Below are 72,089 nucleotides of genomic sequence, written 5' to 3' on the forward strand. Positions count from 1 at the left end.
GACACCAGATAATTCAGACCCACAGTTTCATCTGGAGCACAGAGGACCCGTGTCCATGAAGGGCAAAAAGGAGCCAATGCAAGTTTGGTTTCTGTCCAGAAAAAGTACAGAGGATGAGGTATGGCTAAGAAAAGAGTAATGCTTTTTTTTTTTAATGACATAGTGATAAGGTTTAATAAAAGCTATCAGAAATTTTTTTTCATTTTTTGGGGAAAAGATATTCTCAAAGATATTAACCACTAGTTAAATAAAACAAGTAGGAAATTAATATGCAAGCATAGCCTAATTATATGATACTTCCTTGGGGCAGCTAGGTAGCACAGTGGATAGAGCACTGGCCCTGGATTCAGGACGACTTGAGTTCAAATCCGGCCTCAGACACATAACATTTACTAGCTATGTGACCCTGGGCAAGTCACTTAACCCCATTGCCCAGCCAAAAAAAAAAAAAAACCCAAAAAACACATGATACTTTCTAAAGGCTACATTCTAAGGCTAGTTGCTTTTGCCTAGCAATAAAAATCAAAGATGAGAGCACCCACACTTTTAATACCTGCCCCATTTCAATCTTACTCCTTTCCTTTTGCTTCTGGACTGTGGTGTATGTGGGGGACGCTCCTCTAACAGGTTGATATTCCTTTTTCCTCCACAATGGGTTCATGAAAACTAATCTGTTCCATAGACAGTATGAGAGTTCTCTTTATACCTAGGTGGCTTCCAAACCAGGGTCCAGGGCTGGGAGTGGGAGGTGAATTCTAGTTCACTTCGAGTGCCTTCTAGAAAGAGAAATGATTCCCACTTTGCTCCAGATTCTATAAGCTAGCCAGAATCTCTGATCCTGGAACACCTTACCATCTTAAAGTCCTAGAATAACCCTGTTGTCTCAGGCTCTAGGAATTCTCCAGAGCAGGTAAAAGGCAGGTCTTATTGATCATAGCTCACGTCCCAAGGATGATCCTTAGAGTCCTAGGTTTCCAGAATAAGTCTGAGCTTTATCAGTTGCTTGCTAATAAATGTTTAACAAGCAACTCCCTGAAATATATATATGCACATATATATAATGTACATGAAAATATAATATGTAACATATACATACATATATAGATATACAGGATACCCTTTAAAATTTAATCTACATTATTAATCTTTTTTCTATCACTTTATTAAATCCAGTCAACAAAACAATACATCAAGACTTGATTTATAAAATTTGCCAATGTTCATACTGAAAATTTAACAATTGATCCTTTTGAGCCAATTTGATCTGGCTCCAGCATATTATATTCCCAAGCTACTTATTTCATTGTCTGTATACCAGTACCAACTAAGGCATCTATGCCAAGCCTCCTGCTAACCAAAGAATGCTTTCAACAGCATATTTGATATTCTGTGCCCCCTTTGATGTATTAGCTTCTGATTATAGGTTAAACTCTTTGATTACATTTCTTTTGTGTTTATGCCTTCTCTCCAAAAAAAAATGCTGTTAATATTTAAGTCTAGGAGGGAATTGATGCCAAGCTTAAAAATATTTATCTATATACTTTTTTTTGCTGTTTTATTAGTATAGCTGTGGGATAAACATGCATGTTGGCTTTCTTCTGAAAAGAAGTAGACTTAGTGAATAGTGCTGGATTTGGAGTCAGGAAGATCTGGGTTTGAATCTTGCTTTGGATACCTACTAGCTATATGACTGTGGCTCAGTATATTTAAACCTCAGTTTTCTCACATTTAAAATGAAGATACTAATGTCTGTAGTAACCATCTCATAGGCCCTTAGGAGGATTAAGTGAAAGCATAAAAGAATTTTTTGAGGACTTAAAAGCACTACATAAAATTAGCTATTATTTTTCTTAGGTGACAGCTAGATAGTTCCATGTATAGAGCTCTGGGCCTGGACTCAGGAAGACCTGAGTTCAAATCTGGCCTCAGACATTTATTAGCAGTGTGACCCTGGGCAAGTCATCTAACCCTGATTGCCTCAAAAAAAAAATACACTGGAGAAGGAAATAGCAAACCACTCCAGTATCTTTGTCAAGAAAAGCCCATAGACATTATGGTCCATGGGGTCACAAAGAATCGGGAAGGACTGAACAACAATTATATTGCTTAAATTATTTCATATATCAGGCTAAGAAAGCCTGATCATGGGCACTTATCATGTTTTTCCATAAAAATATTAAATGATAATCAAAGATGTTAGTCATAACAGTTGTGTTGATAAGCAGCCAAACTGATCAAGAGTTATGGGAGGCAGGATGCTATGGTGGACAGACCACCAGATTTAGAACCCAAGGATCTGGACCTAGATTCAGTTATTTTTCTGCCACTTACTGTGTGTCCTTAGGCAAATCAAGACCTCTCTGGGACTCAGTTTCCTCATTTGTTAAAATTAGAGGATTGAACTAGTTAACCTTTAAAGCCTTCCAGTTTTAAATACAACATTATATGCATTTGTTATCTTCTTGCCTGAATCCTTCAGAGCTATGCATGTGACTCATTCTTACTATCATACTTGGACACATGAAATTTAAAATATATATATACAAAATGACCTTCAGTCTTTACTGTTGATGTGAAGGAAAAAAAATTAGAAGCTTGCTCCTATTTAAACTGAGTGTGAACAAATTTGTTTGCCACTATGAACTAAGGCTTTCTCTTTTTAATTTTACTTTAAGGAAACAAAACAAGATGAGAGCTGAAGTGAGGGACCAGAAGAAAGACAGCAGATGGGGGTCCTCTGTCCCTTGACACCAACCCAGCCCAGTAGCAGTGATTCTATGTGGCTATATATGTTGCTTCATCTCTTTCAATGACCCCATCCCTTGCCCATAGGTGTGTGTTTGTGTGTGTGTGTGTGTATACATATATGTGTGTGTGTTTGTGTGTGTATATATATAAAATACATACGTGTATATATACACATACACATGTATATTTTTCTTCTATTTGCCTCAAGTCTCTCTAAGCTCATATTTCAGCTCTGCTTCAGAGATTGCCATGCTTTCAGTGTGGGTATATTCTTAGCTCCTGCTCTGTGGATGATGTGAATGAATCTCTTTGTGTCCTAAACCTCATGAACTGCTGAATAGAATTTGGCAATATGTCTGTGTACCAAAGTTGACCACTTCCGTTTGGTGCTCTGCACACATATTTTTCAGCAAGATCTACTATGTGTCACTCTTTGTCATGCCGGTGTTTATCATTATAGAATCCATTCTACCACTGTCTGGATTTTAACTGGTAGAAGAAAATCACAGCGCTGGCGCACTTTGGGCAGCAGGATTTAGGGACCAAGTTATAGAGTTGTTTTATTTGTGTAACAGACCTTTCTCATCTATGCCTTCAGAAAGCGTTAATTTCCCAGAGTACGATTTAATATATTATGCTAAGAAAATAACCGCTATATCAAAGTATGATACAGTTTCCCTTTGTTAGACTAGAGGGGAAAACAAGAAACAAAACGTTTTCTATGATGAGCAAATACACCACCATCCCCATCATGTGGCAACTGCAATTCCATGTTTCCTTTACATTGCATCTCTAAGATTCCACTGTATCTATCGGATTGAATGTAGTTAATTATGGACAGCCGTAGTTTAGCGCTGTACAATTTTTCATTAAGTTTTTATCTTGGATTGGGCTGAATGTCTGGATGCTTTTGAAATATCCAAGAACAAAGTTGGAAACTTCCTGCTGGGACTTGGCGTTAGAGGCTATGCCTGATCTTGGTACTTCTCAGAAATTAGTTTCTTTTGCTTTCTGTAGATGAATGTGATAATATTCAGGATTTGAGGTCCAGAATAATTAGCTCAATCCCTACAGAGGGTGTGTTCCTCTTGGAAGAAAATGCCTGTATTCTTAATTCTCTCCCTAATATTTTCTGAATATATCTTTATAAAATAATACAGAACAGTACAGTGCAATTAATTTTGTGTAAAAAAAGTTTGTCTTTATATTTAGTATATTGTATCAACACATAAATATATGTATAAATGTTTCATGTTTATGTGTAAAAGAACCGGCAATAAATTATTTTTTCCACTGGTCTCGAGACAATGTATTTCAATAAAAAATTAAAGTTGAGTATTATTTGTGATTGATTGCAAGCACTTTTACTGAAACACATTTACCCAAGTGTTCATAAAGAATGAAATTTTCCAGAAATACAAAAGGATTGAACTTTTTTGTCACGACTGAACATTATTAGTTTTCTTTTCAAAAAAGCTTTCTTAAATATTTTCATTTTGATCTCATTATTAACTGGCAAATAGGTAATTCATTAAAATGAATACAAACTATATTCATCCTGAAAATAACCAATGGCAAGAGTTGAGCACAAATGTTGGGTATTATTGCCTTTTGAGGCAGGAACCAAAAAAGGATAACGAACTTTAGTTTCCTTCTTCACATTCTGATGACTTCTTGTTGTTTATCCTTCTTTCTTAAAGAGGACCAATGGCATCAGGAAAGTGATGTCTTGGGGCAGCTAGGTGATGCAGTGGATAAAGCACCAGTCCTAGAGTCAGGAGAACCTGAGTTCAAGTCCAGCTTCAGACACTTGACACTTACTAGCTGTGTGACCCTGGGCAAGTCACTTAACCCCATTGCCTAGCCAAAAAAAAAAAAAAAAAAAGGTTGAGGAAGGTGATGTTTTGATTTGCAAGTGAATTGGATTTAAGTGAGGAAGAACTGTGCAAAGTCATGAGCCTCACTCTCTCCTCAAGATGATTGGAGATGGCCCAGGATGCAGTGGGAGACACTGGCTTTTTAAAGCTAAGGTTGGTCTGAGGCAATAGCCATTCAGTGATTAAAGTCTAAGTTAGAATTGAGACAAAAGATGGTCTAGTTTGCCTTATCAAAACAATCAATCCGGGAGGGGAAGACCCTTACAATTTCTAATTAAAATCAGAAATTCAGACTTTGAATTTGAACTAAAGCCACTGGGGAGCTAGGTGGTACAGTAGATAGAGTGCTGGGCCTGGTGTCATAAAGACCTGAGTTCAAATCTGGTCTCAGACAATTCTAGCTGTGTGACCCAGGACAAGTCACTTAATCCTGTTTACCTTAGTTTCCTCTTTTGTAAAATGAGCTGCAGAAGGAAATAGCAAACCACTTCAGTATCTTTGCAAAAAAAAAACCCAAATGGGGTCAAGAAGAGTTTACGTGACTGAAAAATGACTGAACAAAACTGTGAAACAAAAACTATTATAAGTGTACCAATTTCCAGAACACCAAACTTTTTTTTACATTTCACACAGAGGAGCAACCTGAATTCTAACCCAGCCTCTCGTGCTTAAAGACTGCATGACCAGGGACAAGTTGCTTGACTCTACAGCGCTTTAATATCCTGGGCATAATAATGCCCAAAACGTTTACTTCACAGGGTTAATGTGATGAGATAATGTATATAAAGCTTTTTTTCCCTAAATCTTAAATCATTATATAAATGCATTATATAATGACAATCTATTTCAATAGAAGACATACCTTTCAATTTGCTAAAAAAAAAACAAAACAAACAACTCTATAAATAGGAGCAAAACCAGAACATGAAAATAATCCTCAAACCAAATCAGCATTTCCCGTGTTTTGGGTCCCTGATTTAAGCCTCGAATGACTTTATTGGGTTTCTTAGCTTCATCTAAAGATAAAATCTTTTTAAAATTAAAAAACAACAATAAAATATTTTAAGCCAGTATCCCTATGGTAGTGCTTTTCAAATCTTGTTAAAATGTTTAAAAATATACAGTCTTATTAAAATATAGTCTTTTATAAATAAATGAATACAATGCTCTATGTGTCTCATCTTTTTATTTAAAAACTAAAGGAACTGGCCTTTGAAGTCCCTCCCAGTGTTTAAGTTCTATGACTCTTATTATTGATTTATTTTAAACTTAAATACACAATCAGAAAAGAAAAAGAAACATATCAGCTTAAATATTAAAAGAAATACAAAATAAGAAAAAAGCATTGCCATGTGCATAGCAGAACATAAGGATTCAAAATATACAGCAATAAATTTGCATTTCAAGAAAGTCTATAGGTGCAGCTAGGTGTCGCAGTGGATAAAGCAATGACCCTGAAGTCAGGAGGACCTGAGTTCAAATTCGGCCTCAGACCAAACACTTGACACTTACTAGCTGTGTGACCCTGGGTAAGTCACTTAATCCCAATTGCCTAAAAATTAAAAAAAAGAAAGCCTGTAACACTTACTAGCTGTGTGACCCTAGGCAAGTCATTTAACCCTAATTGCCTTAAAAAAAAAAGCCTATGTAGTAAGTTCTATGCAATGTATTTAGAGCTATGCATCTTTTCCTTGCTTCCTTGTAAGTTTTCTTTTGTTCTTTGCCGTGCATGTTTTACTTTGTTCTTTTTTCCTCCTTCCTTTTTCTTTCCCCAAGAAGGCTACAATTAATCATGGATATATTGTATAGATACACACAAACACACATGTATACAATATATACACGCATACATATATACATACACATTCATATATGCATACACATGCACATATAAACATACATGAATTCATATACATATATACAAAGATATATACACATATATGTATACTTTGATAACTATAATCATACTCATATATAGACATATACACTCATACATCTATATAAGACTGTGCTATACTTATTTGCTCTGTTTCAATGACTCTTGAACCAGTTCATGCAACCATAACATTAGCTTGTATTAGCACATGCACACTGTGGAATGTTGGAAGGCATAATTTATTACACTTAATTTCCACTGAAAAAAATCTTTTTTTTCCCCCATCTGTTTTTCAGGCTGGTACAGGTTAGTTCAGGGTTATGAGGGAGGAATGGAGAAATGCAGCTTCCTTAAGTACAATGATCTCTCTGTAAATAACCATGAATGTCTTTATTTCTCCAAAGCCATTTCTCTGTTTTTACTAGAAAGTGAACTCTTACCTATGGATAAATCTGTTGTTGTTTTTTCTATCTTTCATCTGGATCTGTAATATTAAATACATAGGTACTTAAGAGTACATAGCTACTGCTCCTATCACCTATTCAATTGTGGAACACTTTGGACTCCAAAGGAACTTGGGGTTCAAATATATGTTGGAATAGCAAATGAGAAATCCAACTGATTTTGTTGAGAGATTTTTTTCTCATGGTAAGTTGTGAGTTGTTAGCACCTTATTATATATATAGCCAGTGAAGGGAATTTAGTAGAAAGGGACTAGGATGGGGGTGACAGAGGGTACAGATAATCAATTAATTGGCTTTTGTTTAAAGAATACTTTTTGTAAGGCACTAATGCCAGACTCAGAATACAAAGACGAAAAAAAAGTCTGCGCTTAAAGAATAAATGCTTGACAAAAGAATTTCTTCTTTGCATTACCTCTGCATTTTCCACTGGTCCCGCGGCTCATTCTGTCATTGATTTAACTTTGGAAATAAATGAATCCTTAATCTGCATCTTTTTAAATCTGTTAACAGCACTCCAATAGGCTAAATTTTAGGCTAAGCTAATTCAGAGGCACAGTTCTATACCCCAGCAGAGGGCAGAAGAGAGCTGCTTGATAGTGTGATTGTTATGTCATTGAATAAGTAAATTAATTTAAATATTATTGTTGCTTTTATTATATTAGCTCATCCTACTCATGAGCACTTAAGAGACAGAGAAATTCAATTTAAAATTATTATAGAATGTATAAGATCTCTGGGAACCTGAGGCATTGAATTGATTTAGACATTATTGTCATTTATATTAGTGGCTTGTTCTACCCATGAGCAATTAAGAGTAGACAGATTCCGTTTTAAATTACTACAGAATACATAAAATTATTATGAGCCTACCTTCCAAGATATACACAAGGACTCTATGAATTCAGCTACAAACAATGGTTTACAGAAATAATTCAGAAATATTATGTGTTGTTAATTTATCAGGTTATTACCCTAAAGTTCTTGGTATCTTGGCTTGGGAGACAGGTGCAATTAATTACTGTATCTCTTGCACATAACTTTTTATATGGAGTCTTTTGAGAGTTCCTAAGGATTGGGGGGGGGGCCGAAATATCTAATCCTCTTCATAGTCACATGATTTGCAACCCTTGATTTTGTTCTAATATTTCTTTCCAGCTCATAGAGTCATAGATTTTTGCATGGGACCATTTTGGATTTTTTAGTGAATATACTTCTTGGGTAAGGTTTACTACTTTCTCTTCTAAACTATTCTTTCTTTAGAGCTTTTATTTTATTTTTTAAACTTTTGACTCATTTCTTCTAGGTATTAATTTATTCTCTGTGGAAAATATATTTTTTAAATTTGAATCTCTGATTGCAGATGTCACTGAATTACTTGATCCTTCTTTTGAGGAGACTCTAGATTTACAGCAACTTTTGTTTTATTTTATTAGAAAATTATTTTCCCAATTACATTTAAAGACAATTTTTCTAAGTTTTTTTTTTTGTTTTGTTTTTTTGGTGAGACAATCGGGATTAAGTGACTTGCCCAGGGTCACACAGCTAGTGTCAAGTGTCTGAGGTCAGATTTGAACTCAGGTCCTCCTGACTCCAAGACCAGAGCTCTATCCACTGCACCACTTAGCTGCCCTTGATGTTTATTTAAAAAAAAATTTGAGTTTCAAATTTTTTCCCTCCCTCCATCACTTATGCCCTTCTTAAGATGGTAAGCAATTTGGTATAGGCTATATATGAGCAATCATGTAGACATATTTCCATATAAGTCACACTGTGAAAGAAGAAACAGACCAAAAGGGGAAAAAAAGATATGAAAACAGTAAAGAAAGTGAAAAATAGTATGTTGCGATCTTCATTCTGACTCTACCAGTTCTTTCTTTGGAGGTGGATAGCATTTTTCATGAGTCCTTTGGAATTGTTTTGGATCATTATATTGCTGAGAATAGATGAGTCATTCACAGTTGATCACTAACAATATTGCTGTTATTATGTGCAATGTTCTCCTGGTTCTGCTCACTTCACTTTGCATCAGTTCATTTAAGTCTTTACAGGTTTTTTTTTTTTAATCAGCAAGCTTATAGCACAATAGTATTTCATTACAATCATATACCACAACTTGTTCAGCCATTCTATTGGTGGGCATACCCTCATTTTCCAATTGCCAGCACAGAAAAAGCTGATATAAATATTTTTTGTCCAACTTTTAATCTCTTTGGGATACTGACCTAGTACTGGTATTGCTAAAACAAAGGGTATGGACAGTTTGGTTGTCCTTTGGACATAGTTCCAAATGCTCTCCAGAATGGTTGGATCAGTTCATAACTCCACCAACAGTGCATTAGTGTGCCAATTTTTCCCACATCCCCTCCAACATTTATCATTTTCCTTTTCTATCATATTAGCCAATCTGATAAATGTGAGGTGGTACCAGAGTCATTTTAATTTGCATTTCTCTAATCAATAGTGATTTACAGCATTTTTTCATATGCTTTTAGGTAGCTTTGATTTCTTCATCTGAAAACTGATGATTTACAGTAACATTTGATAGCAAGAGCTCAGTACAAATGCTGTATATTATTGCCTTTGAACTATTCATCTCTCCAGTTTTTGAAATGGGGCTTTGCACCATGAACTAGGCTCCACCTCTGCAGTGCATTTGGATGAGGTAACTGGCTTAGTCTCATTCTCAGTCCTCTGGGTTACTACACTGACCTCCCCCCTCCCAATTTTGTCATCTCAGGACATAATTCTAGGAAAATCAGAGCTTACTAGTGTTGTTGTTCAGTCTTTTCAGTCATGCCCAACTCTTCCTGACTGCTTTTAGGGTTTTCTTGGCAAAAATAGTAGAGTATTCTGCCATTTCCTTCTCCAGCCCATTTTACAGATGAGGACCTGATGCAAACAGGGTTAAGGTGACTTGCCCAGTGTCACACAGCTAGTAAGAACCTGAGGCCATATTTGAACTCAAGTCCTCTTGATTTCAGGGTTAGCACTCTTTCCACTGTGCCACCTAGCTGCCCAAGAGTTTCTTTACTCAGGTCTTACACAATCCATTAACTTTTTCTATATAGGTTCTATAGCCTATGGATTTAAAGCTAGGCAAAAGTTGCATATAATTCCCTGAACCTTTGCCCAGTCCTTGACCTTACGAGTCACAAGTACAATGTCTGATAGTTTTTAGTCATTACCTGCTAGCCATGATTAATAATTAATTATTATATTAATAATTAATACAATCAATTATTCTATTAATAATTTTAGCCCTTTAATTAATAATTATTAATTAATAATTCTAATTAATTAATAATTCTAGCCCTTTAATAGTGGAGTCTACATTGAGTCATGTATAAGAGTGTATGAAACCTAGCTCTGTGTATGTGCAGCTTGTGGTTAGATAATATATTTTGTTAAGCTTATTGTTGAGTGCACCAATGCAATCTATCTGACAGATTGTTCCTGGAACCCAGTCCTTGGTGATGGATCCTGGCAGCAGTTTCAATAATAGTCTAACCTTCTGGCAAACTGGAAGAAACAGTATAGTGGATTGAATATTTCTCCTATCTTTAGTCCAATTTCATATTCAATACAAGATTTAGTGGGCTGAATGCCCAAATATTCAATTTTTATGTGCTCATTTTACTATAACTAGGTCTCTTTCACTATCTTCCTTCACCTCTGCCTTCTTAAAGAAGGAACCCTAGGGAAATAAATTCCTTTTCCTTCTCTATTTTCTTCTCCTCTTCCTCTTCTTCCTTCTTCTTTTCTTCCTCTTCATCCTCTTTCTTCATTTGCTAATATGATCCATCCTTTTGTTCCATTTTGTCTCTTCTGACTATGCCTTCCCATGGCTTCTTGCCCCAAACATCACTGCTATTTATTGTCATTTTTTCCATTTAGCTGATCATATGGCTAATCTAGTTAATGCCTATGTCAGTTTATATCACTCTAATAGCAAGCTGTTCCCTACCAGTCTTGGTGACAGCTACCCACACTGCCCTTAATTGAACATATTGGGCTGACTTTCCATCCCCTTCTTCAGTCACCAGTAGATGAGTTGAGAGTGGGCTGTCACCACTATACACTTTGTGGAGTGAGAATAGCAATTCCATTATGAATCATGCATTGCTTTTGTCCTTTAGCTCTTGTCAGGTTAGAGACCACACTGCAAGAGGTTTGCCCACTTGAATAACATCCCTCTCTGGTAGCTTAGTTAGCATGTTAACGGTATGGGCTGATACCTCCTACTGGCTCTATCAGTTATAAGCCATTTCCATTTCAACATTGACTGAGTGGTGACAGTTCCAACATGTTTTTGGAGGGGAAAGAAGGTTATGGCCCATGATAGTATGGTTATCAGTATTATCTAATCAATGGATCTTAGTCCAAAATCCTACTGGCATGTAACTTTTCTCATTATTCCTTTTTGTCTTGGTCCACAAAGACCAAGTCATAAAATTTCCCTTGTAGCTGCCTTCTAGTCTAAAAGAGGGATCTGAAGAAATTGTGACAAGGGTCGTGGCATGATGTTCTGTGTCCTTCACTTGTTCTAATACATGATATTCTTTTGGTCCCCATTTGAAATTTTTAAATTCCCTTGTAACTTCATACATTCTTGCATTATACCCAACTGTAGAATGTATTTCTGCAGAAACTAAACAATTCAACTAGTTTCTGTGCTTCCTTCTTGTCCTTTTGGGTGTTTTAAGGCTGAGATCTTTTTTCTACAACTGGTTGAGGGATTGACACTTCCTCCTATGTCCACATCATCCCTAGACATTGGACTGGTGATTTGTCCTCTCTGCACTTTTTGTAGGGCAGCTCTCCACCTTCTATCAACTAATCCTTCAGTAACCATATTTGTAACTTTCTGTCTCCTGCTTATCACATATCCCCTGACTAATATGTCAGCTATATAATGTGTCTATTTTGTCTGATCTACACAAATTATGGCATGGCAGCTAGGTGGTACAGTGAATAGAATGCCAGGCCTAGAGTCAAGAACACTCATCTTCATGAGTTCAAATCTGGCCTCAGACACTTAACTAGCTGCGTGACCATGGGCAAGTCACTTAACCTTGTTTGCCTCAGTTTCCTCATCTGTAAAATGAACTGGAGAAGGAAAGGCAAACTATTCCAGTGACTTTGCAAGAAGATCTCAAATGGCCAAAGAGATCATACAAATGGGAAAAGGACCCACACGTATAAAAATATAGCAGCTCTTTTGTGGTGTCAAAGAATTAGAAATTGAGAGGATGCCCATATATTGGGGAATGGCTGAACAAGTTATGGTATATGAATGTAATGGAATACTATTGTGCTATAAGAAATTATGAACAGGTCTGATGCTGAGTGAAGTAAGCAGAACTAGGAGAATGTTGTATGCAATAACAGCTACATTGTGCAATGACTAATATTGATTGACTTAACCATTCCCAACAATACAGAGATCTAACACATCTCTAAAAGCCTCGTGATGGAAAATGCTATCCACATCCCAAAAAAGAGCCATGGAGTTTGAAAGCAGATCGAAGCATACTATTTGCTATTTTTTTCTTCTGTTGTTTTATTTCCTCTTTTTTGTGGTTCCTCCTATTGGTTCTAATTCTTACTCTAATGTGAAAATATGTTTAATTGGAATGTAAATGTATAGCCTATATCAGATTGCGCACTGTCTTGGGGGGGGAAGGGGAGAAAAATTTAAAACTCAAAAGCTTGTGGAAGTGATTGTTTATAATTCAAAATAAATTAATTAAAAGTTTTTTTAAAAAATCCTTCCGAAAAAAAAGAAAATCCCAAATGGGGTCACAAAGAGTTAGACATGATTGAAAACAACTGAACAATAAAATAGGCTATTAAGATATCCTTGTGGCAAGCTACAAATATATATGCTGTACTCCCTATCATGTGATAAAAAAAATGTGATAAAAAAAAATTGTACCTGGCTTTCTTCAGCCACAGGTATCACAAAGAACATTAATACTTAAATCAATAACTGAAAATCAAGGTCCATCATGTCATTTAATTTCATCAATAGTTTCTTAAATATTTGGAAGGGATTTGTTAATAGGTTGAGTCTGAGCATTAAGTTTTATATAGTCAACTGTAAGTCTCTACTCATCACTAGCCTTTTTACATGCCAAACAAGAGATCAGTATGCATTAATTGTTTTCTTAATTATGCCTTTCTGTTCCAAAACTTCCAATATTGTGGTGATTTCCTTATTGCCTCCTTTGATTCTATACTTTTTTTTAATAAAAGGGGAATGAGTTCAGAGGAAGTGCCACCACCAAATCTACCTGAGTTCAAAGATACAATAACCAAAATAGCAATGAAATAGGCTAGAGGTGGGTGAGAGGGCAGGTGGAGGAGATGGTGGATTCTGCCTCACTAGAAGTATCTTCATGCAGAAAGTAAATGATCTCTTAGCTTTCTTGAAGAGAGCTTTCTTATTCAGATATGTGTGATACTACATGGTCTCTGGGGCAACTAGGTGGTGCAGTGGATAGGGTGCTTGGCCTGGAGTTAGGAAGACTCACTTTCCCGAGTTCAAATCCAGCCTCAGACACTTATTAGCTGTGTGAACCTGGGCAAGTTATTTAGCCCTGTTTGCCTCAGTTTCTCATCTGTAAAATGAGCTGGAAAAGGAAATGGCAAACCATTCCAATATCTCTGCCTAGAAAATCTCAAATGGAATCAAGAAGAGTTAGACACAACTAAAACCAAACAGTTCCTTTCTAGCCATGATACTTATTAACTTTGTAATGTCTGCAAATGTCTGGGTGTTCAGTCATTGACCTCCATGACCTGTCAGGTCCCTTCCAGCTAGGAGATTCTAGGACTTAATGGTTTTTCTCATTTCTCACTGATTTGCTGTGTCTTTCCCCCTCAATACCATTGCTTATATTCTAATATACAAAAAGTTACATGGTACTATCAGTATAGATACCTCCTCCTTCAAATATCATTCTTATATTTAAAAAAAAATCAAGATTTCCCCTGAAGAATAGTGTTTAAATAGTTTATCTTTTTTTGTGAGGCAATTGGGGTTAAGTGACTTGCCCAGGGTCACACAGCTACTAAGTGTCAAGTGTCTGGTCTGAGATTGGATTTGAACCCAGGTCCTCCTGACTCCAGGGCATTTATCATTTTTATTTTTACAATTAAGAAGCATTTTTAAAATTAATTTGTTTCTCCACCTCCTCTACCCTCTCCTCAGAGCAAAGAATAATAATTTTTTAAAAACATACAAAATAAATCTTTCAATACATATTGTACCACAAAACATATTCCCACATTAGCTATGTCCAAAAGTACATGTATCTTTCTGCATTTCAACTTCATCCCCTCTATTAATAGGTAAATGTACGTTTCATTTTGATTATTTTGGAGTAATGATTTATCATTGCTTTGATTAGCATTCTAAAGTGATTCAAAGTTCCTTTTCTCTCTAATGTTTTTGCTGTATAAATCTCTCTATTAGGGCCATTAAAGCTCTCACCCTCATATCCTCAATGCTACTTAGAATAGTACCTTGCACGAGTGTGAATTTAAGAAGTGTCTGTTGAATTGAACTCAGTACCCTGTGAAGCTCTGGCATGGAAATTCCAGCTTAAGTGTGAACTCAGCCCTGGCAGCTCCAACTAAAGCAGAACCCAGGTCATCAAAGGTGTTAAGAAGGTCATACATTCTAGGTGTGAACCAGAGAGGTGGAGTCTAGGTTTTCCAGAGGGGTATAAAAGGGTCAGGTCAGAGCCTGACTCCTAGAAGATCAATTCTATAGTTGCAGACTCTGAAGGCAACCCAGATCTGTGGAAGTAAAGGTAAGTTTCCTGCTTTGGAATTTTTTTTCTTATGTTCAAGCAGTAACTCCTATCCAAGAAAAGCCATAAAGGTTGCTTATTCCAGGTGAAGGAGTATGAAGCCACAGGCTCAATCAGAGAAAAGAGAAGATATTAGAGCTGAGAGTGTCCCTGGAGAGTTTCAGGCTTACCTAAAGACAGAGCCACTTTTGTTCAGATTATAGCAAAATTGTGTTTTTTTCCTAGCCCCAGGTTTGGTTACAAAAATGTCATTTAGTTTTGTTTTTCACTAATCTGATGATTGACTTCTTGCCTTAAAATCAGGCTTTTGAGAGATTTAAGATTTGCTGAACTTCCAAGTCCTAAATGTAAAATGAGGAAATTGGCTAACATGCTCTCTTTGGCCTCTTCCAGAGCAGATGACTGAGAGGCTATTGATGGTGAGCCTCTGTGTCTGAAGAATAAGGCCATAGACTAGGTATGAGACCAGGATAACTTGAAGTTTAAAACTCATGTCACAAAGTTGGACAAAGACTAATGTGAAAGTGTTACTAAATGATCCTTAAATGCTTGTTAAACACAGCTGTTTCACCCTTAATATTTACAAAGAATATTTGGAATTGTAAGGAGGGTTGGAGTTTTGAGAATTTCAGAGGATGTCTGGGCAGATGCCTCTTTTTTAATCTCTGATTATTATCTCGAGGAGAACCTGGGCATAGATTAGACTTTGTGGTTTAAGGGGAGGGGTAGAAGCAGAGGAGACAACTTAATCCATGAGGAGGGAGGCGGGCTTCCAGGTTCACTGCAAGGGCTGATTCTGACTATTGGTGGATTCAGGGAAGAAAGCTTGAGGTTTTCAACCACAGATGCTTGAACGTTTGGTTTTTAATCCGTGATGGCCTAGTCCATTCACAAATTCACCATTGCCTTTTCCTCTCTTCATCCTGAGTAAAATGCTGCTTCTCTTTCAGAGAAGGTGAGGAGCTGAAAGTAGCCAGAGGACCCCAGGAGATAAATAAGAGCAAGCAGAGAAGGCTGAGGACCTATTCTCTATCACTTGAGGAGAAGACTGAATTAGTCTTTGTTTCTGCTGAAGAACATGGCTGCAGCTCATTTAGCTGAAAACCTCCAGGAAGAGCTCACCTGCCCTGTGTGCATGGACTACTTCAGTCAACCGGTGACCTTAGGCTGTGGCCACACCTTTTGTCACCTATGCCTCCTCAGGAACTGTGGAGAAGCTGACCAATCCTCTCCTTGTCCCGAGTGCAAAAGAACCTTCCATTTGAGAGACTTGGAGCGCAATCTTTGTCTAGAAAAGTTGGCCAGCATAGCCAGGAAGGTCAAACCCTGTTTGCTGAAGATTAAAGAGGAAAACACTAAATGTAATAGACACAAGGCAGAGCAAAATCTGTTCTGTGAGGAAGACCAAGCATTCCTTTGTGCATTTTGCTTTCAAACCCCAAAGCACAGCAGGCACACAGTACGCCCAATAGAAAAGGCTGCAGAGGATTCTAGGGTAAGTATTTCTATGGAGAAGCAATTCAAAAGGGATTGCATTCCCTCATTCCCACTGGTTCTTTTGAACCAATAACTTGTGTCAAATATAACCGGGCTGGAGGCTGTGGATCTCCTGAAGTAGCTGCATTAGCAGGACCTTTTAGCTCCAAGGCCACACACAGCAATAGGCTCTCTTACTGTCTCTGGCCTCTATGATCTTATATGGTGGGACTTTGCCGATCTAGCATAGGGAAGGGCATAATATACGAATTGATGATGGTGTTGCCTTAGGACAAACTCCAAAAGATTTCGGATCTTCGCTGGAAAGAAATGGAGACAATTGAGAAGATGCTGACTGAAGAGAGGCAGAAAGAAAATAGTTGCAGGGTAAGTGTCTTGAGTCCCTTTGGATTGGAGTCAGAATCTTTAGGACAGTCTACAGCTCCAGGGACTTCAGCACAATCCCAAGGGAAAGTTTGTAGGCTTTCTTTCTGGGAGTAGATATTCAAGACAATCTTACCTCCTAGAAGCTTTAAACTACAGAAAAGGTTATTCAGGAGAAGCACTGGGCCTTGTGGTTTTGTTGGAAATTAGTGAATGAGGAAATTCCAACACAGGTCTGTCTGCAACTTCTCTGAACTTTCGGTCTTAGAGAGTTGCCCGGTTGCAGAGGTGTTCCATTCAAGGTCAATTGGGCAGGAAGAAGCCCACAAAATTCCTGAATTCAGCTGAACCAAATTAAAATGTAATTGGGAAATATTTAACCAAAAAAAAGAAAATATAATACAACATAGATAATGTGAATTTGAGGTTTTCTAAGTCACTATGCAGCCAGCAGGGGATCTGTTTCTATTTGATTTTAATACCATTGCCCTAGACCATCGAAAGGTTAAGAGATTTATACAGGTTCACCAGGATATCATGCATCAGAGGTAGGATCTGGTAGGCCAGGTCTTCCTGACTCTGAAGCCATCTTTTTATCCACTACATCAACAGATGTCTCAAATTAGAGAGTAATAAAATATTAATATGGGGGCAGGTAGGTGGCACAGTGGATAGAGCACTGGCCCTAGATTCAGGAGGACCTGAGTTCAAATCCAGCCTCAGACACATAACACTTACTAGCTGTATAATGCTGGGCAAGTCACTTAACCCCATTGCCTAGCCAAAAAATAAAATAAAATATTAATAAATATTAAATAAAATATTAATAAATATTAATAAAATAAACACTTATTTATGCATGAAGTCTTACTGATGAAGTGGAGAAAGGGCCATGTTTTCTTTTGGACAATGATTGAGAGACTTTTGAACCTTATCAGACTAAGCTATCTCCCTTGTAGATAAAGGGCCAAGCTCAAAGGGAGAGTATGGCACAGGAATACAGAACATTCCATGAACTGCTGATGGAAGAAGAGGAGTGTCATCTTGAAATGCTGGCCAAGCAGGAAAATGACTACCTGAAGAGTATAAAAGAAAGTAAGGTCAGACTCTCCCAACACCTTCAAAGCTTGGAGGAGGTGATCTCGGAGATAGAACAAAATTACCAGAAACCCAATGTCCAGCTTCTTCAGGTAGGACCTTAAAACTATCTAATAATTCCGTAACACTTGACTTACCTAGCTCCCCAAGATCTCCAAAGCCTGGCAAAGAATGAGCAAATAAGGGATGAAATTAATCGTGGAATGTAGGAAAATGGTTGCTTCCTAGTTTAGAAAGAATTCTAACACACTTGGTCCTCAGGATTCCAAGGGTATAGTAGATAAGGAAAAGATAATTATTTAGGGGTTCTCTTAATGTTGAGTTGGAAATATGAGTCTAAAAACAAGACAGCTGACAAATTTAAAAAGCTCTCAAAAACAAAAACAAAAACAAAAACAGATTTCCTAATTGAAAAAGTCTTGTAGACCATGAGTATAAAGGCAAATACCTGTATAGACGCTTCAGTAGATCTGGACGGCTCATAAAACTCTTCCTAATAATGCTGATATGTCACCCAAAAAAAAATATTAAAATATAATGCATGTGCTCTGTTTCAGAAGGCAGGGATCTAAAGCCTAAGTTTTTGCAAAACTTAAGAGAAATATTTTAGAAATCAAACTTAAGCATGTAATCATAAGGTCTTTGAACTTTGTACATCTGGCTAATTCTCTTGATAAAAATCTCAAGCCACAATGAGCCTAGGTCAATGAAGTACATGGGAACTGAGGATCAGTTGTGTTCAGTACATGTGATTTACTGGGCAATGGAGAATCATAGCACCGAAATGCCAGTGTATAAGGCATAGCAAAGTCCAGCACTCACCTTCTCTCCTTCTTTTTCTCCCCAGGTGGTAGGAGATACACTTTTCAGGTAAGATTTAATTTGAGGTTCTTCTAAGACCACTAGAAAAGCAAGAGGTTTGTAAATGGAAATATACAGAAGAACTATGGAATAATGTAATGATTAGGTGCAAGTCTGTCTGATGGGAGGAAGGGCAGTGAGACCAGGTGTCTTTCGCCTATCACTGAGGGTAAATGAGTCTCTCCTCTCTGCAGGTGTGAGTCACTCCTGAGTCATTGTCCAGAGACTGTCACCACCCCAGGGATCTTCTTTTATTACACTTTGATATGGGAAATGCTTAAATACTTCAAAGGTGAGAATCTGCACTGAAGTTATTGAACTTAATTTCAAAGAACCCAAAGTATTCCTTGATGGCTTGGTTAATGCAGGTTGAGTGGGTGGGTATCCAGGGAAGCCATGATATTTTCTCAGCCCCCAGACTAGCTACAAGTCAGCCAATAGAGCCCCAATATTGTTACTTTGTAGCAATGCAAAGATTTTTTTTCTACAAAATTTGCTCATGGGAACAGAAAACCTAGAATAGTGGGAACCCTGTGTAGTACTTGTTTGCCCATTTAGGTCTTGAGAAGCTAAACCTCTCAACTGCTTATTCTCTTTTTTCAGTGGATGTGACCCTGGATCCTGAAAGTGCCTGTCCATATCTCATTGTGTCTGATGATCTGAAAACTGTTGTACACAGAGGCTACCAGCAGACTGTAACTTTCATGCCTGGCCGATTTAAAGACAATATTATTTTGGGGGCTCAGATCTTCATATCTGGGATCCACTATTGGGAGGTTGATGTGGGAGACACTAGGCAATGGACAATTGGCGTATGTAAGGAGTCATTGAGTAGAGATGGCAATGTCCCCTCTGCTGAGGATGTCTTCCTTCTTTCATACATTAGGAATGGAAATCTGTACACTGCCATGACTACTCCTTCCTACTTCAAACTTCGAGTCAATGTCCCTATCTACAGGGTTGGGATTTTGCTGGACTGTGATGAAGGGACCATCTCATTTTATGATGCCTTGAAGAAATGCTTCGTATATCATTTCCCTCACTTCCCCTTCCCTGGGCCTCTTAGACCCCTCTTTTCTCCTTGTCCTGGAATAGGGGAAGAGAGTGGAATTCCAATGACCATTAGGGATTTATAATATTTATTCCTGAAATAGCTTCTTCTTAGACATTTCCTTTTTTTTTTTTTGAGGAAATCAGAGTTAAGTGACTTGTCCAGGGTCACACAGGTAGTAAGTATCTGAGGACAAATATGAACTCAGGTCCCCCTGACTTCTTACTTGTTATTTGTATAAGTTGTTGACTTTTAATAAAGATGTGTGACTATCACTGTGTAATCTCATTAAAAGTTGGGGAAAATGACTTCTTGTCTTATCTCAAGTATGTCAGGAGCTGCATAATGATCATAGCAGCCATATATTTGGGGGAAGCAGATGATAAAAGCTCCAATTGCGGCCCCCTCTTATTCAGACATATGGTGAGAGAAAGTAAAAATTGGGTATTTGATCAGGAGGATCTGAGCATTAAGGAATCGCTCTTTCAGGGGATCTTTAGTGGACAAGGATCACAAGATGCAGGTGTTAGGTCCAAACCTAGACTATAATCAGTGAGAAGCAGAGATCTACCTGGAGTATGAACCTGAGGATTCAGGAAAAAAGTGGAGTGATCATTACCACTGGCCCTTACCATTATTTTTAATGTCACCAACTCATTTCCTTAGGAGAATAAATATTCATCTGTGTCTAGGGCATTCCTGGCCCATGCTTTATGGAGGCCTTTTCTGAGAGGTTTTATCTGTCACATTACATAATTTTGAGAAATTGGATTGGGACATGTACAGAAAGCATGTTTCATTAGAGGGAGGACATTTAAACTCTGGAGAATTTAACACAGAAATAGCTTTACCAAGTCAGGTTGGCACCTTCTATACAACTTGCAGTGCTTCAGAGCACTGAGAGATTAAGTGATTTGTCCAAGGACCAATAGGCAATATCTATATGGCTGGGGTGGGACTTGACCCGGACCTTCATGTCTTTTGAGTCCATCCTTCTACTCAGAATACCATGCTACCTCTCTCAATTCTATGTGGTACAATAATATTCTGTTACATTCATGTATCATAATCTATTCAGCCACTCTATAATCTATGGGCACATATTTTGTCATATATTTTTCCATTCTATAAAAATAGTTGCCATGGATTATTTTGTATAGACAGGAACATTTTCTGTCCCTGAATTCCCCATTACTTTAGTTCTATAAAGGAATTCTTTGGTAGTTTATTTTGAAAAGCACTAAATATATAACATCCATTTTAGGGAATATTGTTATTTCTATCACATTAGCATGTCCCAACCATAAACAATGGTTTTTCTTTTCCCAATTACTTATGTCTTCTTAAGGAGTTTTGTACTTTCATTTACTGATCCTATATGCGATTTGGTATATTAACTCCCTGACACCTATGACTACTTGTGAATAGGAAAGGTAAATAATAGGCTATTCTTGGACATTACATGGTGTCTTTACATTGGTTATAAACACTTCATAAAGTGTAGGGCCAGAAATAACAAATAATCCTTTGCTGATCCTTTCATTTTTGTTTTTACTTAAAGCTTTTATTAGTGTGAGTAGAGCCTAGCAATAAGCTTTTTCTACCCATATTGAGAGACGGTTATGTTCTCTCTCTAAAATTTTAGCCTTTGAACATTACCTGGGGTGAGGGGGCACTTGTGGTTAAATAATTTTTCCCAGGGCCACACAACTGGCATGTGTATCTTAAGCAGAAATTGTGCTTAATTGTTCCCACCTACTAGATCAGAATTCTTTCCATTATACTGTGATTCACAATCAAAATAGGCATTAATCAAGGAAAGGAGCAAAAGAAGCAGAGAAGAAAAAAGTCAAAGTGTCTTAAGTAAAGAGTGAGTCAAAAAATAACTAAATGGAACCATAAATGTTTTGATCATAATAATGAGACAACATAGCAAAACTCATAAGAAGAAGGTTCAGCATTACTGCAATGCAAATTTATACCTCTGAAAACATACATTAATACACTATGAAGAGAAAAAAAATTAAATTTATGTTGAAATAAAAATGACCTGGGAAAGAAACAAACTAATTTCAGAAGTAAGAGAGAAGAAAATTTTACAATCAGAGCAGAAACATCTTTAAAGCCTCATAATATAAAGACTATCAAACTAACATTTCTAAAAGATCATTTATCAAAGTTTAAAAAAGTAGACTGATACAAATAATATAGTAATCTAATACAAAAAAATACAGAAAAATCAAACCATTCAAATAAAAACCATATGGCAAAGAATTTTGAGGGGAAATTTAAAATAAAATAACGTAAAATGATGGCAAAATTATGTACCACAAAAAAACATCTAAAGGTGTTTTTGAGTATCTACAAGAAATACATTATCTGTGAAATGATCCAACCATTTTGGAGAGCAATTTGGAACTATGTTCAATGGGCCATAAAAATGTGCATACCCAGCAATAGCACTTCTAGGGCTATATCCCAAAGAGATCATACAAATAGGAAAAGGACCCACATGTACAAAAATATTCATAGCAGCTCTTTTTGTGATGTCAAAGAATTGGAAATTGAGAGGATGCCCATCAACTGGGGATAAATTAAAATAAATGAATAAAAAACAAAAAAATTAAAAAAAGAAATACATTATCTAAATCATCAAAGTACGAAAGAAATATCTCAAATATCTTGAAAGACCTATCTTCAAAAGAGAATTCAATTAGGTCATTTATGAATTCTCAAAACATATTTTCAGTATTGTTAGAATTATAAATTATTTCTATGAAAATTTAAATACTAATAACTCCATTGTGGGAGTTGATTCTGACATGTAGCACGGGGGTGTTGTTGTTGAAGGGAGGCAGAATTGAGATCTCTAGTCTCTTCCCCCCCTACCCTTCTCTGAGACCACACCCAGGTGAAACTGTCTCACCAAGCTAAACCAAGTTGAGGGTAACCAACAGGCCTCAAACCCATTAGTGAGTTAGAGGGATGTGTGCCCCAAGCTTGTAAAAACTCCCCTGGTAGAATAGGTGGATGAGAACAATTTGTTCCAGTGGCCATGAAGCAGGCTCTGTGGAGTGCTTAGAGCTTGGTCAGACATCCAAGATGCCAAGGTCATCCACTGCATCCCTGCCATTGCCAATTATTGTCTTGACTCTTGTCATTGCCACTGGACTTTAGATGACTCTAGAGAGTGAGGCCAATGACTCTGTGCAACTCTGCCTCATTTAAATGCAATTCATGCTCTAGTCAAGACATCACTCCATGATGTCATTGATCCTCTTCAAAAACGAACAATGAACAACAATGGTGCCCAAACATAGTCACTTCTGTCACCTGGGGTCTTAATAATAAACTAATCTTCCTACATATAGATAACAAAGCTGATAGAGTTAGGAAAAGAGTTATTCCTTTTTATAAAGGATGCCGAAACATTTTCTACTCCTGTTTGGTGACCAAGCAGGGATCGCCCTCAAAGTATCCAAGTGCTGAGTCATTGGTCAAAAGCATGAATACATTCACCCTCAAAGTACTCAGGCACTGAGGTAGTCAACATGATCATACACATACATATACACCCTGCAATGAATTCTAGGTGTGAAAAAAGATTCATCTAGCAACCCTATGAAGGGTAGTTGGCAGGAGAGATTGGATGTAGGGAGCCCAATTATGAAGCTAGTATGTGAGTCCAAAGCTTTATCATAGATAGAGATAATAACAATAGCTGACATCTATATTGCACTTAGTATGTGACAGACACTGTGCTGAGCGCTTTACAATTATTATCTCATTTGATCCTCACAACAACCCTGAAAGATAGGTATTATTCTCATTCTACAAAGGAAGAAACTGAGGTAAACTGAGCTTAATCAACGTGCCCAGAGTCTCACAGCCAGTAAGTATCTGAAGCTAGATTTGAACTCTAGATCAGACAATCTATCCACTGCACCACTGTGATGTTACTGGAGGTAGGCAGCTTTGAATAACGCTGGACACACTGGCAATATTCCCTTCCACCCCCCCACACCTGAATATTCTAATGGACCAAGTGAACAGGCAGGCATGTGATCTGGCATTATTAGCCCCTGAGTCAGCTCTTTTCCTCCTTCTTTAAAGCCCTCAGTATAAAGTTAGTGCACTAGATTAGCTTTGAGATTGCTTTTAGCCTTAAATCCATATCATCTTTACTCCTGCTGTTTCCTACATGATGCACCTTCTCCCTACTCAAGTAACACTTTGTTCTGGAAGCTTCCTGAAGTCCTCAACCATCTTTCTCCTTCTGATAGCACAGAATAGAACCAGAGCGTCTTGTTTAGAAGGGACCTCAGATAGCCTTTGGTGTGACCCACCACTTACTAGGTACTTTATTTTTCAGTTTTCAGGAATGGTTTGGTATTTTAGCTGTCAAAGCCCCTATTGGAACTGACTCCATGTTAGCAGGGACATTTTAATCTAAATCTAAATTTCCTCCTTTCTTTGCAGTTGTTCAGTCATGTCCAGATCTTTGTGACCCCTTTTGGGGTTTTTTTGGCAAAGATACTGGGGTCATTTGCTATTTCTTTCTCTAGTTCATTTGACAGATGAGGAAACTGAGGCAAATAGGGGTAAGTGACTTACCTAGGGTCAAATAGCTAGTAAGTATCTGAGGCCAGATTTTAACTAAGGATATTTTTTCAGGGTTTAGGATGCAAAGGAAGAAATCTAAAATCGTTTTTATTTATTTATGTGGGACAGAAATGAAAAGTCTGGATAAGCTGTCTGAAGCTTCATTTCCCCAAACCCATAGCACACACTGAGGTAATGATGTAAAAGCCTGGGAATTCTGTAGTATCAACTGAGGTCACATGGTAAAACTTATTTTGGAAGGTCAACAGTATTTCCTTCATTCCAATGATTCCACAATTAGTCCAGTCTAGAGCAGCAGGATCTGGACACTGAAGCAATAGCACCCCATTCCTATAAATAGGACATATATTATGGAGTTACTCTCCTTGAGCTATACAGGTTCTGTGAGTATCCATATTGGACATTAAACTCAATACACTCATTAAACTCACGACCTATAGCCCCACCAGCAGGCAGGTTTGGCATCCTCATGAAGAACAATATTATGACAATGTATTCATTTAAAGCCGTAGTTCTCTGTCATATAAGCCCAATAGGTAGTTTGGTAAAGCCTATACACTCCTTCTCAGGATGTTTTAAAATATATAATATAAAATATATAAGATTACAGTAGAAGTCAATAATATTGAGGTAGTTATCCAAATAACAAAAAGTTCATAGACTCCAAGTTAAAGTCCCTCTGATTGGTAAATGTGAGATGCCCAGAGCCGCTGACATGTGGGGAAACACCAGCACCTGAACGTTTCTCTTTGATTCCCAGCAAATATTGCTGTTACTGTATACAGAGCTCTCTAATTATATCCAAAGGGTATAGGTATTTTAATAACTTCTTGGGCATAATTCCAGATTAATTTACTAAATGGTTGGATTATTTTACAATTTCACAATGAATTTTTCTCTGTTCCAATAAAGAGATTTTCTCCAGAAAGCACTATCCATAGTCCAATGTAATACACCTTCCTTTGCCCCTGAGCTTTCTCCCAGTGCTTTCAGTACTTACCTCTTCCCTATGAGCCCCTTGTTGCTTCTAATAAGTCTTTATGTGTATTGTTCAGAGGAGAAAGAGAGATTAAAACCAAATGATCTTCCTCAATTGTTTTCTTGGTTCTCCTTGACCTCTCCAGCAATTAACACTGCTGACCCCACAGTTCTTCCTAGATATTCTTTCTCTGTGTTTTTATGACTACTTTCTCCTGGTTCTATTCTTTCAGACTAGTCCTCAGTTTCCTTTAGCTAGATCATTATCCATATCCTATCACCTCTATGTAGATGAACAACAGGGCTTTGTCTTGGGTCCTCATATCTTTTATTCTTCCAGCAAATAGTTGACCATGGGGTCAACTATGTTTTTCTATGTGGATGATTTCCAGATTTGTATGTCCAATTTTTTTTGGGGGGGGGAGGAATAAGAACTATAATTACTTTGCAGTATCTTGATTGACTAGAATGTAATCACCTGGTGGCCTAATAGTAGAAAGTAAGGGGAAATAATGCATTAGCAAACTATGCAAGGACATGGCAAAGCAGACAGTCCCATCCTGTGTTATAACAACTACTTCTTGTTCTTGGATAAGATACCCTGCAGTTTTGTCTAGAAGGACTCTCTTCACAGTTGTAAAATTATTTGGTTTCTTCTCCTTGTCTCCTGCCTTTGAATGGGGAATATTTTTGCCATCTCGCAATTTACATTCACAATACTATTCCTTTCTCCCTTGACTGATTCCCTCTCTTCTCAACCAATCCTTCTCCTATAAAATGCTTTATTTTTCTATCCTAAGTTTCTAAAGAATGTTTCTGATTGGCTGTATAATATAAGTGGGACTGAAAGGTCATAAAAACCAAATATATACTCCAAGAATCTGAATTTGCTACCAATGAAAATGGACGCCTTCCCATGCTAATAAATCTCTTCACATTTATTTTGTCTCCTAATTTTGACTTTGACGATCTCATCTATTCCTGGGTTTCAATTTTCACCTTGACAAAAACCCCAAAATTAGTTTTCTCAAACCAAAATACTATCACAAGGAATTCATAATTATATCTCCAACTGCCTTTTCAATAACTACTGAGGCAGCATCTCAAATAAAAACATCTGGACATTTCAACTCATCATCTTCCTCCACAAATTTGAACATCTACCTAATAGACCTATCTGTATCATGAATCTGTACCTTGAGTTTTGATAATTAAAACTGATGTATTGGAATATTTTTTAAAAAAGAAATATTTAATAACCTAATATGACTGTTTTAATTTGTTCAAGAGATAATTATTAGAAAGTAGTTCTGGGAATATAAATTTCCACGGAATATCAGGAATTACTATTTGCACATATCCTATGCTAATTCTCATCACATTAATTTGTGGGCATGTCTTATTCTCCCTATTAGAACACTTAAAAGCAGCTCTAATTCTTGAATCTTGAGAATGTAGCTTATTCCATGTAATAAGCACTTAAAGTGGTTGTTGCATAAAGTTATTGACCCCAAAACTCTATGTGAATGTGTCCCTGGCATGTGCTTACTGAGCACAGCTCTTATCACCATGGTGAGATACCAGCAAATTCACACCTTGTAGCTGTGAATCCAGAGAGGCATTAGGGACTCAGAATTTCATAAAAGGGTCAGGATCAGGGGTCAGGGCCAGAGCCTGACTCTTGTGAGCTTCTATCTGGAGGTATAAACCCTGAAAGAAAGCTGTTAGAAGTAAAGATAAACATCTCACTTGGGAATATTACTTTTCCTTTTTTCATTTTTAATGGAGATAAAGAAATAATAAGAGTCACCAATTCCTGTCCAAAAAGGCTACAATCTTGTTTTAAGGTGAGGGGTATATTAGGACACCATCTCAAACAGAAAAAGGGGGAAGGGATAGAAAAAAGAGTTACTGCAGAGATTCAGGCTTCCCCAAGGACAGGGCAAAGACTTGTATTTGGAATTTAGCAAAAATAAAGTTTATTTCTGACTCCATACTTCAGTTAAAAAATACTTTTGTTTTTCATCTCTAATTAGCAGCTCCAACATTTAACTTAAAATTGATCTACAATGATATTTGGAATCTCCTTTAGTGAATCGTGGGCCTCCGTGCACTTATAAAATTAAGGATTTGGATGTGATCATATTTCAACCTCCTTCTCAAACTGACTTCTGTGAGCTCAAGATGCAGGGAATTTTGTACATGAGAGGCAGGGATATATCAGGATGTTGTGAGTAAGGTGAATTTTAGTGTATGTAAAGTGGATTTTTTGTTATTCTTTTTTACTTTTCTTCCCAGGATCCATAGTCATAACAATCTCTGCTTCCCAGCTGTTAGATACAAGTTCTCACGATCATGGTTCAAAACAGTTTATATTACGCAGTCAATCGAGATAGATATAGGGATGAAGTGATGTAAAATTGAGAAGCTATTGCTGGCAATATGCCTTCTTTGTCTGTTGCCCTGTAAAGCAAGTGAGCACTGGTCAGTGATGGGTCCCCCATAGGGGTGAACACGTAGGCTGAATGCTGTGTATGCCTTGATTGGCCCCCATCAAGGCTTGGGAGGGGTAATCTATGTGCTTGCCTCAACCAGCCCCCATTGAGGCTTGAGGGGATCTAGGGAAGCATACAAGTTGTGCTAGTCTCGACTGACATCATAGAGCATAAGGGGTAGTTGCTCCCCCTTCACTCTGGCCCCTGCGAGAAGAGTTGTTAGGGAATGCTGTAGGAGTTGGTGCTACCATTTGAGAAGGAAGACTAGACTAGAATAAAGTAAGCTTATTTAACCTGTTATTATGACTCCATTCCTGTCTTCCTGTCTGACCAGATCAAAAGTGAACCTGCTAGTGAGAGAGGTGCTAGAAGTCCTCCTGTGTCTCTTTCCTAAGAAATAGCAGAGTCAGTGTTTACTTGTGCAACAGATGTTCAGAAAGTGAAGTTTTCAATTGCTTTCATAAATTTGGCTTAAATCTTATCTTACATTCATTAAATGTTTGTCACCTATTATTTTATTGACTTCTTAATATTTAGAAATAATGATTGCTGTGATTAGGAGAGTTTGAGTTTTTTGAAATAAAATTTGCCTGGGCAGAGGTTTCCTTTTTATTTCTGATTAATGTCTTCCAAGAGAGTATAGGCAGAACACTAATCAGGTGCCAAATTGTGAGTAGGAGGAGGGGGTGGGAAAGTGGAGTCAAACCATAGAAGACAGGTTCATATAAGGTGATAGACTAAGATGGAGAGTTTCTTATTTCAAGATCCTTACAGTTTCTTACTTAGGATGAATTTCTAAGCCTCCTATCAGAGTTCTGTTGCAGAACCCTCACTTCAAATAGGAATTTCTCACATTCTGAAACAGTTTCAATTTTTCTATGTATCAATTATTTAACTGATTCTTTTATTTGCTCAATGGTCACAAGACTTCCAGGCTTAGTGAAAGTAAGAAAGAAAATCAAATCCTCCAAATACTTTGTGAAAGTAAGAAACAAAATCAAATACTTCAGTTTGATGAAGATATCCAATGCTTCAGGGTCACCCTGTTCTGTTTTTACCTTTTTTTTTGTTTTTGCATAGCTCTTGTTTGAGAAAGTGAATATTATCAATGCCACCTACATTTTTCTGATCATTACTCTAGTTTTTATAACAGAATTTCTAGAACAAGTGGTTTTTTTTCCTTCTTCCTAGCCATGATTAGCTTGATAAATGACAAGGCATGAATTCCAGTAGGACAAGGGGACAAGAATTCAAAGGCACAATATGCAATCTTTTTGAATGGGTCAACTAGAAGGAAAATAGTAAAGAGATAAAAGTAAATCCAGAAATGCCGTGAAACTTTGGGATAACAGGCACAGATTGACTGGATATCATGGTGAGGATGAAAAATTGGTTTAGCAAGAGTGACAAAAGGGGGTTAAATGGAAGGATTTAAGACTATGAAAAGGGGGGGAATTTCTAAGTTTAAAATCAAAGAAATGTGATAGTGATGGTGAAATATATGACATGACACCAGTGTGATCACATGCTGAAATATTGTGGATATATGTCATTACAATTGAGGAGGTTGATGAACTGGAAGGCTAGGGTCTCTAAGGAGACGTCAACATAAAATACCTTAAAATCCTGAAGTAGGAGGACAGGTGAAGCAGTTACTTGAAAATGGAATGGAAGCCACCTGTAGATCAGTTTATTTCATCAAAAAGGATGAATGACACATGAAGCAAGCCTGTTAAAAAAAAAAAAGCAAGAGTGATTGAGGAGAGGGGAAGAGGAAGAATGCGGTGAGAGGGAGCAAGGGGCAAACGGATTCTTTCTCCTGGCCCGATTTGGGGCTGTGGGGAGAAAACCCCACTAACATTGGATAGAGTTGTCAGGGATAGAGAATTTCATGAATTTTGTTGGGTCTTCAAAAAACACCAGAGGGAAGACAAGATATGATATGAAGAGGTCTACGATGAATGGGATTTTGTGCACTGATTTCTGAGACATATGCTTAGGACCTCCGATAGAAGTAAGTCCACTCTGACACATTATCTCTATTGCCTATGACTTGCCAAGACCTGAGATTTCCAATGAATGTGAATTTCCTCTTGGGCAGACCTTGAAACAGGACCTGGCTTGGGGTTTGAAATTTGCTCTGGAATACCAGCTATGGCAGGTGGATTATTTTCTCCAGACCTTTTCTCAGTGCTAATCTGTAACTTTTGAAGCATTTGATACTGTTGATTATCTCTCTACCCTGCTTTTCATGATAACTGTCTGCTAGTTCATCATCTCTCTTTTTGGTTGTTTCATGAATTCAGGTCGTTTTTTGCATCATAATCCGACGTGCTCTAAGGTTCTACTAACAAATCTCAAACTATTACAAAGCAGTAACTAACAAAAATACTGGTTAAAAAAAATAGAGACAAAGAGTGGAACAGTAGTGCCACCACATACAGAGGCTAGCAAATACAGTAATATAGCGCTTGATAAATCTCCCAACCCCAGAACCTGGAATAAGGATTCATTATTTAACAAATATTATTTGGAAAACTGGATACCAGTCTGGCAGAAAATAGGTTTATTCTGGAACTTCACAACATTTACCAAGACAAGTTCCAAATGGATTTGTGACCTTGATCTAAAAAGTCACATCATAAAATGGATTTGAGGTACAAGGCAGGAATGAACTCTCAGTCCTGTGCGTAAGACAAGAGTTCATGACCAAACAAGGGATAAAGAGGATCACAGAAGGGATAATGGACAATTTATATAAAATTGAAAATTATTCTCACAGACAAAACCAATACAGCTAAAATTTGAAGGGAAAAATATTTGTAACAAATTTCTCTGAAAATGACCTAATGTCCAAAATATATTAACTCCTCTATATTCAAAGTGTACAATCTTTCCACTGTATTGAATCAGGGTGTATGTCTATGGAGTACTACATATAGTGTCACATTGTTGTTTTTTTTTTTAATAGTTAACTTTCCTCATTTAAGGAAAATCTTATCTATCTTGCCCTATAGGAAAATAGAAGGGGAAGAGAAGAAGAGAAGGGGGGGAGAGATAGAAGGGAAAGGGGTATACAGAATGCATGCCATCTTAGGGTGGGGGGAGGGAATGAGATGGGGAGAAAATTTGGAACTCAAAATCTTGTGGAAGTGAATGTTTAAAACTAAAAATAATTTTTTTAAAAAATATTTTAAAATCTGTTTTTAAAAGGAGATTTTCTGGGAGGGAGAAGGAGGAATATGTTGGGAAATGTGAGTGATGGACAATTTTAAAAGTCAATTGAAATTTTTAAATGGGAAAAGAAATGGGAAACAACTGAATGGGTGATTCTAGGGGTAAAAACACAATACTGTTTCTTTCTCTCCAGGTCTAGGGACATGGAGGCTAGAGATCTGATTGCACATCTTAAGCACGAGCTCACCTGTGCCATTTGTTTGGATTATTTCACTGAGCCAGTGCTTGTCCCCTGTGGGCACACCTTTTGTAAAGCATGTCTGCTCCGGTGCTGGGAGGAAGCTGCCACAAGAGGGATTTGCCCTGAGTGTAAGGCAGTCAATGAATCCAGACGCTTTATTGCAAATTTGGATGTGGAAAATCTAACCCTCACTGGCAAACTGATCAGACCTCATTTACTGCAAATGGTGAGAGGCCCAAGCTTCTGTAAAGAACACCAGCAGGTCCAGGAGCTGTTCTGTGAGGATGACCAGAGGCTTCTCTGTAACACCTGCTTCTCTTCCAAGGAACACATGTTTCACAAGGTCTCCCTTTTAAAAAAGGCTGCTGAGAGCTACAGGGTAAGATTTTCTACTCATCATGAATCCCTGGGAAAATGTTAGTCCCTTCACTTGGCTCTGTTCCTAGCCATTGATGGTCCCTACACTGTTTTAATTCATTGTTTGATGCCTTTTATCAAGGGCCAAGGAACCTATGGCCTTCTGACTCGTAGTTGGAAAGCCAACTTCCCAGCCTTTGTAAACTTCTTATCTGAAAAATGAGATGTTGTGAATCTAAAAATGGGTTTCCTTGGGGTTCATTGTCCACATCTCTCTTGCAGAAGAAGCTCCAGGAGACGTTGGAGAAGTTGAAGGAAAAAACAAAGGAGGCTGATACTGTAATCAATAATGAGAAAAAGAGTATGGAACAGTGTCAGGTCTGTATCTCTCTGTCTATCGTGGCCTGTGATCTCTCTGGCTTGTTCTGTGAACAGATACCAGGGTCTGAGGGATAGCAACAAGAGGAAAAGTAAATGTTCAAAGAGCATAGCTATGTCAGAGAGCAGGATGTATGGAATGAGAGGAAAAACATATAGGATCATATTCAGATTATTAACATCCCCATTTCTCTTCTGGCAGGTGAAGATGCAAACTCTTAAAGGGGTAATTGTGTTTGAATATGCAAAAATGTACCAGTTCTTGAGGGAGGGTGAAAAACAACATCTGGAATGCCTGGAAAATCATATGAGAGAGAACTGGGAGAAACTGGTGAAGAGTGAGACCCAAGCATCCCGGCATAGCCAACACCTGCAAAAAACAATTGGAGAACTAGAGGATGTCTTGGAAAAGCCAGCCTCAGAGATGCTCCTGGTAAGCATTTGAAAACAACAAAACAAACCTCTCCAAAAATATTGTGGTGTTTTAGAAAGATATGAGCAGAAGGAGCATGTTGTGCCACCCCTAGGACGTTGAAAGGAATGCTTATAGTTTTTCAATAGGTTTGACCAGGTATTTTTTAATTCACCCCAAGCATTTTATTCTCCACCCCACTCCACCCCAGCCCCCTATTCTTTCCTCATAGTTTGGGCTCAGTGGTAATTTACATTCACCAGATAACATCTGGAGGACTCTGTACAGGTTTTGATGCCACAGTTCAGAAAAGACATTGTGGCTCTGATGTGTGTCCAGAAAAGGGCAAGTAAGGTAATGTAGATGGATCAGGTGAAGGCTGAGAGAATATTTAGAAGTAGAAAAGAGAAGGTTAGAGGAGAAATACTTTCTTGTCTTCAACCAGGTGAAAGGTTGTCATGAAGAGATTATACACGTTTTGCTTGGCCACGGTGGACAGAGGCAGGACAAATGGAAGTAGTAGGAAGGAATTTGTGACTTGATGAAGAAAACTTCTTAGCAATTAGAATTGTGCTAAAATGTAATGAGCTGCCTCATCTTCCACAGGGAGGCTGTGAAGCCTAGATGATCACTCTTCTAAGATGTTACACTATCCCAAAAGATTCATGCTTCACTTATGTATATGAGAAGGAAGAATATGAGGACTCTTCTAACTCTGTTTCTAGTTTTCTAAGAAACGGAACATTTTACAAATGAAGTTTTCTGGTGGTGAAGGGGGAAGTAGGTTCTTCTCCCTCTGCTGTATGACCTTTTGGAGAATAATGCTTGGACAACTGAGGACCTGATATTTCATTTCAGCCTTATGTTTATTCAGAGTCAATGAAACAGTGCCTCTCTTCAATAAGGCATGTAACTGTTAGTTTTTTCCCCCTGGTATTTGGCTTATATTTGTCTCTTTATATCTCTAGCTAATATTTCAGGTTTAGCCTTCTTGGGATAAAGAGAACAAATCCAAGTTCCCTTCCATTGTCAAGCCTTCAAACACTTGAACACATCTGTCCTCTGTGTCTTCTCTTTCCATGGCTGAACATCCCCAGTTCTTTCTAACCTGACCAAAAATAGAGACTCTTCACCATCTTGGTTGAATTCCTCTGAATTTTTCCAGCTTAATACAGTGTCCTTTTTAAACTTAATGTCCCAAACTGAATATACTACTCCAAATGCTGTTTGATGAGGGCAGAGTACAGAAAGGATCACAGTTTCCTCATTCCTGGAATTTGAGCCTTTCTGAATTGAGCTCAAGATGGCATTAGATTTATCAGTCACATCATGCAGCTGATTCATATTGATTTTCTGATACATGAAAGCCCCAGATCTTTTCCTGCCTATCCATGCTTATATTTCATCCTATGAGCTTCCACAGGTTTTTTAAATTTTAAATTTAAAAATTTTTATTTTATGGAATAAAATGAGCATTTCCGTAACATAGTACAACAAAAGATGATTTCACATGAAACTGCAAATCTGTTATGTACAAGTTGCTATTCCTTTTAAATATATAATAAAGTTATCATGTAAATTTCTTTTTTCCTTTTTTTCTTCCCTCCCCTCTCTGCCCTAGAGATGACTACACTAAGACACAAATGTGTGTGTATGTATGTATAAAATCATTCCATATATACCACCAGGCAGTTAAGGTCTTTTAATTTCTGAATTTATTTCAGTGTGCTAGGTTTCCCCACTTGGGTCATCTGCCAATTGAATGAACATGCCATCTATGACTCAATATTGACTATGGATAAAAATATAAAATATCATAGATACCTCAGGTATGCCACTGAGTAATTAAGCAAATGAGATGATACCAACCTATTAAATCTAGTCTTTGAATTTACCCATTCAACCAGTTCTATGCCTATCTGATAATATGCTGCTGAAAACTCAAGGAGAATGAGGAGTTAGAAGAAGCTAAGATCTTAAAATGTAAAAATCATTGCTTGATTGAAGAGAATAGTTTCACTGGAGTGATGAGGTCAGAAGCTAGATTCTTAGGCTTAAGAAGAGAGAGGAAAGAAAGTACAGACAATGAGGGTATATAGGTAGATGTAGGGGTTTGCTTATGGAAAAGTTGAAAGATCTAGAATGATAGTTTTTTTTCTTTTTTCACTTTTTGTTTTAAATTTTTATTTAATTTTTAATTTATGGAATAAAACAAGTCTTTCCATAACAGTGTGTATATATGTGTGTGTGTGTGTGTGTGTGTGTGTATATATACACATATATAATGTATGTATATGTGTGTGTATATATTTAACAATTATACGTGATGGTAGGTTAAGTGAAGGTGTTCCAAAAATAAGGAGACCTTGGACATTTTGATATGTAGAAGGGATGGATTAGGAGAGATTGAGAATTAGAGAAGATGATTTAAAAAAAAGTCACATTACCAGAGGAGATGGGAAGGATTTGAACTGAGGGCACAAAGAGAAGAACTGAACCCCCTTGAGGCTCTCATTCAGTCTCCTAGGCCTCATTGAATTAAAAACTTGGTAAACTGTAGTCAATTCTCCATAACTATCTCAATCCTCAGATAGGATCAGACACATCCTCCCAATCCCTTCCATTCTGAGGAAGAAGCAGGTTGTTTTTGTCAAGTAGGTTTTCTTTGCAAGGAAGAGGAGAATGAGGTTCTTTTCATGATTGGGATCCACCTAAAGAGATATCAGTATGGTTCTAAGCCCCTTTTCTTCACCTTAAGTTCTATAACCTTTGTATTATGTGTGAGTAGTAACTTCTAGAAGAATGGAGACTTTGAAGAAAGGCTTCTGTGATTTCTAAAAATGACAATATCTTAGAAATTGTCAAAGGCTCAAGAGACTAAACTAGCTTCTTTTTCTCCCCACAGGATGCAAGAAGCTCATTGGAAAGGTAAACTCACATTAGACAAACTCACTCAGAAATACAGCATTTGTGATGATGCAGTCTGGGAGTATAAATTCATCTCTGATATAGATCTGTGATTATGTTAATGCTCAATATGTAAGTCATAAGACCTGGGGCCAGCAGGAAAGGTAACTAGTTGTCCTTTTTTTTAGGAGTGAGGCTGTGCTACTTCAGTGTCCACAGGCTACTTTCCAAGAGTGGCCTCGGTGCCAAATCCTTGGGATGAGGGACGTGCTGATGACCTTCCATAGTAAGACTTTCCTGCTTTCTCAGCCATTTCCCAACAGTGGGGTTTGATATTTGTCACCTACTTGTCCCCTTGATAAAAGTACTTCTGCCAGTATTGTCATACAGATGGAATTTTTTTTCTTGTCAATGTCCTCCTTGGGTAGGAACCCAAAAGAAGCATTTAGGGGTCAAATAATAAAATTAGTTTTTCTGATGTTTTTGCATAACTTCAAATTGTTTTTTTTAAAGTTTAGTCCAAATCATGGCACCACCAATAGTGAATCAGTGTGTCTATGCTCTAGCATCCCTGCCAATGTTGAATTCTCACATTATGCACCATGTCTGCAAATATGATGGGCATGAAGTACAGTTATTGTAAAGCAATCATAGCTTTGGCTATCTGATGACATGATGGTGGCAGGGCACATTAAATTCCTATGGTTTTCTGGAGATTCCTATGTTTGTGCCCCCTCAAACTGATCAAAGGGGTTATTGTGGCTCCCCTAACAAAACAAAATGTGTCAGACTGGTGGGTCAGTGCATGTTGGGATAGAGGAAGCCACAAGAGGGTTAACTTTCTAGTGACTCAATTACATCCATGATTGGATTCTATCTCCCCAATGTCTCTCTTACTTTCTTGTTTCAAAAGAAAGGCATAACTATTTAATCTTCTGATAATATCCCTCACTGCATCATAATTATTTCATCTTGATTGGATAGTATTGCATATTTTAAAAATACCTTCTCTGATGGATTGTAAGCTCCATGAGGACCGGGACTTTTGAAGAGCAGAATCTATCAAAAGTGTTTGAAGGTTACATATTTTGAAATCAAGTTTCAGAGAAAACTATTTCTACCAAGACTCAATGCATATCTGAGATCAGATATTTATACTTGTATTTTTTTAATGACATTAGCAACTCATTCCTTCAGAAAATACTCCAAGGAAGCACGTGTTGCTTGTAGAGAAAAGACATCTAATAAAGGGTTGCTGAGTTATGAATGAATGAATTAATGCACAGTTGAGGGAATGTGTTAATGACAATTTCTAAATAATGACTGATGTCATACCCAATTGGGACTAAGCATCATGATGAGAGTTTCCTCTAGTTTTAAGCATTTTTATTTTCTGATGGTTGATCAAGTCATGACCATGATATTATGTGTAGATAGAAGATGCTTTTTAAATGGACAATAGATTATGAAAGAAAGAATACATGCATGCAGAAGTGAATGAAAGAAGGAATTGCTCAGGGCACGTGTTGATTTCCAAATAATAACTGATAGTATACCCAGTTGGGACAAAGATAAATAATAGGGAATTATGTGATTTCCTGAATATTATTCCCACTCTTTGATGTTGACCTCTGAAGTTTAGAATGTCCAAATCTAAAATGTTTCCTCTCCTTTCAGGAGATATAACTCTGGACCCTAAAACAGCCAATCCCTATCTCCTCTTATCTGAGGATCTCAAAAGTGTGACGATTGGAAGTACCGTGCAAGACGTTCCTGACAACCCAGAGAGATTTGACGGTGCTGCTATTGTTTTGGGTACTCAGAAATTCACCCAGGGAAGACATTACTGGGAAGTAGAGGTGGGAGACAAGACTGAGTGGTCAGTAGGGATCTGTAGAGAATCCACTTCTAGGAAGGGTCAGTTGTTACCTGCAGATGTGTTCTCTCTTACAGGCTTCAAAATGAGAGATGATTTCATTCTTTGGGTTCATGACATGATGGAAGCATTTTTAATACCTGAACCTTTGCATAAGCTAGGCATTTACCTTGATTATGAATGTGGACATATAGCATTTTACAATATTACCAGCAAATCCCTTATCTATAGTCTTTTAAATATTGACTTCCAAGGGCCTCTCCGGCCTTTCTTTTCTCCTTGCATACCAAACAAAGACAGCATCATTAGACCCCTCACCATCTCTACTATGACTGATCAGGAAGCTGGTGACCAATATAAGGTCTTCCCTATGGAGTGAAGTCTAATTACTTGATGTTTAAGATGAAAACCACTACTAAATTCAAGGGCCAAAGGTAAGAGTTGAATTGATTTCCATTAATTGGATCTGATGTTAAATAGGCTAAATAGACCAGTTTAATTAGGTCATCAAAAATAAAAACAATTAAAATCCTATTTCATTTCTACACTAAAACCCAATATTTCATTATTGCATCAGCTCCAATCACCAAATGAAACCATCCACTAAATAATTACCTTTTATTTCACCATCCTTCAAGTAATGGGCCCAGCATAAAAATGTAATAGATTATATTGACAACCGCACCTATTAAATGCAGTATTTCAATAGAACAAATGAGTATGATTGCAGCAGTACAGCTTAAAATCTAAAATCTTGGATGAGAAACATAGTGATGTCCAAGAGGAAAGACGTGGATCCAGAATTAGTTTTTCTACAAGCAATGAAGCTATTCATACAAATGCAATTTGAGTAAGAATTCTTGCATCATCAGGTCCTGGATTCTTCATTTTATGGAAAACTTCCTCTTCTGGGAAATTATAGCTATATTATGTATGATATGATAAAACTAACCTGTGACTGTTACTTTTATTTGTTAATATATCTGAATGCTACTAAATAGCTAGCTTCATTTAATAAAAGGGTATTTCATTACTTTTGTGTTAGTATTTTTCCATCCAAGTTGCATTCTATACTCTGCTAAAAGCAACATCGGAAAGCCTCAAATAAGTCTATCTTTTGTTATTTCACTTTTTATCTTTTGGTTTGGTTCAATTGTTCCCTTGTATGGTGCTGGGTGTCCATTCTCTTAAAACAGGGCAGTCCCAGTTCACTGCAGAAGTTGGGGAAGAGAAGGGACTAAAAGCTTTCCTGAAGTACTGAAAAGACCAAGTCCAGCCTAAACCAAATCTTCTCTGCTTCTCAATGTAGAAATTCAGAAGCATGGACCCAAAAGAAATAATTACCACATAGCACAGGAAAGACATGCCTAATTAGGATGTATCTCACTAGAAAAATTTGGGAAGCTTGAGAGTAAAAGTTTGTATGCGCGTGAAAGAAAGATCCGAGGATCAAGGACAAAGGCAAAACTACTGTTTTGGTGGGGGTGAGAGAAAATATTAGATCCCTTTGGGGCGAACCATGGCAAACGCACTTGCATACAATGGCATACTTTGTTCTGATTCTCCCTCCTTATACACATGGGTTTTGAGACCATTCAGGCATTCACCTGCTCTGTGTGGCTCAGATTGGTGGACTCTAGCCCATTTGTCTTCTTTGGTCAAGAGCTCTGACCCTTTGCAACCTGTTGCCTAGGGCATTGCTTTAATCAACGTTAGCAGGAAGACCTAGGCTGAGCCTGGAAAATCACAAACAATGCATCTTTTTACGTATTGATTCAATAACCTACTTTCTTGTTTTTCAGACATTGCTACTTTCTCAGTGCTATACTTACTGGTTTCCAAATCATATCCCAAACAGTTTTTAAGACTGGTTTTCTTTTACTTCATTGAATTTCTGCTTTTCAAATCACACTTTTCTCTCAGATTTTCAGAACAAAAATTTAATTTTCCCCAAAGATGAAATTTCAAGCTTTTTAGTTAATTTCTCATTGTACCAAATAAAATCCTTCCAATTCAGTTTCATACTTAAGAACTTGAAAATACATAGGTTATTTTCCTTTTTTGTGTGTGATTTTGCTTCAGATTTTCTTAAAGAATTAAATTCTACTGTTATTTATGAAAGACCACAGTAGAAAGGTAATCACATAAAATGAAATTTTGAATTTTTTCAAAATATTTGCATTTTTCTTTATAAAAAAACTCTTTTTTTTACATCCCTCTGGCAGCATCACCAGAAACAAAACTTTAAATTTAGTTTTAATTATGTTTAGGGATGAACATTCTATAGTCTGTGAAATTACCTTCCTGCTCTATAGCAAAGCAATTAACACTTTTTCCCTTTTCAGTGAAAGAAAATGATAGAGGGCTCAGTTTTTGTCCACAAAGCTATAATTCTAAGGAGCTTCACATCTCCAAAACTCCACAGTATTTCAGTATTATAGAAGCCATGCAAACACACTCTCATCATAATTTTGAAATACACATTCAACAGATTACACTTAAGTAACAAATTTAATCTCTGTTGTTCTCAACATCATAGACATATACAAATGAAGCAAGGATCTTTTATATTCTCTGGATGAATTCTGAATTTAGCTAGAATTAGGAACATGGAGATGAAAAGATATACTTTGAAACTTTTAGCAGAAGTGTTCTCACTCCTGAATTTACCAGGACATAGAATACAGACAATGCTCTACATCAGTAGTGTCAAACTCAAGTAGAAATGGATGCCACTAATCCATACGTTAGAATTCCTGCTGAGGCATATTGACTTAGTTTTTAAAATGTATTTTTATTTTGTAAATATTTCCCAATTATATTTTAAACTGGTTTGGGTTATACTTGAGCCCCATCAAGGGGCAGCTAGGTGGTACAGTGGATAGAGCACTGACCCTGAAGTCAAGAGGACCTGAGTTCAAATCCGGCCTCAGACCAAGCACTTGACACTTACTAGCTGTGTGACCCTAGGCAAGTCACTTAACCCCAATTGCCTAAAAACAAAAACAAAACAAAACAAAAAAAGAGCCCCAGCAGTTTTTAACATCTCTACCTTACATTAAAAAACTCAAAAAATACACATCAAACACTGCTCTCTCCTTAAAGTCACAGGAGAGAAAATATTTTACTGACCATTTTCATGACCCTTTGTTTGAAGGCTAATTGGCACGGGGCCTCCAAGGAGTCTTAGAACATCTATTAATTGTTTTGACTGTCTCTTAACTATTTTGTATTTCTAAAGGTCTACTTTTCCCTTTTGATTTTTTTAAATAGAAAATTCCCAGTATCTTGCAGGGATGTGCTTTTCAACTCATGTTACTATGGCCTTGGCTTTATAAAAGTCCTAAGTCTTCTGGTGCTGATCTAATATCCTTATCTTGCTCTCCTATGGTTCTTAGAGGTCTCCTCAAATCCCTAACAATGTGACACTGGAGAAGTTTGTGAGTTCCCACTTTGTAAGGTGTCAGAGGAAATTAGTTTAGTGGGACGTTTATCTTTAAAAGCCTTCTCAATGAGTTAACCTGAAATTCAGTAGGGGAGTTCCTTTCTTTTATGGTCATTCCCTTAACAAAATCTTAACTACATGTGCCAAATGTAATGTATGAAGTATGATGGATTTACCCTTGATTTGATGTCACATATACTAAGGAGTGTTTCAGAAGCACTAAATAGATTTACACTTGTCAATGTACTCAATCCAATTTAATTAATCCAATCATGCAAACAATACAAATAATACAAAAATCCCTACCCTTGGCTATCTGATCCATTCCCAAGGTTCAAAGTTTCACTTCAGCACAGATTCCAAGATTGGTATTTCCAGTTGCAACTGTCACCTGAACTCCTGCCTCATATTTTCAATTGCCTTTTCCAAAGACGCCTCAGAAGCAACAGGGTTGCATCACATGTATCTTCTTCCCACATAAACTTGCCCATCTACCTACCTTCTCTAGTTCTATTATAGATCTGTTTCAGGTCTCCATCTTTAAAATGGGAATCTTAAAATTTGTACAAAGGATGAGAGAAGGCATTTGAAAAGTGTTAGTTGAGGTGAAATCAATGAGGTGTGAATCTTTAGTTGTTCCAAACCAGGAACTGAATGCAGTTTTATAACCAGATTCCAAAGTAGAGCCCCCCCCCAACCCCCCCATCTGGTGTGAACCAGGTTAACAAGTTAACATCTACTACATGTGAATCCAGAGGGTTGGATGGAATGGGGGAGGAGGCAAAGGGTTTATAACAAAGACAGCCTTCTGTGTTCCACAATCAGAAGCTGAGTCCAGGTAGCTTAGACCTGGAGCTACAGAGTCTGAAGGAAATCTCCTAAATCAAAGGAAGCGAAGGTAAGTTCCACGTAAGGAATATATATATATATATATATTGCATTTTATTTGTTAATGGACACAAAGGCATCTGCTCATCAGGGACAAGAACATTAGAATACTAGAAGTTTATGATTCATAGCCTTTGATATTAAATAGCCATTGAATGTTAATTCAGTACAGAGAAGGGATTTTTTTTTTTGCTCTCTTAAGCTATAAAAATATTTAGAAAATATTCAGTTTCTTGAAAACATCCAAGAACCTGTGGGCTTATGTTTTTGTTTGTTTGTTTTTTAATTCCAGTAACTGTTTATATTGTCAAGCAAGGATATTCTCCATCTTAAAGTCTTAATAGTGCTAAATAGTCTTAATAGTCTTAAAGGTCTAATAGTCTTAATAGTCTTATAGTCTTAAATAGTCTTATTAGTCTTAAAGGAAGACTATTCTTGGACGACTCTGGTTAGTGGGTGGGGAATTCTGGGTAAGTTGATTCTAGAGAAGAAAGAAAAGACTGAAAGAATATAGGAACAAATACATCCCCGTTAGCAGGGAGGGTGGTAATGTTCAAGTTGGGTTTTGAGGTAAAGTAGGGTTAGGGGCAGATTTTATGACAGAAATGTAAAGCTAAGAAAGGGAACTCAAGGCTCTAAAGATTCCACTGTTTCAGCAACTGTGTTTAATTGAGCAAAATCTAGTTGTCTTAAAGGGGAAGGTATTATAGACTTGTGTTATTAGAGAAGGATTCTGAGATGAGTGCCTTTTGAGTTGTTTCACAGGATGGACAGAAATTGTGCATATACAAAGAGGAAAGAGGACTTCTGAGATAATTTTTTAAAATGTGAAGTATAGTCAGTATTTAAACTGCAACTTGATGTTGGGCACCCATTTTTCTCAGTATGGTCTTATGTCAAGGTAACTCTGTCTATAAAAAAGGATTGGTGTTTTAATCCGTTATCTTCCCACAGACTTGGCTACCACAGGACCAAATTCTAAGACTGGGTTCATGGAGGCACTATAAACCCAGAGAAATAATCTTTGTGTTAGTGGCACAAGGGCTCCAGAGAAGAAACAGTCCAGGTTGCACTTCAGTGTCCCACACAGGTGTGTTGAAGATTCAGAGGTGAAGAAGTGGAGACAGTAGTTTAAAACAAAGGTATGGTGGTTTCCCAGTAGGGCAGATAATTTCTCCACTATAATTATTTGATCACGGAGGGAATGTGGAAGTGAGCATTGCTCATACTCTGATTAGTGTTTCTAATGATAGTTTAGGTTGTGAAACTGAAAGTGTCCAGAGGACTGAGGAGTGAATCAGCTCAAGGAGGAAGGTGCTGAGGAACCTCCATTTCTTCAGGAGACTCATTTGTCCTTTGTCTTTCTCTTCAGGAACGTGGCTGGAATTCATTTACCTGAACAGTTCAAGGAAGAGCTGACCTGCCCTGTGTGTAGGGACTACTTCAGAAACCCAGTGACCTTGGGCTGTGGCCACAGTTTCTGCTGCTCATGCCTCCTCAGCAGCTGGGGAGAAGCTGACAGACCCTGCCCTTGTCCTCTGTGCAAAAGAGACTTCCGAATGAGAGACTTGGAGTCCAACCACTGCCTGTGGAAGCTGGGCAGCATAGGCCAGAAACTGAGACCCTATTTACTGCAATTAGAAGAGGAAAAGATGACATGTGAGAGACACCAGGAGGAGAAAAAGTTGTTTTGTGAAACAGACCAATTCTTCCTCTGTGTACATTGTTTTCAACCCCAGGAACACGTCAGGCATACAGTACACACTGTAAAAAAGGCTGCAGAGGATTCTAGGGTAAGTGTTTCTGGTTAAAAGCTGTCTACAGTAGCAACTAGGTGGCACAGTGAATAGAGCACCAGCCCTGGAGTCAGGAGGACCTGAGTTCAAATCCAGCCTCAGACACATAATACTTCCTAGCTGTGTGACTCTGGGCAAGTCACCTAACTTCAATTGCCTAACCAAAAAAAAAAAAAAAAGAAAGAAAGAAAGAAAGAAAAGAAAGTGAAAGCTGTCTAGGTTGCATTCCTTCTCTCCTAATTGGTGGATCTTCTGAGCCAATCACTTGCATCAGAAGCAGCTGCTTTGGAGGCCATGGAGCCCCATGGTTGAGCTTTGGGTTAGCTCCATCTTTTAGTTCTCAGACTACAAATAGCAAGAGGCACTCTAAATCTTATTGGCCTTCCTGCTCTGATCTAGTGGGATTTTGCTGATCTAGATCAGGGGAGAGCATCATGAGTGAAATAATGGCTGGTATTTCCTTAGGACAAACTTCAAAAGGCTTTGGATCTTCTCAGGGAAGAAGTGAAGACAGTTCAGAACAGGCTGGCAGAAGAGACAGAAGGGAAAGACGAGGAAGGTGAGTGTCTTGCTCTTAGAGAAGGGGAGTCAATATTCACGACAGTCTGAGGCTCCAAAGTCTTTAGCACAGTCCCAAGGGGGTCTTGAGGTTCGTAGTAGGCAAGTAGATATTGGTGCCAGTGAAAATTCCCCTTGAAGATTTCAGCCTTTTGAATGTAAAAGTTTGTTCAGAAGGATTAGAACTTGTGATTTCATTGGCATTTGAACTTTCAAATTAGGATCCTCCCTGTAGCAATATAGGCCAACTGAAATTTTAGAGAGTTTTAGTTTAGTTTAGTTTTAGAGTTACCTAGAGCCAGGAGTGGTTAAAAAGTATGTATAGGAGGGGCAGCTAGGTGGTGCTGTGGATAGAGGACCAGCCCTGGAGTCAGGAGGACTTGAGTTCAAATTTGACTTCAGACACATAACACTTACTAGCTGTGTGACCCTGGGCAAGTCACTTAACCCCATTGCCTAGCCCCCCCAAAAAAATGTGTACAGAGGGGCAGCTAGGTGGTACAGTGGATACAGCACCAGTCCTGGAGTCAGGAGGACCTGAGTTCAAATATGGCCTCAGATACATGATACTTACTAGCTGTGTGACTCTGGGCAAGTCACTTAACCCTGATTGTCTCAGAAAAAAAAAAATGTATACAGAGTCACCAGGCCAGTATATACTAGAGGCATATCTTGAACAACCTATGTCTTCTTGGCTCTGAGACCACTACCTCAAATTATCTCTCACATTAGATGATATTTATGTACAAGAAAAAATTTCCCAAAGAAAAGGAAGAAAGGGCTTTGGAACATGGACTCATAGGCCTTTGTACCTTATTGGACTAAGTTACTTCCTTGCAGGAAAAAGGTTCAAACTTGGAAGGAGACTATGATAGTGGAATATATAAGATTCCATGAATTGCTGAAGAAGGAAGAGAAGCTTCATTTTCACATAATAGCCAAGTGGGAAAGTGAAGACCTAAAGAGTTTAAGAGAAAATGAGACCAGACTTTCCCATCACCTTCACAGTTTGAGAGAGGTGATCATGGACATTGAACAATGTAGCTGGAAGACCAATAGCCACGTTCTGCAGGTGAGACCTGGAAAAAGATTTAATAGTCTAACAACTGTTTACTCAACCAGCTCCCCAAAGACCTTCAAAGCCTAGCAAAGAATGCACAAACAATAGATACAGTAAGCTTATGAAATCAAGTAGCTTCCTAGTTTAAACAGAGTTCTAATAAGCCTGGTCCCCTAATTTTTCCAGAGTGCAGTAAATGAGGATAAGAAAATTATTTGAGACTTCTCTTGAGGTAGATTTGAATATATGGATGCAGGAGAAGTCAGCTGCTAGAGAAAAGCCATCACCAAGAAAAAAAGAGCAAATTTCCTAAATCAAAAAGTCTCTTAGACCATGGGCATTTAGCATAGTCACAGATACCCCAATACAGACTCTGATAGAGCTGGAGGTTACCATTTGGCTCTTCATAACAGTAATATGTGTATGTGTTTCTAATGATGCTAGGAAAATACTAAAATATGTTTCATGTACTCTGGTTGAGCAGGCAGGAAATATTTTACTGACTTCATGGAAACAAGTTAGAAATCAAACTGAAATGTGTAAGCATAAGGCTATTGAGCTTTCCACTTTTAGCAAATCCCCTTGATGAATATGTCAAGTCACAATGAGCCTGGATCCATGAGGTATTTGAGAAATTAGGGCCATTGTCCTCAATATATGTTAACTTTGTAGGCAAGAAGGAGAATCATGTCACAGAAGTGCCAGTATATGATGCATAGCAGAACCCAATACTCACCCTTTCTCTCTCTCTTTAGGTTGTAGGAGGTACACTGACCAGGTAAGATTCAATTTTGAGTCCTGTTAAGAGCAGTGGAACAACAGGGTAAAGTTTGTTGGTGGGAATATAGAGAGGAAACACAGAATGAAGTAGCAATTAGGAGGGTCTGTCTGATGGGAGGAAAGGGCAATGAGGCCAGAAGCCTATGTCAATCCCTGAAGATAAATGAGTCTGTCCTCTTTGCAGGTGTGAATCACTCTTGGGTCATTGTCCAGAGACTGCCACCACTTCAGCGATCATTTTTCAAAACACTATGATGTGAGAAATGCCGAAATGCTTCAAAGGTAAGAATAAGCACTGGAGTCATTAAAGCTACATTTCGAAGTACCTAGCTACTTCCTTAATGGCTTGGTTATAGTGTCTAGTTGGGTGGCCATCCAGGAAACTGCCTAACTTTCCTAACCCTATGGCTACCTAGAGACAACAAAAAGGGCATGAAGATCATTTCTTTGTAAAATTGCAGGGAGTTTTCTTTTCCTGAAAAATTTGCTCCTCTGGAGCTGGAAGTATTTCTCTGGGGACAATGTCAACTTCCAACTGATACAGTGAGTGAAGACTCTTGCCTTCAGCTGACAGTAATACATATGCTCTGATATTTGTTATGCAGATGGTGAGACAATTTAAAACAGCTTGGTCCTCCCTCTGAAATAACTCTTCTTTAAGGAACTTTTCTGCTCTGATTTCATGGATGCAGAAGAATGTAGGGGACCTTATGTTGAGACTGTTTGTCCACTCAGGCCCTCAGAAGCCAAACCACTCAACTACTTGTTCTTTCTTTTCAGTGGATGTGACCCTGGATCCCCAAAATCCCTCTCCACATCTCATCCTGTCTGATGATCTGAGGACTGTGGTACATGGGAGTGGCCAGCAGAATATATGCTTCTCCATCAATAAATATGAAAATAATTTCATTTGGGGGGCTCAAGTCTTCACATTTGGCATCCACTACTGGGAGGTTGAAGTGGGAGTTTGCAGGCAATGGGCAGTTGGTGTATGCAAGAAGTCACTGAGGATAGATGAAGGGTCCTTTTTCCCCTTTGAGGAAATATTTCTTCTTTCATGTGTTAGGAAAGGAGATGGGCATAGTATCATGACTACTCCCCCCTACTTTGAACATCAGGTCCATTTCCCTATTCGCAGGGTTGGGATTTTGCTAGACTGTGTTGAAGGGACCATATCATTTTATGATGCATTGGAAAAAGGCTTCATATATTGTTTCCCTCATTTCCCCTACTCTGGGCCACTTCAACCCCTCTTTTCTCCTTGTCCTCCAATAGGGGATGAGAATGGGATTCCAATGACTATTAGGCCTTGACATAGTTCTAATTTTAAGGCATTGTAATACTAATGTCTGAAGAAGATGTAGCTCCAAAACTAACGTATGTCTGGCCAGCTCTCAATAGTGTTTATAATGTGTTATCTCAAAGCATTTATGTTGGGTATTTGGTAGGGAAACATTAGATTTTTGTTATTTGGCATTTTTACAAAGAAATGATCTTCATGCCTCCTTTTGTAGCCATAGGGTTAAGAAAGTGTTTCAGTTTCCTGGATGCCCACCCAACTAGCCACCTTAACCATTTTTTTTAATGGAACCTTGTCAGAAAGACAACTATTCTGCCAAATAAACATTCAGCAAGCCCTCAATCGGGCTTGTTCTAAATCTGGTATTATAACAGATTTATGTCTAGACCTGTCATTTAATAGATGCTTCGCTTTAAGAAATCTACATATCCCTTTTAAGGACAGGTTGTTGTCATTTTTATTGTTTTTGTGTTTTTTTACATTATAGAAATGGGAAATAGCTTTCCCCCTTACTCAACAGGATAACAGTAAACTATAAAGGAGATATATCAAAAGTCCTTTGTAAGGGTAGAATTCCATTTAACTATGATGTCAAATAATTGCTATTTGTACAGAAATTCTCTGAAAATGAGCTAGTTACCTTCAATAAAGATGAATGTCCATTGCTTTGAATGTCATTAAATGTTGAAAGTTTAAAATAAATGATTTTTATTGTAATTTGTCTCTACAAAGAGTTGTACAATAATCATGGTAAACATGTAGTTGGGGGAGATAGAGAATGAATGCTTGAGAACAAACTGGAGAAATAAATAAAACCATTTTAAGGAATGAGCAGATCAAAGAACAAATCACTGGAGCTATATATGTCTTACAGAGAGTGATAACAAAGCAGGACAACTCTTAAGAAGAAACGGAATCATTCTCAAAAATGACAATTTATTCCTCAGAATATACATTACTGCATTACAAAGAGAGGAAAATAACAAATTTATTATGAAATCAAAATTTTCTTGGATGTATACAAACTAATAATCCTAAAAGAAATACAATTTTTAAAATCACACACTAATGTTTTTAAAGCCTATTAATATAAAGATTGTTAAAACTGATTTTTAAAAATATGTTAGTACATATAGGAATTCATGAGCAGGAAGACAAACTTTTCATTCTCTCTATGAGATGTATTTATTTCTGCTTAGAAGTTATCAGAATGGAGATACTTAAAGCCTAATAACATCCCTCTTACATAGAGCATCATTTACCTTGCCCTGTTCAAATGGTAGAGATTTTTCTCAACTATGATGAAAGGATTTTCGTAAAAAGCATCGACTACCCTTCTGTGTAACTCTTTTCTTTGCTCCTAAGCTTCCTTCCAGTGCCTGCAGAACCTTCTCCTTCTAGGCACCTTGCTGCTTCTCAAAAACCTTTACGTGTATTGTTCAGAGGATGAAGATATTAGAACCAATTCAACAATCGGACAAGTTTCTATGAAGTAGTTAATAATCTAGCTCTTGTAATATGGGAAGGAACTGGGCACAGTAATGTAGTATTACATCTCCCTGACTTTGACAAAATCAAAAATACGAATAAACCAAGGATAAAGGAAGATTAGGGAACAGTATGCCAAATGCAGGGCTGTAGCTAGTTAGGTTTGGGTTTAGCAAATATAGAGAATACATATGAGACAAGGAATGGAAACAGGTTGGGTTGTGAATGACTAGACAGAAGAGCTGCCTTAAGTATCTTTGCTTTGCCAATAGCCCTCCTTAGATTTGCTCTAGAGCATGTGGTTAGGGATTATTACAATACCCTTTGACTGCCTATGATCTACACCAATTCCAGACCTCCTTTTTTTGTTAAGCTAGGTCTCCCTCATCCAGTTTCTTTTGGTTACTTTGCCACATGGAGTGTGAATGGGAATAAAGGGTGCTGAATGGAAATTACCTGATAGAAATCAAATGCCCAAATTAGGGGACCAAACGAACCCAAAATGTCTTCAGCCACTGAAGGCTAGATCTCCTTAACATGAATAGGTATAGCAGCCAAGAGCAGTATTATGTTAGTGCCCCAAAATGCAGTATTTCTTTTTTTGTTTTTTTTTCAATTACTTGTAAAGACAATTTTAACATTCACTTTTTAATAAGATTTTGAGATCCAAATTTTTCTTCCACCCTCTTTCCTCTCCCTCCTCCCTAAGACAGTAAGCAATTTGATATAGGTTATATTATGTGCAATCATGTAAAACATATTTCTATATTGGTCATGTTGTGAAAGAAGAAACAGAAAAAGAAAAAAAACTATGAAAAAATTTTAAAAGCAAAAATAGTATGCTTTGATTTGCATTCAGACTCCATCAGTTCTTTCTCTGGATGTGGGTAGCATTTTCCATTGTGAGTCTTTCTTAAGAAAGTAGTAAAAAGTAGTGATTGAGAGAAAATAAATCTGGACATGGCTTAGTATGAGATCCAAAGAAGACAACTGAACTCAAAACCATTTGTAGACAACAGTGGAAGGACACCACACGGATGAATAGCGGAACAAATATGTCATCATTTATGCAGATACCTCTTCTTATAGCTCATCACAGTGAAACATCCATATTTATACTCAGTACTTTAGAATCTTATGTACTATGAGGACATGGATATAGCATTTTAAAAAATGAGGTTAAGAAAAGAAAATGAGGTTGAGAAAGGTAATTAGATCTAAGTACCCACAGACAAATTTACATGATGGAGGCAGAAAATTTTTGAAAGTAGGCAGGGATCAGTTTTCAAAATATTTCGGAGAGGGGAAGGCACTCAAAATTTGGGGGCAAAATTATTAGCCCATAAGTCAGTATTGAGAATCAGTATAACATATCATGGTAAATAGAGCCCTCACTTCAAAGTGAAGAGGAGGTGGATTTAAGTCTTGAATCTGTGATCACTGGGCAAATCATTTAATCCTGTGCTTCAGGCAACTCACTCAAACTATGAGTTGCAGAGTAGGTGTTACACTGCATTGGGAATCAGATTATATATATATATATATATATATATATATATATATATATATATATATAATATATGTAATACCTGGACATCCCCTATGTAAATGAAACAACAAGTCATTCTCAAGTCTAGTTTGGACTCAAAAATGCCACAAGTCTGGAGCATCTATGGTTTTGGACATCTTGCCTCATGTGGAAGGACTACACATTCCTACTCCTACCCTCTCTTCATTGGACTTCCATGGGACTGCTATCTCATACTTTTCAGGCTCTCTCTCTCTCTGTCTCTCTCTCTTTCTCTGACTTTTCTTCTTCTTCCTTTTTTACTCATTCCTTATATTTTCCTATATAATGAAAGGTGTATGTTCAAATTCAATTAAACATTACTTTTAGTAACATGTGTAATGGAAACACTAATTCACCTTGCATTTCTCGATGCTAGCAATCCCACTTTATTAATCCAATGCATCTAATGTTTATTAGTTCATATATCTTATTAGACAATACAAACATTTGTTTCATTGGGAACAAATTCCCAATCACATTTTCTAGGGCTGTCCAGTAAATATATCTCATACTGGTTTGCAAGAAGGAAGTTTCCTTTTTGCCCAGCCAGAGCCTGTATGTCTCCCTCCAAGGTAGTTGCCTGGTAAGTTGGCAAATCTCTGTCAATCAGCACTTCCTGTATGCAAACGTGGTGGATGCTTAAGTCTTATTTGTGGGGAATGAAGGAGCCACCACTCCAGCACTCTAACAACACCGAATATCAGATCAAAGACTTGGGATCTTTAGTAGGTTTTCTTTTGGTTCTTTCTAGTCTGGGTATTACACCCAAATTCTCATTGGTGATTGATTACCTAAGCTTACAATGAAAGAATACTTTCAGCCCAAGCTAACATCACCAGCAAGTGTTTTTCAGTGGTTTACCAAATTTGGAGGACATAAAAATCATCAGTAGTCTTTAAAATCAAAATGGGGGGGGGATTCTCCTTATCAGTAGCTGTTTATCAAATTTGGGAGATACTTACACATCATTAGTAGTTTATTACCAAATTTGAGGAACACTTACATCATTGACAATTGTTTACTAAATTTGGGGGACACACATATGTCATCAGTAGTTGTTTACCAAATCGAGAACACAGACACATATGTCATTTCCAAAATATAGCACTCAAGTCCTTATTACATAAAAAAAATTTACATAAAAGCTACTCAGTCACTAAATGGAGTCAATTATATCAAGGCAATAAATTTATTTTCACTGTACCCTGGCACCATAAATGTAGATGTTCACCAACATTAGAACTCTGTTTCCTTTTACTCTTGGAAAAGTCTATCTCTGTTTGCCATGGCTTCAGTTATCATTTTTATGAAGTTATTCTCAAATCAGTACCTCCTGACTCAACCTCTCCTCTGTCACTTGTCTTACATCTATATTTACATCTTGAATATCTCCATCATGGCATCCCCTTGACATTTCAAAGGTTATGTCTTTGCCCCTTAACTTTTCTAATATCAAGTCTCCCTTAATTGATTCATTTTTAAATAAAGGGTTTGCTGGAAAGACTTGTATGGTCCGACACTGAGTGGAGTGAGCAGAACCAGGAGAACGTTGTACACAGTAACAGCCACGTTGTGTGATGACTGATATTGATAGACTTGAACTATGGAGTTTGAATGCAGATTGAAGCATACTATTTGCCATTTTTTTTTCTTCTGTTGTGTTTTGTTCCCTCTTTCTCATGGTTCCTCCTATTGGTTCTAATTCTTACTTACAACATCACTAATGTGAAAACATGTTTATTAGGAATGTATATGTAAAGCCTATATCAGATTGTGCGCTGTCTTGGGGAGGGAGGTGAGGAAGAAGGGAGAGAAAAATTTAAAACTCAAAAGCTTATGGAAGTTATTATTGATAATTCAAATTAATTAATAAGATGAACTAAGTGATAATAAACAAACAAATAAATAAGCAAATAAATAAATAAATGAAGAGTTTGGTGGCTCCCTCACTTTGCCCACTATTTCAATTAGATTTCATCTATGCTTTCCCTTACTTCCTACTCTCACCCCACCTCTCCAATGCTGGAATCAAGATCAAATCAACTCTGTCATTGTTCATGGAAGGGGTGTGCCAATGTACTTCTCAATGGACCCACTCACCATAGAACATTATAGATCAGGGCAGCTAGGAACTGAGTTCAAATCCAGCCTCAGACACTTACTACATCTGTGATCCTGGGCAAGTCACTTAATCCTGATTGACTTAAAAAAAAAGTTTATAGATCAGAGTCCTCTTTCTTGGTAACCATTTCTGTATCTCTATTATCTCCCCTAATACAATATAAGCTTGAGAGCAGAGATTGTCTTTGATTATGTATTTTTAGGGAGTCAAAATAGCAGAGTGAAGGGTCACAATTGCCAAACTTTCCACAAAACCTTTCCTACAGAATGACCACAGAAAGAAGGCTGAGCCAAGGTGGTGAAGTAAAGACAGGGACTCACCTGAGCTCACCCCCAAATCCCTTTAAAAATGACTCTAAACAAATTCTAGAGCAGGAGAACACACAAAAAGACAGAGTGAAACAAATTTCCAGCCTAAGACAACTTGGAAGGTCAGCAAGAAAGGCCTGTTATACCAGGGAGAGAGAGGAGCACAGTCCAGTGCAGCTCCAGCCCCAGCAAACCAGGAGCAGGCCTTAGGAGGGACTGAATCAGCAGTAGTAGCAGCAGCAGTGTCTGCTTCTAGAGCTCTCAGCCCACAGATGGTAAGAAGGTTAAACAACTGGTCAGAAGGAGATTATAGGAGCCTCTTTGCTAGCACTGAGGCAGAACTCTGTTGCTTTGCCCATTCTTGGATCTGGGTCACAATCCTGGGTGACAGTCCCAGGGTGAGGAAGAGCAGTAGCAACATAGAGCTCACAGCCACAGCAGAGAGGGGACCCTCCTCACAGTTCCAAAAAAGCACAAGAAAGAGTGCTTGTGGTCTCTCACAAACCAAATCATAGGCCAGGAGAGTAGTAAACACCTGTCCTTAGATCATACCACTTTGGAACTACTGAAAACTTTCAGGTCCCTAGAAGTATCTCTGAAAACAGCTACACAAACCCCCTGAAACTTGGGACAATGCACCCTCCACCCTGGAAACACAGCCCTACTTTAACAAAGACTTAAAAAGCTGGAGAAATGAGCAAACAATGGAAAACAACAACAACAACAACAACAACAAACCTCTGACTATCGAAAGTTACTATTGTGACAAAGAAAATCAAAAGATTTTCTCTCAGAAGAAGACAATAAAATCAAAACTCCTACATCCAAAGCCTCCAAGAAAAATATGAATTGGTCTCAGGCCATGGAAGAGCTCAAAAAAGATTTTGCAACTCAAGTAAGAGAGGTAGAGGAAAAATTGGGAAGAGAAATGAGAGTGATACAAGAAAATCATGAAAAATAAGTCAACAACTTGGTAAAGGAGACACAAAAAAAAAAGTACTGAGGATAATAACACCTTAAAAAAACAGACTAGGCCAAATAGTAAAAGAGATCCAAAAAGCCAATGAGGAGAAGAGCGCCTTAAAAAGCAGAATTGGCCAAATGGAAAAGGAGGTCCAAAAGCTCACTGAAAAAAATAATTCCTCAAAAATTAGAATGGAGCAAATGGAAGCTAATGACTTTATGAGAAATCAAGAAATGATAAAACAAAACCAAAAGAATGAAAAAAATAGAAGATAATATCTCATTGGAAAAACAACTGACCTGGAAAATAGATCCAGGAGAGATAATCTAAAAATTATTGGACTATTTGAAAGCCATGATCAAAAAAGGAGCCTAGACATCATCTTTCAAGAAATTATCAAGGAAAACTGCCCTGATATTCTAGAAGCTGAAGGTAAAATAGAAATTGAAAGAATCCACCAATCACCTCCTGAAACATATCCCAAAATAAAAATTGCCAGGAATATTATAGCCAAATTCCAGAGTCCCCAGGTCAAGGAGAAAATATTGCAAGCAGCCAGAAAGAAACAATTAAAGTATCATGGAACCACAGTCAGGATAACACAAGATTTAGCAGCTTCTTCATGAAAGGATCAGAGGGCTTGGAATATGGTATTCCAGAGGGCAAAGCAGTTAGAATTACAACCAAGAATCATCTACTCAGCAAAACTGAGTATAATCCTTCAGGGGAAAAATGGACATCCAACGAGATAGAGGACTCTGAAGCATTCTTGATGAAAAGACCGGAGTTGAATAGAAAATTTGACTTTCAAATACAAGACTCAAGAGAATCATAAAAAGGTAAACAGAGGAAAATCATAAGGGACATAATAAGTTTAAACTGTTTATATTCCTACATGGGAAGATGATGTTTGTAACTCATAATACCTTTCTCATTATTAGGGTAGTTAGAAGGAACAAAAATAGACAGAGGGCACAGGTGTGAGTTGAATATGAAGGAATGATTTCTAAAAAATAAAATTAAGGGTGAGAGAGGAATGTACTGGGAGAAAGAGAAAGGGAGAGTAGAATGGGGTAAATTATCTCACATAAAAGAGGCAAGAAAAGTTTCTGCCATGGAAGGGAAGAGGGGGGATGTGAAGGGTAGTGAGTGAACCTTACTCTCATCAGAATTGGCTCAAAGAGGGAATAACATACACACTTAATTGGGTATAGAAACCTATCTTACTCTACATGAAAGAGGAGGGGAAAGGGATAAAATAAAGGAGGGGAGTGATAGAAGGGAAGGCAGATTGGGGGAGGGGATAGTCAGAAGCAAAACACTTTTGAGGAGGGACAGGGTCAACCAAGAGAGATAGAATAAAATAAATGGGGGTGGGGAGGATAGGATGGAGGGAAATATAGTTAACAATAGTAACTGTGAAAAAACATTGAAGCCAGTTGCTCTGATAAAGACCTCATTTCTCGAACATATAGAGAATTGATTTAGATTTATAAAAATAGGAGCTATTCCCCAATCGATAAATGATCAAAAGATATAATCAGTTTTCAGGTGAAGTAATCAAAGCTACCTATAGTCATATGAAAAAAATATTCTAGATCACTATTGATTGGAGAAGTGTAATTAAAAAATTCTGAGGTACTACTTTATACCTATTAGATTGTCTAAAAGGACAGGAAAGGTAAATGACAAATGTTGGAGGGTATGCAGGAAAAATGAGACATTGCGCTGTTGGCTGAGTTGTGAACTAATTCAACCATTCTGTAGAGCAATTTGGAACTATGCCCAAAGGGTTACAAAACCTATAATACCTCATGACCTAGCAATACCATTACTAGATCTGTATCCCAAAAGAGATTAAAAAAAAAAAGGTAAAGGACCTACACATACAAAATTATTTATAGCAACTCTTTCCTGAGAGTAAATAATTAGAAATTCAAGGGATGCCCATCAATTGGATAATGGCTGGACAAGTTGTGGTATGTGATTATGATGCAATACTATTGTACTCTAAGAAATGATGAGCAGGATGCTTTCAGAAAAACCTAGAAAGATTTGCATGGGCTGATGCTAAGTGAAATGTACTATGTACAAAGTAATAGCAATATTGTAAGATGATCGGCTATGGATGACTTAGCTATTCTTAGCAATACAGTGATCCAAGCCAACAAAAAGTCAGAGTCACTTTTTCAGGCCAGGACAGCTTAAAAAGATAGAAAGAGAGGTCTGCAGACCCTGGGATTGTAGCTACCGTAGTGGAAACAGCAGTGGTGGCAGTAGCAGTAGAAGCACTGGGCACCCCAACACAAAAGGACAGTAAGGGAACTGAACACCTGGTCAAAAAGAGAGTCTATATTAAGATACACATTCTACAATTTAGTCCAATTTAGTCCAGTTTTAGAGATTCCTACTCTTTGCAGCTAAGATATACAGCTGCAAATTCTAAAGGAAATCACCTAGAAAAGGGGAAGTAAAGGTAAGTTTCTTCACTGGGGATATTTTTTAAGACTTTTATCATTAGATAGATAGATCGATAGATAGATAGATAGATAGAGGGCACAGGGTGAGTTGAAGATGAAGGGGGTCATATCTGGAGAATAAAATTAAGGGGTGAGAGAGGATTATGCTAGGAGAAGGAGAAAGGGAAAGGTAGAACGGGGTAAATTATCTCACAAAAAAAAAACAGAAAAGAAAAGGCTCTTACAGTGGAGGGGAACTGGGGGAAGGTGAGAGGAAATGAGTGAATCTTATTCTCATAGGATTTGACTTAAGGTGGGTATAACATACACACTCAATTGGGTATAGAAATTTTTCTTACCCTACAGGAAAATAGGAGGGGAAGGGGACAAGAGAGTAGGGGGATGATAGAGAGGAGGGCAGATTGGGAAAGGGGGTAATCAGAAGCAAATACTTCTGAGGAGGGACAGGGTCCAAAAAAAAAGAATAGAATAAATGAGGGAGCGGGATAGGATTAAGGGAAATAGAGTTAGTTTTTCACAACATGTCTACTATGGAAGTGTTTTGCATAAGTACACATATATAGCCTATAATGAGTTGCTTGCCTTTTCAAAGAGGGTGGATGGGGAGGGAGGAAGGGAGAAAATTTGGAACCCAAAGTTTTAAAAACACATTTTTAAAAAAAATGTTTTCACATTCAACCAGGAAATAAGAAATACGGGAAATGGGGTACAGAAATCTATGCTGCCCTACAGGAAAATAGAAGGGGGGAGAGATAGCAGGGAAAGCAGACTAGGGGAAGGGGTATTCAGAATGCAAGCCATCTTGGGGTGGGGGGAGGGGCAAGATAGGGTGAAAATTTGGAACTCAAAATCTTGTGGAAGTAAATGTTGAAAACTAAAAATAAAAAAAAAGAAATAAAAAGATTTTAAAAAAGACTTTTATCATTTATGAATATATAATAAGAGTTAATGACTTCTGTCTTGAAGGGATGTGGGGGAAGGTATAGATACTATATTGTATATATTAGTGATATGAGATATGATATGTTAATGATAAATTAGCTTAATCAAAAGAAGAAGAGTGATATTGGCATCAGATAACTGTAAAGTTTCAGGCTTTCTTAAGGACAGGACATTTTTCTCTAATAAGAATATATGAAAAAATTGTTGTCTCCTTGCTGAGAATTGGGACACAGTTGTTCCAAATGTGGTATTTTCCATTAAGTCCACACATAGCAGGTTAGCATGAAGATGAGAGTTTGGGAGATTTCTACATTGGATTCTAGGTCCTCAAACTTCTTAAATTACCTTCTTCAACAAACTTTCCTTTTCCTTCAAGGGAAGGATATGTTCACATATTTCACTGAAAAATGGAGATCATCCTTCCTGAAATCCTTCTCCTCCACAACTCTATTTTTCAAATCACCTCAGCAGAAAACCCCATTCTTTCTTTCTTTGCTCCAGTCAAAAAAGCATGAGTGCTCTTCCTGTCTGCAATGTCCACTTCTCTATTTGTGACCTTGATTCCATTCTTTGGCATCTCTTCCTAAAGACTGTTCCTTCAGTATTTCCTTTTCTCCTAAACTTTAGCCTGGCTCATTCCCTGATGCCTATAAACTCATCCATGTCTGACTTCATTCAATAAAAAAACCAAAACAAAACAAAACAAAAAACCGAGTGGCAAGATGTAGATCAGCATGACTGGAGATGGCCTGGGATGCAATGGGAGACCTTGACCTTTTGAAACCAAAGTCTTTCCCAGATCTCAGTTTGGTTGAGGCAACACCCATTCAGTGATTAAGGCTAGGTCACCAACTACTTGAGGCTGAGAGGTAGAGACATTTCCACCAAAAGTATTAGGAGCTGCTGCTCACTGAAGATGGCCAACATGATAGGAGAAAAATCTATTTTGTTTTTATTTTTATTTTAGGGAGCAATTGGGGTAAAGTGACTTGCCCAGGGTCACACAGCTAGTAAGTGTCTGAGGCTGGATTTGAACTCAGGTCCTCCTGACTCCAGGGAATTTTGTTTTTATTTGAAAGGGCAAAAGCCTCCTGATCATCAGGAGGCCTGAGTTTGAGTCCTAGCCTTGCCACCTTGGACAACATATCTCTCTTCCCTAAGCCTCAATTTCCTCCTCTGCAAAATGAGGGCACTGGGCTGGACAATTTCTAAGATCCCTTCCAGCTCAGAAATTCACTAACTTAATGAATCCACTACCGCTGGGTAACAATGCAAGGAAAAACTCAGTCTCTACCTAGACAAACTAAATCAGAGATGAAGATAAAGGGTACCTGAAATCCCAAGACTACCTGATGGAAAATAGGATCTGATTTTCAAAAACTTGATATTTTTCACACCAGAGTCTATCTCCTTAAGGAAATCCAAGTCTCTTGCAATTGACTAGAACAAAGTATGAGTCCCTCTCTTATAGAGGAAACATCAAATTTACTGACAAAATGAAAGACCACATGTGCCAAGAGATCATGGACACCCATGTAACCACCTGATTAATGAACCACATGAGGTTTCTGCTAAAATCTCTGCTAAGAGGCTTATGAGCCCTGGCCTCAGATACAATGTTGGCTTTCTATCTGCTCTCGGTTTGGCCCAAGGGGCCATCACATGTATGCTTGGATTGCGGGCAAACAGAAATTGGGGACAAAGTGAGGGGGGGAAGAGATTCCAACTGGGATGAACATGGATGATAAGCTCTCTTTGCTCCTTCCCCAAACCCATGCACCATTATATTGGAATTACTGGGATGAAATCTGTCACTGGTGGTACTGTTTGCTTCTAAAAGCAGCTGTGGAAACTTGGAAGCTTGACAATGTTTTGTAAACAAGCATGAGGATTAGTTTAAGATTGTTTGCAGTTAGCCTGTAAAGGATGGAGTATAGCGTGAGGAAATAATGGTCCTGGACTGAAGACTCAGTTCCAGCTAGGCAATGTGATTGCTGGAAAGCTGCTTTCCCTCATCTGGGCATAGGTTTTTTCCCTATGTTTGTCCTTCATTCTCAAAGAGGATCCATAACATCAGGAAGGTGATGTCCTGACTTACAAGTGAATTGGATTTAAGTGAGGCAGGACAGTGCAAAATCACTAGCCTTGCTCTCTCCTCTGGAGCCATCTGGGTCCAGTTATAGATCAGGATGACTGGAGGTGGCCCCAGATCTATGAAAAATAAGGAGGTTGGCAAAGGCCCTTCCGGCTCTGGTATTCTGTGTTCTACTGGAAACAAAGTCAAAGCCCATCGACTGAGGAATGTCTATACAAGTTGTGGTCCATGTACTGGAACATTACCATGCTGTAAGAAAAGGCTAATATGATAAATCTAGAGAATTGAGGAAATCCTTACATGAACTTATGCAGGGTGAAGTAAGCAGAACTACAAAAATGAACAACACACTCAATGGCTAGAACAATCTAAGTGGAAACTACAATCACAAAATGATTGAAAGTGAATGTTGCAAAATTACAAATAACTGGCATGGCCCCAAAGGAGAGATAGGAGAAAACCTCTCCCCCACCTTTGCAGAAATGGGGGGACATGGGTGTGTGACATTGTTTATATTTTCAAAATTTTTCCCATGGATTGATAAGTTTTACTGATTTTTTTTCTATTTTTTTAAGAAAAAATTCTTTATCTGGGATGCCTGTCTGGGACAGAGAAGAAAAAAAAATATAGGGAAATTTAGTTAAAACTACGTTAAAACAAATGTTTTATGTTAAATGTTAAAACCAAATGTTACTGTTAAAGCAAAAGATATCAGTAAAAATGTGTTTTAAAAATAAAAAAAAAACAAACAAATAAAAAACCCCTATTTACATGATCCTCATATTTCCATTCCTTTTCTCAGTCAGATTTCTAAGTGGGGAAAAAAAAGTGAAATTTCTATACCTGTTGCTTCTACATTCTCACCTCCAACTCCATTTCTAAACCCTTTGTAGTACTACCTTCCATTCCTATCACTCAGAAAAAACTACTTACTCTCTTCAAAGTTACATATTATTTCTCTGCAGTATTGAACACTGTTGATTACCTTCTCCTTCTGAATACTCTCTTTCCTAAGTTTTGGTGACATCACTTTGTTCTGCCCCTTACAGTCAGACCAATCCATCACAATTTTCTTTGTGGGTTTATCATCATATACTGACCCCCGTGTGGAGGGATTATCTGCACCACCTACCTGCCCCTGTCACATTCTTTTTAAAGCTTAATTCATAATCTAACATCCAGATAAAAATGGAAGTAATTTTTATAACAGCATTTCTGATGTAATAGTTTCTTAAATTTCACAATATAAGAAAATTTAGAAATATAGTAATAACATTCACAATATCATGTATTTAAAACATGAATCGAAAGTTTTTACCAATCAGATAACATCAATTCAGCCAAATGCATTTCCAAATTATCCCATATAAAAATCATTAACCTTATTACCTTTGGTATTTTATACTAATCACATCTGAAACCCAGCATATAATTACATTCAATTTAATAATAATAATGATAGTCAACATTTATATAGTGCTTACCATATGCCAGTCTTAATCCCTTACCTAATTGTAAAATCTTTAAGGGTAAGATATTGAGATCATAACAAATATCCATCACACAGACAGAATAGAATAATTATAAAAAGAAAGGTTCCAAGAGCTATAGATGTTCAGAGAGGGAGAGATCAAATCCACTGAGGGGCATCAGAATTAAGGAAGCAGTATGCTTTGGAGATAAGCCAAAAATGATAGGGAGAATTTGGTCGTTGGAAGACAACATTGAAGACAACATTCTTGGGGGAGATCCTAAGTACTAATAAATAAAGGATAAAGAAAGAAGGCTTGGTGGAGGTAAGTAGACTGACATGTATTATTCAAGATGACCCATACGGAAAAGGGATATCAATGGTGTCAATGAGCAAATGAATGACAAGAAACAACAATAATTCTGTCATGGAGTGAGAATGATAGAAAACATATGGACAGACCCAGGGTTGTCTTGGTACCCTCAACTATTTAAAAGGACCAGATGATTCTCTTTATTGAATTGTACAACTTCTCCATGGGGGATTTATGAAAACATATAAACAAGATTCTCTTAGGATTTACCTAGTATCTGATGCTATTTTCCTTATGGAAATAGTGAATCATCTCCTAGCCTTAGGATAATGGAAAACAGTGTCATCCTGGCAGCCACAACAGCACTGAAGCAGTGACCCCCACCTGTCAGACAGTGGTTCACATAGTACATGCAAGGATAGAAAGAAAAATTGCTCCTTAGTTTTCATGTCTTAGCCTGGTTGGAAAAGAAACAGCAGCTCACAGCCAGCTTGACAGGCCCTAAGGCAGCTGAGGGTCTTTGCTTAGGGTTTGCTTGACTGGTAGCTATGTGTGCCTCGAGGGCAGAAAGCAGAAGGCAGACAAAGGGGCTACTTAAGTAGGGTAGAAGCTGCAAAGAGCCGAAGGGTACAATATGCTGAGTTAGAAGGAAGAAATCCCAGGTGATCCCCAGTCAGCTATGGGCAAGCACTAGTCATGGGGAAAGTCATGCTAGACCTAACTATGTTTTACCAAGATATGCAGGCCAGTAAAAGATGTAGATCTATTTGGATCAATTTTTTGCTAATTTGAAGGGGCTCCTCTATTGCTAATTAATTTATGCAGTTGTGAAATGGGATAGGCACACTCAGTTCTTTGGGTGTTCACTGGGAAAGACCATAATGGCAGTGGGGAGTGAGGCTACAATCACGCTTTAATAAGGCATTGAGGGTGCAGGGTCGAACAGGAGCCGAAAGTACAGAGATAAGAAACACAAGATGTGGTGAATACAAAGGCAGATAGCACAGGTATAGTAATGAGTTGGTGAAGAGAGTCAGGAAGCACAGGAAGAGAATGGGGAGGGGAAGAGGTGTGGAGATTCACTCACATGACCATGGATTACAGTTGGGAGCACACGGCAGCATGGACCTCGATGGAGATGAACAAGTGCTCATGGAGCAGGAGTTGAGGTCTCATTATTATAGGATTTTTGTGGGGGTTAAACTAATTCTTATCTGTGTCATCTTGGGGTTAATTCATTAACATGTCCAAATCATCTCAAAGTTGTCATAAAACTTTAAAGTTAACACATCCATGTCATCTCAAATTTATCAACAACAGTTGGCATTCTGCTCTCTTACTGCTGATGTCTGAAAAAATATTTGTTACTTTTTCTCACTTTCAGAATCTATCCTTCCTCATTTTGCATATTAATCTAAATTGATCATTACAAAACCCTATTGAACTGAAATTTGGTGCTTCTTAGTTATTCAAAGACTGAAGAAAAACAAATTCAAAGTTGAGTTTGTACAGGTTGGGGAGTGTTTGAAGACTTCCCCTGGCAAAAAGGTAAAAAACGAGAACAGTAAGTTCCAATGGCCACGAAGGCAGCTGAAGCAAGCACCGCGGAGCACTCAGAGCTTGGTCAGACATCAGAGATGCCAAGATCTTCCAGTGCATCCCAGGCTATCCCAAGTCTTGACTTTTGTCTTACCACTAGATTTTGATGACTGGAAGAGAGAGTGAGGCTGATAACTTCATCGACTCTGCCTCACTTAAATCCAATTCAGTAACAAGTCAAGACATGATGTCACTGGTCCTCTTTGAAAATGAAGGCTGAACATCACAAACGACAAAGATGTCTAGACCAAAAGGACAGACAGAAAGGTCCACATGAATGACTTCCTCTGATTTAGTACATATTCTTAAGATGTGAATCTTGGTTAATAGGTGATACAGTTTGCAAATTATGTTCCTTTGATCTTTGACAAGGCCTGTATGTGACTTTTAGGTTCCCCTTTGCAATCTTACTTCCTGCTATTGTCACTTTATACTGGCTCCTTACAAATTTACTCTACTGTTAGGGAGGTGGGGGTGGTTCAGAAGGACCAAGACACAGTTTAACACAGCATAATCAGATAGAGGGTGATCTTTGTGTTAGTAAGCTAGCTGATGTTTGTTGTTTTCTCCTGTGGTATTGTACTCCAGGGGTCAGTGGGACCAGTGTACGGACCACACCATGCTTCCACAACACCAGCCTTGAAAGTCCAAAGCCAGCAAGTTATAGAGCAGACACAGGGCTGTTTGTGTAACTCTGCCCATATGTGGATTGATGTGAGTCCCAGATGTGGGCCCTTTAGGCAAGAGTAATATAAAAACAGTTTTTAGGACTTTGACAAGAAACTCCTGAGACACCAAGCAATCTTCAGCAAGCTGCTTTTTCACCCTTTTTGCAAGAGGTTTGTATTTTAGTTTATCCTCTGGACTGCTTTTAAACTGCCTAATGGAATAACTTCTACTGGAGGTATCAGAATGTTTGTAGTAAAAAATTGCTTGCTTGAACCTGTAACTTTAAGTGATCCATTGCACCAGATGAGCAATAGTTACCCAGATAGATTCCAAATAATACTGACTTCAGAGGATGGTCCCATCCTCATCAATAAATAACCAAGGCATTCCCATAATGACCTTGCAACTTCTGACCCCATAGATAAATAACAGGAACAGTATTTATTTTAAAATTTAATATAAAGTTATGAACATACATCTTTGTTAAAAAATCCTCAACAAATTTTTGTAGAATTGGTGACCAAATAACCGTTTATTCTAGTATTTACATAAAAAGCAATGGTAGGACACATTAGAAACTTGACCAGGAAAGGAAGTAGATGATACAACTTGACTTAGTCTCAAAGAGGTTAAGAGCTCTGCCTATAGTAATGACATTACTTATAGGCAGACCCAAGACTTGAATCCACAATGACACCAAATTTATTTAAAACAACAGCAACCCCCTACTGAGAGCTCACTGAGTGTTTATTTAGTAAAATGGCAGTCTTTATGAAAAGACTCATCTATATGTTAATTTGGGGTCCAAATAATAAATTCTGATGACTTCTTCACAATCACCCAGTAGAAATGCTTTTATATCACACACATCATGAGCAGTGCCCAGAGTTGGTCTGGACGTTGTTAGACTTGGAGCTGTGTCCTTCTGGAAGGGTCTAGCACAGAATCTTTTTCAGAAATGAACATTCAGTTTATGTACAGCCTGTATCAGTTTGCGTGTTGTCTTGGGGAGGGAAATGGGGAGGGAGGGGGAGAAAAATTTAAAACTCAAAAGCTTATGGAAGTGATTGTTGATAAATCAAAATAAATTGATTTAAAAAAGAAACGAACGTTCATGGATTAATGGTCATTGGAATCCCATTCTCCTCTCCCATGGGGGGACAAGGACAAAACATAGGTTTCAGGGGCTCGGAGAAGTGGAAGAGAGGGAAATGAAATATTAAATTAGTCTTCAAGGCGTCATAAAATGAAATATGCCCTTGATCATAGTCTAGAAACATTCCTACCTTTCGTATATGGGAATCTGATTGATGTTCTATGTGCAAAGGTGTGGTCATCACAGAGTAGGTATTTCCCTTCAGAAAACATGTAAGGAGAAATACATCCCCAGGACCGAGTGGAACATTTGCATTCCTACTCAATGATGCCTTACATACACCAAGTGACCATTCCCTACTGTCTCCCACATCTACCTCCCAGTAGTGCATTCCAAAGGTAAAGACCTGAGCTCCCAAAATACTGCTGTCTTCAAATTGGTGGAGAGCAATTGGTGTATTCTGCTGACATCCTCCATGAGTGACAGTCTTCCTATCTTTAGACACAATGAGATAGGGACAGGCACTTTCAGGATCCAGTGTCACAATTCACTGCAAAGAAAGGCCAAGAAGTTATATGACTTTATGTCCTAAAATCTTGAATGAACAAGTCAGAACAGCAAAGAATTTCCCCATTGATCAATTCAACTATGTCCATGAGGTCAGGAAGAAAAAGAATTACTTAGGACTAGGTGTGCAGAGAACTAGGATTTTTAATGGCCCCCACCATCATCACCAATGACAACTACAGACTGTATTATTACTATGTGAGAGAAGAACCTTTAATGTTACACTTAAAACCTGAACAAGCCTCAAATGACCACTTGCAGGCCAGAGTAAGCACATTTACTTGCAAGGAAAATCATTTAAGGGGCAGCTAGATGGCACAGTGGATAGAGCACTGGCCCTGGAGTCAGGAGAATGTAAATTTAAATCTGGCCTCAGACACAAGATACTCACTAGCTGTCAGACCCTGGGCAAGTCACTTAACCCCGATTCCCTTGCCAAAAAAGAAAGAGAGAAAGAAAATCATATTTCTTACTAGGTACTCATTAAGTGATTTTCCCTGTTCCATCCTATTGTTATCCCTGGTATGAGAATATTTCTTCATCTACTGTATTGATGCAAACATTAGGGAAGCCTCTGTGTACTTTGAAATTCCAGTACAGTGCCACTAATACTAATACTCACCTCTGAAGTGTTTCATCATTTCCCATATTCCAGTGATTTGAGACATGGACACTTGAGTACCGGCAGCTTCAGGATGATGACTCAGAAGGGACTCACTCCTGCAGAGAGGACAGTTTTGTTTACCCTCAATGACCAGTACAGACTCAGCATGGATATAGTACTGCCCTCCCTCCTCTAAAACAGGCCCTCCTCTTAAACTCTTAGCTGACCCCAAAAGGGAATCTTACCTGTTCAATGCATCCCCTACCACCTGGGGAGAAAAAGAGAGAGGGAAAGAAGTTTAGCTTGGTCCTCTGCTATGTCCTGGGCCAAGGGCTTACTGTAACATGTTCCCTTGATAAGCTCATGAAGTCAAATTAGCTGAGAGTTAATCAAGGAAACAAGAGTTTTTGGAAAATGGAACCAAGGAGGGGCAGCTAGGTTGCTCAGTGGATAGAGCACCGGCCCTGAAGTCAGGACGACCTGAGGTCAAATCTGGCCTCAGCCCAAACACTTGACATTTACTAGTTGTGTGACCCTGGGCAAGTCACTTAACCTAAATTGCCTTTTAAAAAAAATGGAACCAAGGGACTAAAAAGTCAGGACAAGAATTCCCCAAAGAGGAAAACTTCTTTTGGCAATTTTCCTGGAGAAAATGAAAAAGATCTGTCTCATCATGCAAGTACATGCATACACACATACATGTCATAAATTAGAAAAGGACCACTGTGCTGAACGAATCATCAGATGTCCCTCATTTCCCACACACTTCATGGACCTGGGTTCATGATCAAGAGATCAACCAAGAAAATTTCTCAGATTATAAAATATTGTACTGAAGTTATTCACACTTCAGTTTGGTTTCTAATACTTTTTTAATACAAGACTACTTGTTCAAATTCATGGCCCAGTTCCCTACCTTGACAAACAGAGCACATGCAGTATGATAAAACATTTCCTTGGTAAAGCTCCCACCCCATCATTAGAAATAACTATTCATGTCATACTGTGCACTAAGTACTTTGCTCAGATTTCTCTGGGGAGTCTGAACCAGGTTCTCTGCCCAGACATTAAATGCCAGCGGGCTGCTATGCTAGGCTTTTTGAATCATCCTGTTTCAGGCTGATTACCTATCTGAGTCTCACCTGAAGAAGCTGGAGATCCGGTTTCTGGTTATTTTGCTCAAGGTCTGTGATGACTTCCTTAGGTTCTGAAGGTGTTGAGAGAGTCTGGCCTCACTTTTTCTTAGACTCTTCATATTCTCACTTCCCTCTCTGCCCAAACTATAAAGGTGCCACTTTTCCTCATTCTTCAGAAATTCATGTACTTGCTTATATTGCACTCTAATGCTCTCCCTCCAAGCATGTACCTGTTCCTGTAAAGATACAAGAATCTGATAAGGTTCAAAAGCCTCCAAATCCATATCCCCAAAGAGCAAAATGACCTTTTACTTCTCATCAATGTAAAAACTTTATGTATATAAAATGTAGAAAATACTAGTGAATCTACTTATTGAATTGGAAGTACATGAATACAAAAATGAAGCACTTTTTATGGAAATAATACCTAAGTAATTGGAGAAATATTAATTGCTCATAAGTAAGTAGAGCCAATTTAATAAAAATGGCAATAACACCTAAATTAATTTAGTGCTATAACAATCAAACTACCAAAGGATAGCTTTGTAGAGTTATGAAAAGTAATACTGGTATTCATCTGGAAGAGCATCAAGTCAATAATTTCAAGGGAAATAATTGAAAACATTGAGAAGAAAGGTAGCTAATCAATGCCAGATTACTGATTTTGGGGTAAAGTTCCTAAAAGCTTTGCAGAATGGCTAGAACAATTCATGTCTCCATCAACAGTGAATTTGTCATTTTGTTTTTAGTTATCTTTGCTAATCTAGTAGTAAGAGGTGGAACACCAGATTTGCTCTATTTTGCATTCCTTTAATTGTTAGTAATTTGGATCATTTTGTGATATTGTTGTTGATGACAGCTTGTATTTTTGTAAATTCCCTATCCATTCCTTTGATTATGAATCTATTGGTAAATGACTCTTGTAATTATAAATTTTAATCAGTTCTATTTATACTGTGGAAATGATACCTTTAAATTAGAGAAAATTGCTACAAAGTCCCCTCCCATTAATTGTTTTCCTTCAGATTTCCTCAGTAATAAAATTATGAAGTGATACCCAAAGAGATTTAAGAAAGAGGAAAAGGACTCATATGTATATATGTATGCATTCATGTATATTTGCATGTTTGTATGTATACACTCATACACACATTATAAGTGTATTCATACATGTAAGTGTATACATGCATATTCTTGTGGCAAAAAATTGCAAACTAAAGAATGTCCATCAATCAAGGTAGTGCTGAACAAATGATTGTACCTGATTATAATGGACAAGTTCTTGTACCATAAGAAATCTGGGAACACTGGTGTGAACTGATGCAGAGAGAGAGCAGAAGCAGAACAATTACATAACAACACTGTAAAGCAAACAGCTTGAAAAGATTGAAGAATTCTTATCAACGCAATGACAAACCACAAAATTCCGGGTCTGAAGGATAAGCATGTTGTGATAGACATTGTGATAGATAGTGGATGGACTACAATGCAAAATGATAAACATTTTTGGATGTGGATAATGTGGCTATTTGTTTTGCTTGATTATGCATATTTGTTAAAAATTGGAGGCAAGGTAGGAGAAAGAATACATGTTTATAAATTAAACTAGCAATAAAAATTTAAAGATACTTTGTATATCAACAAATGCTTAGCATTCTGGAGGGACTATTCTTTTTTTTATTCTCTCTTTTATTCTCTTTTGAAATCTTTGACTTTAAGGTTTGGCAGAGATTCTCTTTCCTGGGAGTGGTCTGATTATTTCCTCTTTAGACTGCTCTAAGATCCCTTGAATTCTAGAATGCTCTGTTGATTTCCCACCCACCCCCACCCTAAAGTAATAAGATACTCACATTCCAAGTATTAATTTTCTCTCTCTCTTCAGCCAAAATGGCCTGAGTCATCTCTACTTCTTTCCAAAGAAGATCCAAAGTTTTCTGGAGCTTGTCCTGGAGAAACATAACAATTGATTAACCCATGGTGCTCTTCCCTATACTGTGAAGCTCCTGGGTTAGATAAACAGAGTCCTATCATCTCAGAGCTGGGAAGCCAGTCATAATAAGAGAGTCATTTAATATCTTTGGCTTGAGTATTAAAAGGTATGGCTGACACAGGGATCCTAGGTCCCCCATGGATTCCAGTTCCACAAGTGATTGTCTTGAAGAACCACTAAAAGAATTGTGGGAATCCTAGATGGGTTCCTGCTGATTAAAAACACTTACCCTAGAGTCATCTACAGCCTTTTCTATGGGGAACACTGTGTGCCTGCTATGTTCCTGGGTTTGGAAACAAGATACACAGAGCAGGGTTTGGTCCTCCTCACAGAACAATTTTTGCTCCTCCAGATGTCCCTCACAAGTGACACTTTCCTTCCTCGGCTTCAACAAATAGGGTCTATATTCTTGGCTATGCTGACCAGTTTCCCTAGGCGACAGTTGGGCTCCAAGTCTCTTATCTGGAAGGCCCTCCTACACAGAGGACAGGAGCAGGCTTGGTTGGTTTCTTCCCGGCTCCTGAGGAGGCACTGGTAGCAAAAGCTATGGCCACAGTTTAAGGTTACTGGGTGGCTGAAGTAGTCCACGCACACCAGGCAGGTCAGTTCTTCCTTGAGGTTCTCAGCAAATTCTGCCATTGTCATTTTTCTAAAAAGAAAGATCAAGGACGGATGAATCTCCTGAAGTAATAGAGAAAAGATTCTGAGAACTTTTTTGCTTCGACTTATATTCTTCCCAGGGTCCTCGGCTGATTTCCATTTCATACCTTCTCTGAAAGAACATAATTTTCCCCAAGATAAAAAAAAAGACAGTGGAAAATTCTTGAACAGATTAGACCAAAGTGGAAAAAAGTACCTGCCATTGTCTCTTCTTTGCTAGAAATTTAGAACGTGATACGTAATTATCCCAGGTGGAACCAAACCACCAATCTGTGGTTGAAAGACAAGCTCTTCATTAGGTACATGCATAACCAATTTCAGCCATTATATGGAACTTAAACTGCAAAAAACCTGATTTTCCCCACACTGTCCATCATTTGGATTAGGCTGCCCTTTACTTACAACTCACCAATCCACTCCCAACACAAATATATGCACAATTTGGTCCCTGCCTAGTCTTCCACTTAAAATATCTTGGAAGACATTAATCAAAAATAAAAAGTAGTAGTTTACCTGTCAGATTTGTGGAGAACAGAAGAATTCATGACAAAACAAGAGATAGAGAACATTATGAAACACAAAATGGATAATTTTGACTACATTAAATTGAAATTGCACAAACAAACCCAATGCAACCAAGATTAGGAGAAAGCAGAAAACTGGGAAAGATTTTTTACAACCAGGGCCAATGATAAGGGCCTCATTTCTAAACTATATAGAGAACTAAGTCAAATTTATAAAAATACAAGTAATCCCCCAATTGATAAATGGTCAAAGGATATGAATAGGCAGTTTTCAGATGAAGAAATTAAAGCTATCTATAGTCATATGAAAAAATGCTCTAAATCACTGTTGATCAGAGAAATGCAAATCAAAACAACTTTGAAGTTCCATATCACACTTACTGGGTTGGCCAACATGACAAAATAGGAAAATGGTAAATGTTGGAGAAGATGTGGGAAAATTGGAACACTAAGGCATTGTTGGTGGAGTTGTGAAATGATCCAACCATTTTGGAGAGCAATTTGGAACTGTGCCCAAAGGGCTATAAAAATGTTCATATCCTTTGACCCAGCAATGACACTTCTAGGGGAGTATACCAAAGAGATTGTACAAATGGAAAAAGGACCCACATGTACAAAAATATTTATAGCAGCTTTCTGCGGTGGCAAAGAATTGGGAATTGAGGGGATGCTCATCAACTGGGGAATAGCTAAACAAGCTGTGGTATATGAATGTAATGGAATACTATTGTGCTTTAAGAAATGATGAGCAAGTGGACTTCAGAAAAACCTGGAAAAACTTGTATGGACTGATGCTGAGTGAAGTGAGCAGAACCAGGAGAACATTGTACACAGTAACAGCCACATCGTGCAATGACTAACTTTGACAGACTTAGCCCTTCTTAGCAATGCAAGGATCTAAGACATCTCCAAAGGTCTCATGATGGAAAATGCTATCCACATGCAAAGAAAAAATTGTGGAGTTTGAATGCAGATGGAAGCATACTATTTGCTGTTCTTTTTCTTCTGTTTTGTTTTGTTTTTTTCTTTCTTGTGGTTCCTCCTATTGGTTCTAATTCTTCTCTACATGACTAATGTGAAAATATGTTTAATAGGAATGTATACATACAGCTTATGTCAGATTGTTTGCTGTCTTGGGGAGGGGGAAAGGGGAGAAAATTTAAAACTCAAAAGCTTATGGAAGTGATTGTTGAAAACTAAAAATTAATTAATTAATTTAAAAAAAGAAAAAGAAGTAGGCATCTCTCCAGACATCCTTGAGCCTTTCAAGAAATTCAAACTTGTAATTTTAGCAAAATTTTCTTCTTAATGTTAAGAGGGAAAAAAAGGAAAAACCTGCAGTGAATGTAACAAAGGTTTAATGACCTTTTAGTATCAGTGATACCTTAGGCCAAATTTATAACATAAATTACAAACTTTAATTTTTCTGAATATCATAATATATACTTGTTTTTCATGTGCAAAGATTCTCCAATCACAGACTCTCAGATGTCAGAGAGCAGGCCTCTCTCAAGGGCATCCGTCCAAACCCCTTCCTTTCACATTTAGGCCTTAGAGACTCTGATTAGCAGATTCCAAAAAAAAAGATTTCTGAAGTCCAGCTTCAAGAAAAATGGTGGGCTATTCAGTTCTTATATTCATCTATGTATGTATGTATGTATGTATGTATGTATGTATGTATGTATGCACATATATATATATAATACATATGCACATATGCATATGTGTGTATCCTCCAATGACTCTCTACTTTATAACCTCTTTTCTTATTGATCTGGTTCTCTTATCCCACTTCACCTTTCAGCTAGGTGCTTTCATTATCTTCCTTGCCCAGAAGCCATTATCCCTTGTTAGTTCCTTATGTTCATTAAATAAATAAAAGGAGAAAAGTGATATTGTCAAGTGGACAACATACATTTACTTCTACTTACCTAGCAGGTTTCCTGCAGGGTCTGCAGCTCCAGATCTGATCTTCCAAGATTCATTCTCTCACCCTGAATTTCCCAGGTTGGTCCCTTTTTGTAGCCTTCTGGACCTCTAGGATCCACCTCTTTGGATTTACACCTACTAGGTGCTCACTTGCCTGGTTCAAACCTTGAGAAACTGGGGTCTGTTTTGGAATTTTCCCCCCCCAGAGCTGAATTTACACCTGGGCAAAAACTTCACACTTCATTGAGTTCAAATCATAGCTGAAATGCCTGTTACATGCAAGGCACAGTGCTAGGCAATAAGGATAGCAGCTGCTCTCAAGGGATATAACAGTAGAAATTAGACCTATACATAAATCAGTGTAATACTAGTTAGTATGGGAAATCTCAAGGATTGATCCTTTTTAAAACTGTCTGCTTGGATGTACAAAATGAATGGGTCCAATATTCAGCCCCTTGTGTGTGAAAAGATGTTTGTGAAATTATCTGTTTTCACCGAAGTTAGTGTAAAAACAGGATGCTTGTGGATTAATATATCCTGATTAGCAGGTACTTTTTAACTACAGGTATTGACAAATAACAGCCGATCTTGCTTCTGTGCATGCTTAATTAGCTTCCTTGGGGTATAAGAGCTTGCTCT

General features: G+C 37.8%; 4 protein-coding genes across 5 annotated transcripts in view; 3 read left to right on the plus strand and 1 right to left on the minus strand.

Annotated features, from left to right (window-relative positions):
* Positions 1-4,046, plus strand: part of GUCY1B1 (guanylate cyclase 1 soluble subunit beta 1) — a 71,819-nt gene extending 67,773 nt beyond the window's left edge. For both annotated transcript variants that reach the window (XM_027866982.1, XM_027866983.1), the window contains 2 exons: positions 1-118; positions 2,676-4,046. The exon at positions 1-118 is cut by the window's left edge and continues 9 nt beyond it. In XM_027866982.1, coding sequence (XP_027722783.1) covers positions 1-118; positions 2,676-2,699 — 142 coding nt within the window. In that variant the 3' untranslated portion in view covers positions 2,700-4,046. The remainder of the gene's footprint in view (positions 119-2,675) is intronic.
* An 11,814-nt stretch (positions 4,047-15,860) lies between these two features.
* Positions 15,861-31,124, plus strand: LOC114046496 (probable E3 ubiquitin-protein ligase TRIML1). Its single transcript, XM_027866821.1, has 7 exons — positions 15,861-16,277; positions 16,550-16,645; positions 17,602-17,832; positions 18,588-18,610; positions 18,796-18,893; positions 19,205-19,560; positions 31,119-31,124. The coding sequence occupies exons 1-7, from the start codon at positions 15,861-15,863 to the stop codon at positions 31,122-31,124; spliced, it is 1,227 nt and encodes a 408-aa protein (XP_027722622.1).
* Positions 31,125-31,128: 4 nt separating this feature from the next.
* Positions 31,129-37,475, plus strand: LOC114046497 (probable E3 ubiquitin-protein ligase TRIML1). The gene is made up of 6 exons (XM_027866822.1): positions 31,129-31,545; positions 31,806-31,901; positions 32,104-32,334; positions 35,219-35,241; positions 35,409-35,506; positions 36,898-37,475. Exons 1-6 carry the CDS (start codon positions 31,129-31,131, stop codon positions 37,473-37,475), a joined length of 1,443 nt encoding a protein of 480 aa, XP_027722623.1.
* Positions 37,476-64,022: 26,547 nt separating this feature from the next.
* LOC114046498 (probable E3 ubiquitin-protein ligase TRIML1) lies at positions 64,023-68,976 on the minus strand. The gene is made up of 6 exons (XM_027866823.1): positions 68,761-68,976; positions 66,475-66,583; positions 66,354-66,418; positions 65,457-65,479; positions 65,230-65,327; positions 64,023-64,589 (listed from the first exon to the last, which is right to left on the minus strand). Exons 1-6 carry the CDS (start codon positions 68,974-68,976, stop codon positions 64,057-64,059), a joined length of 1,044 nt encoding a protein of 347 aa, XP_027722624.1. The 3' UTR covers positions 64,023-64,056.
* Positions 68,977-72,089: the final 3,113 nt, after the last annotated feature.

Source organism: Vombatus ursinus, unplaced genomic scaffold (assembly GCF_900497805.2).
Source record: "Vombatus ursinus unplaced genomic scaffold, bare-nosed wombat genome assembly UNPS02014784.1, whole genome shotgun sequence".
In the NCBI taxonomy this organism is placed as follows: Eukaryota; Metazoa; Chordata; class Mammalia; order Diprotodontia; family Vombatidae; genus Vombatus; species Vombatus ursinus.

Coding starts and splice junctions, on each gene's coding strand:
- LOC114046496 (XM_027866821.1), top strand. CDS start 15,861: ATGGCTGCAGCTCATTTAGCTGAAAACCTCCAGGAAGAGCTCACCTGC. Junction 16,278..16,549: donor AGGCTGCAGAGGATTCTAGG/GTAAGTATTTCT, acceptor GTGTTGCCTTAG/GACAAACTCCAAAAGATTTC. Junction 17,833..18,587: donor CCAATGTCCAGCTTCTTCAG/GTAGGACCTTAA, acceptor TTTTCTCCCCAG/GTGGTAGGAGATACACTTTT.
- LOC114046497 (XM_027866822.1), top strand. CDS start 31,129: ATGGAGGCTAGAGATCTGATTGCACATCTTAAGCACGAGCTCACCTGT. Junction 35,242..35,408: donor GCAAGAAGCTCATTGGAAAG/GTAAACTCACAT, acceptor CCTTTTTTTTAG/GAGTGAGGCTGTGCTACTTC. Junction 35,507..36,897: donor CGTGCTGATGACCTTCCATA/GTAAGACTTTCC, acceptor CTCTCCTTTCAG/GAGATATAACTCTGGACCCT.
- LOC114046498 (XM_027866823.1), bottom strand. CDS start 68,976: ATGGCAGAATTTGCTGAGAACCTCAAGGAAGAACTGACCTGCCTGGTG. Junction 66,584..68,760: donor ACTGTCGCCTAGGGAAACTG/GTCAGCATAGCC, acceptor GTATCTTTACAG/GAACAGGTACATGCTTGGAG. Junction 64,590..65,229: donor AATGATGAAACACTTCAGAG/GTGAGTATTAGT, acceptor TTTCTTTGCAGT/GAATTGTGACACTGGATCCT.